Source organism: Tuber melanosporum (assembly GCF_000151645.1).
Source record: "Tuber melanosporum whole genome shotgun sequence assembly, scaffold_2, strain Mel28".
NCBI lineage: Eukaryota > Fungi > Ascomycota > Pezizomycetes > Pezizales > Tuberaceae > Tuber > Tuber melanosporum.
The window spans coordinates 1,320,414-1,372,733 of record NW_003298863.1 but is presented as its reverse complement, the minus strand read 5'-3'; the positions used below and the strand labels follow the sequence as shown (position 1 = coordinate 1,372,733).

The 52,320-nt window shown below is 46.7% G+C and overlaps 4 protein-coding genes; 3 read left to right on the top strand and 1 right to left on the bottom strand.

Annotated features, from left to right (window-relative positions):
* The first annotated feature begins 18,113 nt into the window (after positions 1-18,113).
* Positions 18,114-19,412, top strand: GSTUM_00005602001 (uncharacterized protein). XM_002837718.2 has 6 exons: positions 18,114-18,360; positions 18,440-18,572; positions 18,613-18,741; positions 18,812-19,041; positions 19,110-19,168; positions 19,233-19,412. The coding sequence occupies exons 1-6, from the start codon at positions 18,151-18,153 to the stop codon at positions 19,360-19,362; spliced, it is 891 nt and encodes a 296-aa protein (XP_002837764.1). The 5' UTR covers positions 18,114-18,150; the 3' UTR covers positions 19,363-19,412.
* Positions 19,413-24,002: 4,590 nt separating this feature from the next.
* Positions 24,003-25,920, top strand: GSTUM_00005600001 (uncharacterized protein; the record flags this gene model as incomplete). XM_002837717.2 has 2 exons in its annotated part: positions 24,003-25,686; positions 25,755-25,920. One exon carries the CDS (start codon positions 24,003-24,005, stop codon positions 24,360-24,362), a length of 360 nt encoding a protein of 119 aa, XP_002837763.1. The 3' UTR covers positions 24,363-25,686; positions 25,755-25,920.
* Positions 25,921-28,087: 2,167 nt separating this feature from the next.
* Positions 28,088-32,010, top strand: GSTUM_00005599001 (uncharacterized protein). XM_002837716.2 has 7 exons: positions 28,088-28,392; positions 28,471-28,898; positions 28,999-29,179; positions 29,261-29,793; positions 29,896-30,113; positions 30,271-31,141; positions 31,207-32,010. The coding sequence occupies exons 2-7, from the start codon at positions 28,758-28,760 to the stop codon at positions 31,825-31,827; spliced, it is 2,565 nt and encodes an 854-aa protein (XP_002837762.1). The 5' UTR covers positions 28,088-28,392; positions 28,471-28,757; the 3' UTR covers positions 31,828-32,010.
* Positions 32,011-32,109: 99 nt separating this feature from the next.
* GSTUM_00005598001 (uncharacterized protein) lies at positions 32,110-37,838 on the bottom strand. XM_002837715.2 has 9 exons: positions 37,327-37,838; positions 35,750-37,127; positions 35,170-35,282; positions 34,279-35,107; positions 33,620-34,197; positions 33,491-33,568; positions 33,348-33,433; positions 32,651-33,185; positions 32,110-32,585 (listed from the first exon to the last, which is right to left on the bottom strand). Exons 2-9 carry the CDS (start codon positions 36,701-36,703, stop codon positions 32,366-32,368), a joined length of 3,393 nt encoding a protein of 1,130 aa, XP_002837761.1. The 5' UTR covers positions 36,704-37,127; positions 37,327-37,838; the 3' UTR covers positions 32,110-32,365.
* Between the last annotated feature and the right edge of the window lie 14,482 nt (positions 37,839-52,320).

Below are 52,320 nucleotides of genomic sequence, written 5' to 3'. Positions count from 1 at the left end.
CTAGTGATAGGGTATCGGATATGTGGGCTTGATCCTTCTGGATGGTACGGGTAAAGTCACTATACCATTCTGAGTCCCTTTCTTGCCTTGCGGCTAAATTGGATATCAAGGTTCACATTGCGGTATTTTGTTAGGTCTGTTGTGCTCTGAACTCTTGGAAAGTGTGTTCAAGGGTAAGGTCTCGTTCTAGAGCTTCTCGCTGCAGTTGGGTAGTTACCCCTTCATGATGCTCTTGTTGTGCATCTTGTGCCACCATTTTGGTGGCAATTTCCTTATTGATCCTTTCTTGGATCTCTCGGACATTCACTTCTACCATTGTACACTGACGTAACATAATAGCAATATCATTGTCATGTATATCTTGTCCTTCCGACAATCATTGCTGGACGGCTATCAGTCCTCGTACATTGGCTTGAGAATCTGCTGATAGGATGTCAAAGGAATTATTGGCAGTATGAATACTAGTTGATATGTCTTGTTGGATTTGACCTATGACAATTCCTACCCTAGCAGCAAGTCTTGTGAGATCTGCTGCATGGGTATTTGGACGTGGTGTGGTAGATTGTAAAGCGGGAAAAGGGGCTCTTGAGGACAGAGGGACACTGTGAGCCCTGCCCTCTTGTCCTCCAATAGGTTTCCGAAGAGTGGGAGGGAGAGAGGAAGAATGACTGAAACTTGTAAAGTGATCATCTCCCGAGGTATCCATTGGTTCTCCTGGGAGGATCTGTTTAGGAGGTTGAGCCATCTCTCTTGCTTATTTGTCAGCTTCTTGTTCTCGTAAGTGGGCTATGAAGCCCGCGTTCTGGGAGGTTTCTGTTTAAGTAGAATATGCGGTAGGACACTGGGTATCCTAGCCGCGTCGTGCTGTAGGGGGAGATAGATCTTAATGGGAGTTCGGATGAGTTCCAAGTCTCTACGTTAGAGGTATAGTAGCAGAGAACCTGCTGCTAAGAGAACTTTCCTCGCTGGTATCCCAGTCAAGGAAGGGTTTCCAACTGAATTCTGGTCCGTACCAGGTTTCATATATTCTTTGAAATTGTTCCTCCGTAGGAACTAGGTTGGGGTCAGTATATCACGAAGGAGCTTCTTGTAACAGAGCTGGTACTTCTGAAAGCTCAAACTGACTAGAAAGCACTTGACCGATAGATGGCAAGTGAACCTTAGTCAGTGGTTCAAAAATTGAATTAGTTCGGGATAGATCTTCGAGGGTATCTAGACCGACCATAATATCAATGGCTTCACTGAAAGTGTGAATCAAACCCATGGAAGTGGTAACCGATTAGAGAGCCTTGGTAACAAGGAAATCTAACAATATACTGTTAGGCAGAGATAACTTGATAGACTTCAAAATTGTCTAAGCCAATCAAGATTCGCTTTTGTAGATGGAGATTGTCTAGGAAGGCTCAGACTTGGCTCGTTTCGTTTATGACTACTAGGAGCGAAGTAAAGTAGGTAAAGTAGGGTAGAATCGTAAAAACAATATTATATTGTTAAGGTCTCTTCTCCATTATTTGATGATGTCTAAAGCTTTAGGAGGTACTTCGATATTTATATTCTGCGTCTGAGTGTTCGTGGACTACATCTATTTATCATACAACTATGTACTTCTTCAATCGTAATTCGCAATGTCGAATTTTCTTCCAAGGTACAAACACCTGAAAACCATCACACCGTCTTCGGTAATTACGATATTTCTTCTTAGGAAGTATACTGCCCCCAATAGTAATATTCCGATTAGCAGAGTCTTTAGACTTATGGCCTAGTTCTTAAGTCGAACTGAGTTGGCTCCAATTGTCTTCGCCATTGATAAAATGATCAGTTTTATTCACGGCTATATCTGCAAAGGTGGTCGTCGTTACAACCATTGTAGGTCCTCTGACTCCGATCTTTTATAACTCCATACCCAACCCATAGATTTTCTCTGGATGACTTTCTATTAACTCGCAGGAAGCTATTTCACCAGATTGGTAATTAATCCCTCGGTTGGCAACCTTTGGTTGCCCTCTGGGTAGTAGGTTTCAGTAATCATTGTAGTATTGGAAATCACCCCATGACTACGACGTATTCCGAAACCCAGTTGCAATACTCCGTGAAGTTCGTTGGCTTCTTTGGTAGTGTTTTTTAGAGTTCTAGACTCTTCTGGTGGATGTAAATATATTGGTCTCTAGTAGAGATCCTTTACCATTTGGTGTCATCTCTTTGAGCGATATCGCCCTGTTACTTACAGCCCATGCCAAAGGTGTCATGTCTTTGGAGTCAAGTAACTCTCTGAGTAGTTGACAGAATTACTCCGTTCCACTTCTCAGACCTAGCCGAAGGTCCCCTCTCATATATCCTGCGAACAGGATCCGGTCAGACAAACGGCGATGACGTATATGGTGTTATTCTAACACCTTCAATTCTGTGATAATATAGTCACAGGACTCAACTGAGATTAATATATATGATGACGCGCAGGCCCCATAAGGGAGCCGGAGGGGGGTGTTGGAGACCAGAGATTCCGATTCCGAGTGGGGTTACCCTACTTAGGGTGGTTTCTAGGTATCGGGTTCTGGTATTCCTAACACATCCTAACTTCAATAGTCATGCTTGTGCAGACTGAGTGCTTAGATCTTGCTTGATTTTTCACTGAACTCTATCTGTAACGTGTTCGCATGGAGCTAATCACGTTATCGGTAATAGATATGATAGTTGGCAGGTGGCCTGCTCTTCCAGAGAGGAGGCGAGAGCTGAGAACTAAAGGAGGCTTCAAGGGTGTACTGGGGAACAAAGAAGTAACCGTTCAACCAAGTATATTGAAATACTGTCTGTCGAAGTCTGCCTTTTCTATCATAGAAACAGGCGGTCTTTAAATACACAAATCTGTTCATGTCTAGCATGAACAAAACCAATCAAAGGTATCAATTGATACTCTTTGGTAAAACTCCTTAAGTATCAAAGCGGTACTTAGAACAAAACATAAAACAAAACCAAGTATCAAAGCGATACTTAAAACAAAACATAAAACAAAACCAATAACCAAGTACCCGTACCGGTTACATTCCCCAAAACAAAACAACTGTTTAAGCAAACAAAAACCTAATAATCATCAAATGCGGATTCTGAGAAACTCATGGCTTCAGTTTCCGCTAAAAGCTCTTCATCGTAAGTGTCACACCAGGGACAAGAGGAAACTCTAAGGAAACACTTAGACTTGAAGAAATCTAAATCACAGTAGTCACGAAGACCAGATTCGCGTTGTACATCAACCCAAGCGTGATCGCAATCAGGACAGTAATCTATCCAGAGGATTTCGAAATAGTCTTCAAGTTGGATAACATCGCGGTTCAACAACAGTCCAACAATCTGTTGTCGCAGCCTCACATTAACTTCCACATAGTTTGACATCGTTATGGTATTCGGATGGTGATTGGTGACTAGATAAGGTTGTCCAGAGCCTGCTCCATAGCTTGGTTTTCCTCATCGCTGCTTTCGAATTCCGACTCAAAGTATGGTGTCCAAAATCCATCTCTAGCTTCGAGTTCTGCATGCCATCACTCAGTTTCTGGCATTTTAGGTGTCCAACACATGGTAATATAATTGATTGTTGGGGGGAGGGATTCGTTTGGCATGTTGTCTTTCCACCATTCGTTTACCATTTCCATGGTGTGCTCTAGTCCTTCTAGTGGTTCCCAGCTGTTCTCGCTCGTTGGATATCCTTTCCATTTGACTAGGAACTGATCATTTCCATGCCAAAGGCGGTGGTCTCGGATTTCTTCAACTTCCCATTCATCTTTCTTTTCAATGATGATAGGTGCGGGTCGAGAGTGGGTTCTTCCAGGGAACTTGGAGTCGTCATTTGGGTGGAATCGTTTGACAGCAGAGGCATGGAAGACCGCGGTATTGCGGCGGTACATGCGTCCATCCATCTGGACAGTGTAGTTTTCTGTATGCTCGTCAAAAGATAAGACTTTGAAGGGTCCTCGCCACCGGGGTTGCAATTTCTTGCTGCGTCCGACATTGGTAATGAACATGTTTCCATGTACCATGAGCATATCACCTGGTGGAATAGGGACATGTTTGCGTCGTCGCTTCTGAGCGGTGGTGGTACTTCGGAATCTGGTAACTTTAACCACTTGGAAAGCATCATTCCGGATTGCTTGATGGCAGTTAAGGTGTTCATCGGAGGCGGGAACTGAGGAGTTCTTGAATAGTGTTGTAGGTGGGAGGGGGTATTGGCGGCCAAAGACTGCCTTATATGGTGACATTCCCAGGGTATCTGAAAATCCGGCATTGATATATGCGGCCAGTTCAATTAGGGCTGGTTCCCAGTTGGTTTGTCGTTCATTGATCATGTTCCTAATTCCGGTCTTAACCTTGCGGATTTTTCGTTCTGCCTGGCCATTAGTCTCATGGTGTCCAGGGGCAGCCATAATGTGGTTTATTCTGAGGGAGGTCAAGGTTTGCTTCCAGAATCTAGCGGTAAAGCGGGGATCAGCGTCACTGACGATAGATAAGGGGTACCCATGGGGGGTAAACAGGTAGCGTTGGAGGTTATTCCAGGTGTCTTTGGAGAAATCGGTAACTTTCATTGGAATGAGCCAGGTATATCCAGAAAATCGGTCCACAGCTACCAAGATGGTGTCAAATCCAGCGGATTTGTTGAATGGTCCTGCGAAATCGATGGCATATGATTCGAATATCTCACATGGTAGTGGGAGGGTCTGTGCCTTTCCTTCAGGTAGTTGTGTTCGCTCCTTGTTTGCCTGGCAGAGTTCACATTGTTTGACAAAATCGCGGAAATCTTTGCGTATCTCAGGCCAGTAAACATATTCTGAAGCATATTGAAGGTTGCAGTCTGCACTGTGGTGTCCTTTGTTGTGAATCTCAGATATGACATATTCTCTAATCGTCATTCCGTTGAACATATGGCCTTTTGGTATATATAGGCAATGTTCACTGTAACGGGTGCTGGTAAAGACCATTCTGTTGGATATGTTATAGGGGGCGAGGTCTCCATACCTGGAGCTATCCATGGCTTTGAAGTAAATTGGGTTCATGGCGATATCCTGCTATCATTTGGCTTCGGAAAGAGGAGGTTAATTCTTCTGTGGTCGATCTAACATCTCATTCATCCTCGATTAGGGATCCTCTTGTTGGTTCGATAGGGGCTTCCTCTTCCTCAAAGGTTTCGTAGAGTTGACGCCGATGCTCAGGAATAGTAGGGGGTATGACCGAGACAATGGTTTCATTGTTGTATACTCGTAAGGGTCCACCATATAGGGTCGTGAATCGATTATGGGAGGAGAGGATGGTGGGGCTGACTGTGGGGGGTGTAAATAGGATATTGCATCCACGTAGGCTGCTGCTTGTTCGAGTTTTTCAAGACCTTGGTATCGTGTTGGAACAGGATTAAGGGTATGAGGAGGTTGGGTCGATTCATCTTCATTGATCATCTCTTCTGCTCCTTCTACGCTGTCGAAGCTGGTGTCTTTGGAAACGTCAGCAGGCATATAGTACGGTCGCTGGTATCTGTTTCCGAACTTAATCTCAGTCTGGTGAAAAGGGCAGGTGTCGTGGTAACAGTGGGACCAGTGGAGTCTGCTTTGTTCAAGTTCGTGAGGAGGTGTGCTGCGGAGCGTGCAATTGTCTTTCCATTCTTCATCAATGTCCTTTCCTCGTTCTGTTCCGGCAGCACTGTACATGGTGTAAGAGAAAGGATTGGAGGGAGCGGCAGAGTTGGCGGTAGCCATCGATGGTTCTTGTTCATAGGAGGTGTCGTCAGGGCTGTCCTCGCTTTGTCTTGTGTGGTCATGGACAAGAGGAGGATCTTTGAGATCTTGATTCTCATATAGGCGGGAGAGAGCATCAGCTAAATAGTTCGTTCTTCCAAGGGTATAGATGATTTTTGCATCGTATTTGCTGATTTCACCTATCCATCTTGTTCTTCTCCTTCCAGGTATCCTTTCTGTTTTAAGGTTAGTGAGAGGTTGGTGGTCGGTAACAATAGTGAAGGTATTGCCCATCAGGATGTGGTTGAAAGCGGCAAGAGCATCAATCACAGCAAGGGCTTCCTTTGTCTGTTGTTCCATAGTTCATCTGTGAGTTAGTGAACTTCCTGCTGTGTAATGCCACCGGTCTTGACGTTTCATGGGAGGCTCCTTGTCCAACCCATGCCCCAACTCCAACATCCGATGCATCAGTAATCAGCCATATTGGTTCTGGTTTGCTGTAGTCGATAGGTTGTATAACGTTGGCGTTTCTTATCAATTCCTTGATGTTGGTAAAGGCTTGGTCATGAGTGTGGGTCCAGACAAATTCTGCATTGCCGGTAAGGTCTGTGAGCGGCGCTGTCACAGTGGCATGGTATGGTAGGAACTGGGCAATATAGTTGACTAGTCCTAGGAATCGCATGAGTTCCTTTTGATTCCAGGGTATCAACCATTCCGTTAAACAGGCTATTTTTCCTGTGGCTGCGTGTATTCCTTCATCATCTGTAACATGTCCTAGGATATCGAGTCTATCGGCAAACAGGATTGATTTATTTCTGCTAGCGTAGAATTTAGCTTTCCTTAGTTTGGTACAAACCAATCCTATATGGTAGGCATGTTCTATTTTGGTGTTCGAGAAGATGAGAATGTCATCAATGTAGACCCAAACAAAATGGTGGAGGTATTCGCTTAGGAGGTTTTCCATAATTCGCATAAAGGTGGCGGGCGCATTCATATCACCTTGTAACATAACTCGGCTAATGAAACTTCCGAAGGGTGTTTTGAAATTGTTGTAGTGTTCGCTTTCTGGATCTAACCTGGTTTGAAATTAGGCATCGCTTAAGTCAATCTTACTTCGGAATCTAGCCCGTCCAACTGCATTTAGGATCTGGGTTTGGTTTGGGATAGCAGAGCTGTCCATAACCGTGTTTTCGTTCCGTAGCTTGAGGTCAACCATGGGGCGGATTCTTTTGCCATCTGCTTTGGGTTGAACAAACATAGAAGCAGCACCTGGGGCTTCTGCTCGGTAGATGACTCCTCTTCTTTGTTGTTGGTTGATCCAATCACAAAGTGGGCTTTTGTATGCATCAGGAATAGAGTAGGTGGGTTGGTTCTTGAGATTAGAGGGGTCTCGGAGGCGGATGTGGTGATTCACCTCTCTCATAGGTAGTAGTTCTTCGGGTATTTGATCAGGGAAAACATCAGAGTACTCATCCAATAGTCGTAGTGCAGTTGCTTCACAGACTGCAGCTCAGTACTCTCCGCTTGTTGGCTTGCATGAGACTCTGACCTTCTGATCTGGGAAATCGATGGTTGATTCCCCACACCTGATTATAGCTTTGTGGCGGTTCAGGAATGGCATGCCTATTAGGGCATCATATTTGGCTAAGTTTCCAACCAGCATTTCCTGGGGGGGTAGGACTGCAGAACCAAGTTGTATGTTCGCACTGCAGGTTTTATGGCTTGTAGATCATGATCCTTTTACTGCCATATTGACTGGTAAGGGTTGGTTAAGGTCTCGAGTGGGGAGTCCATGGACAGAGACAAAGGCATTACTGATCATATCTCTTCCGATTGCGCCAGTGTCGAATAGGACTCGAGCCCTTTTGCCATTGATCAGGATAATACCTTCTAGAGCGGTGTGTGCTTTGAATGTAGCCGGAGGTCGAACACTGTTGCATTCCACATCGATATATCTGATATGGATCTCTTCATATTCACTGGATTGGGTGTTATCGCTTTCAACATTGTTGGCCGATGCCTCTTGCTTAATTGCCTTTCCTTTTCCTTTCTTCGTAGGACAGTTCTTTGCCATGTGTCCTGTTTTTCCACATTCAAAACATTCTCCTTTTTGTCGTCTCGATTCTTTGGAGGATTTTGTTTTCTTCTTGAAAACCCGTAGGGTATTGTCTTCAGAGTTGCTGGAGGCTTTGTGTTGTGGCTGGCTGTTCCTACTAGAGGATGTCTGTGTTTTGTAGGCCTTGGTCTCATGGAGAATGGCGTCCTTTCGTTCTGCTCTTGCAATTATTACTGCAATATCATCGCCGTCTTCCTCGAGTGGTTCTACTTCTCGCCGGAGGGTAGGGTGCATGGTGTCGTAGAATCGTCGCTTCAGGATGTATTTGGAGATACTTCCTCTCTCCATCCGGTCCTTATACATCATTAGGTCCGTAGCTACATCGGTGATTCGCTTGACATGCATTCCATTAACTTGCTGGAGCTGGTTGAATTTGTTGTATAGGAGGTCGTTGGTTATAGAGGATTGGAATCGTCCTTTCAGATAATCGAGAACTGTAGTTCCTCTTAATCTTACATTCCCGCCAAAATCCTTATAGCATTGGTAGTATGCGTCGGTTGCCTTTCCTTCACGAAATGATCCCATGATAAGTTCGGTTGTAGGGTCTTCCACATCTTTTCCTTGTAAGAGTAGGAAGTGTGAGAGTTCTGTTGCCCATCGGTCAAAGGCTTCAGGTTTGAGGTCTTTTCCTTCTCCTGTGAACTTCACTGGGAGGTGGAGTTTAAACTTAGGGGGTTCAAATGCTGCGGGTACCTCCTCTTCTTCAGGCCTAGCCCGAGATTTCCCTCCTCCAGAAGGCCCTCCTCCTGTGCTAGCCATATCTGATTCGCTACTGGATTCGGGGTCGATTGGGGAATCAAAGGAAGGATTCTTTGCCGGAGTAGAAGAGAATTCTCCTGGAGGTTGTGTATCTTCCGTGTTTGCAGGATCGCCCGGCTCTTTAGCAGAGCGCCAGGGTTGTTTCTTTTTTGTAAGGTCTTGCCGTGGGATTTGCTTCCCACTCCTGGTCGTCAAAGACTCTATCTTGGGTTTGAGATGAAGCCGAATGTGCTGTGATTCTGCCGCTTCTCTCCGCTAGCGTTCTGAGGTGGATATCGATAGGTTGATCAGGCCTACATCCGGGGACAGGTTCTTAACCACTTGCTGAGGTTAAATAAATGTAACGTGTTCGCAAGGAGCTAATCACGTTATCGGTAATAGATACGATAGTTGGCAGGTGGCCTGCTCTTCCAGAGAGGAGGCGAGAGCTGAGAACTAAAGGAGGCTTCGAGGGTGTACTGGGGAACAAAGAAGTAACCGTTCAACCAAGTATATTGAAATACTGTCTGTTGAAGTCTGCCTTTTCTATTGTAGAAACAGGCGGTCTTTAAATACACAAATCTGTTCATGTCTAGCATGAATGAAACTAATCAAAGGTATCAATTGATACTCTTTGGTAAAACTCCTTAAGTATCAAAGCAATACTTAGAACAAAACATAAAACAAAACCAAGTATCAAACGATACTTAAAACAAACCAAGTATCAAAGCGATACTTAAAACAAAACATAAAACAAAACCAAGTATCAAACGATACTTAAAACAAAACATAAAACAAAACCAAGTATCAAACGATACTTAAAACAAACCAAGTATCAAAGCGATACTTAAAATAAAACATAAAACAAAACCAATAACCAAGTACCCGTACCGGTTACACTATCTATGGAAACTATTAGAACTTGGGATACTTTCTCTACATCTTTATAAGTCTCTGACCAATAATTAGTAACTGCTCTTACAAGTACTGCTGAATTCATTGCTATATTATAAAATTAAAGATTAGTATATTACAACTATAATAAACTTCTATGTATTGATCACAGATCTTTACCAGCATGTGATATATACTCTCACATTGCAATCATAGTCCCCTCATCAGTTAACCAACTGACAATTTTTGTATGCTTTCCTTGCTTTAGAGCTGGCAGTTTTCCCTTCTGAATGAATTCTACCTCTTACTTTAGAATTCATTTCATAACCCATACACCCCATCTACTTACTTGTGAAACTATGACAGCAAGCTCCTTTTGAGATTTCTGCACCATAATTGGATCTGCTGGTTGCTGATTTAACTCTGCTCTCTTCTATAGTCTTTCTTCCCTTAGTTGAAGCTTAGGAAATATATAAAGCTGCATATTCCAATCCAGTTGCATATTTATATATCTGGAGGCCCTTTTCCCTTTTTGGAGATCTGGAATCTTTTTCTTGAGCCATTTTAAACCAGATTATAGAATCTCTTCCCTCATTATTTTTAATGATCCACCAAGTTGTAGCCAGTTAAGATGAGCTTGCTTGTGCAATATTAGATCCTATTATCTTTAATTAAGTAATCTACAAATATATATAATGTTAAATCTAAGTGTGATTTTACCTGCTGATTGTCCAATCTATTAATATAACTCCTAAGTCTTAATTGCTACTTTTTGGCACAGCATCAGCAATAAACCTCCCTTCTAGTCAGTGAATCTGGCTTTACATATTTGCGGTAAAGTCGCTGACATTCACGATACTTCAGTGTTCTATCGCATAAGGGATACTGGTTTGCTGTAACATCTACAGTAAGTTCAATATCTATTGCCTGATTGGTAATATTTGCAAGAGCAAGTTGTTTCTTCCTCAAACAATACTTTTGAGATCTCTCTTTGCTAGTTATTGCTACAGCACGTGGAGTAGCTGGCCCATTTCTCTGAGCTACTCTAAACTTTCTAACAAGTTCTCTTACTGCTTCACGTTTTCATTGTTTTTGCAAATCCAGCTCACTGACTGATTCATCCATTTTTGAATTCTGATTAAAGTTAGAAATCTATATCTTCAATTTTTAAGAAATATGCAGTATAATTATACACTGAATAAAGAATAGAAACTAACCCTATGGTACCGTAGAATATACCAGTTAATTGGTAAAGAAAGCTGTGAAAGGTGAAATTGTAGGTAAAAAAGATAAAGCATTTGATGATATTAATATATAATGATTTGGAAAAGTTATATTTCTGGAAACTAAGAGGTAGGGCAACAAATTTACGAGGTGTTACGGTTGCTGTCACAGTCAAAATTGTCACACTTTTGGTTGTAAAACTGGTATAGAGACTAGTCTTCCGGAACCATACTCTCCAATAAAAAAAAACCGCCATTTTTTTGTGGGTCACAGACTGGTACCCAGTTACAGGTTTCTGGAGTAGCAAATGGTGTAAGAGCCATGAGAAACACCACTTTTGTCTGAGTTCCAAACGGACCTAAAATCAACAAATCATCATCGAAGTGTGCTTTTGTTTCATTCAACAAGGAACTTCAGCATAGAACGATATCAAGTAGCTTATGCGATAGCAGTACTAGGGTGCCAACCATAATATATTTGCAACAGACCCCCGAGCAGAGTGACTATAGTGGTTTTTTTGTGACAGTATCATAGCGGGAGGGTGGGGGCTTGGCATTTCATCCCACAAGGCGGGCCACCCCAACTCCCTTACGACGTTCCAAGTTCAGTGCGTGAGTAATATCATGAGAGATTTTGTGCTGACGCCAGTTCTAAGGTTCCCAATTAGTGTGAGGATCAAAACTTGGTCTGTGGGTTGTTGAGATACCATCAGTTACCTATCATATCATACTTGAGTGGGAAGTGTTAGCTAGGCGGGATTTAGTTGAAGTGACTGTTGTGGGTTAGTTTGGAGGTTATGGGAGTAAAGGTTTTCCTGTATCTGGAGAGCCCTCTTGACCTTTCTTTCTGATCATCGACAATGAATATGAGACTTTTTGACCAGCGGAACAACATATACGAAACGAACTTGAATACAAACGACTTTAAGATAGTGCAAGTGGGGATTAGTCAAAGGACCGCGCTATCCCACGCCACCCACGGCGATCGTTTGCCTTTATTTTCTTTTCTCCCCGTTGATTATTTCGTTTGTAAGAACCTCGACCGATCATCGAGCTTTACGATTTCTTTTCTCGATCGGGAATCATCTTTCAGTAGGGAAGGGGAAAGTAGGGTTAGGGGGATTGGTGGAAATATCAATTGAATACTTTTATTTATCCTACTCAAACGCTGCTGGAAACTCTTGATTTAAGTGAGCAAAAATGGTGCAGCGGTAGAGCGACCGGATTCCTCTGAGACTTGGACGCCGGATGAGGGACGCTGGAAAGGACATAAACTTTGTTCTCATTCTCTCTAATTAAAATAGCCGAGCAACTAGCAGTATAATTATAATAATAATATTATACAAGATAAGATCGCCCTGATCATCCCATGCATCACCACATGTTTCTCTTTGCAGCCGTGCACGTCCTCACGCCCTTGCCAACTCCCATGATAACAAAGAAAACACATATCTAGAGAAGCTTCTCCTTAAATCACCCTATCTCCGACGTAACCCACCTCACTCTCGAGCAATCAACAACACTTTTAATACTTCTGCAGCTAACCACAACACCCTCGCTTCCTTCAACTCTAACAGAAGGAGCTATCGATTGGGGTCCTAGGATACGTTTCGCGTCCCTTGAAGGCGGTCTTTCTGGTATTTTAGATTCCTATTTTACAATTTCTTCCGCCTGCATGCGAGTGTTCAACGCTCGATTCAGTGATAACTACAGGGTTAGGGATTTGTCCACCCATCAGGCTCTTTCGTTCATTCTTCAAAAAAGTTTCTTCAAAAAGCAGCGACCACGGCACTTAAGACACGACGTTAATAGGATCGGCCGAGGTCAGCAGCTCCGCCTAATGATAGATCACGCCACGGTACCCCATTTCGTAACCACGGTCCAGAGAAACCAAGATCACCAGCACTCACTCGATGAACCTAGTCCAGAAGAAGCACGGGAAAGCACATTCGTTTGGCTATTTTATTTGTTACCTCTCTTTCTCATTGCCCAATCCCTAGGGCCTTCCTTTACTACTGCTCCGGGGATGCTGGGGGTGAGGGGTGCGGTTTTCGGGGGCTTGGAGCGTGGGGTGAACGACCCCACTAAATCAAGTGACATCACGGGAGTCCAGGGGCCTGTATCGAGGCTGGCTGTTAATATGAGGTGCTGGCTGGGCCGGGAGAGAATAGAATAAGTGGGGAGAATGGACGTTCCTTAAAACGTGACGCTATGAACGAAGTGACCTTTTGAGTATTACACAGAAGGTGTCCATGCTCTCTAGCAGAGGTCAGAGTTTCGTTTGGTTAACCAGAGTTTTTCGTTGGGTTGAGTGGGGTTCGGTGGGTTGGGTAAGAGACCGGTCTCCCTACGGGTTGGTCGGGTCCGCTGGGAGTGAAGCTCGAGACACCTAACGAACCCGACAAACCGTTGGAGTATGGTGATGGATAGGGTACGGGGTGGGTGCGACGGGGGGCCGGAACCGGAGGTGGGATGGCGGCCTGAATCCAGTGCTTACAAGGAGGTTTATCGAGGGTGGGAATAATTTAGCGGAAACAGTATTTGGAGTAGTGGGATTCTAGAAAGGAGAGGGGAGATAAGAGTCACAGTTGGGGCAAAGTTGAATTTTCGTTCAAAGTTAAAAAAAATAGTCATTTCCCTTGGGGTGTTTTTTCTGAAGAAGTCTCCAAAGAACATAAGAAACGTGTTCAGCCATGAAAACCGGTATAGCAGAGTGGCCAAGCAATAAACCTCCTTCCGCGCACAGCCCATTATGTCCAACACCTAGTGCTGTTTCCCGGAGGAACTATTGCTACTGCTACAAGAACGAGTACCCAAACCGAAGGTAATCGAAAACTATATTCACTAGGGGGCTAGATATGGCCGAAAATGTGTAATTAGGATGGTTCCTGAGGACGCTATGGGTGAGCTCCCAAGGCTATTGCAGTCTTGGGATATCACTCGGTATAAATCCTTTAGCTGTTCAATACATGGACCTAAAATAAACGTCCTTACTCGAAGCCAGGAGATTAATTATCGGTTTTCCCGTGACTCCTTTTCATACAGAATTAGCTACAAACATGAATTTTTGTCCATCCTGATAAGTGGGAAATTCACTCCGGCCCTGTATATATCTTGTTAGCCCACAGCCAGTTTCCTGATTTTGAGCTTTGTGACCGTCACCAAAGGGGTCTAGTAGGTTTTATTTTATCCTAACACTAGCGATATGGAATACGGCTAGCATCCTCCAAACCCACCAAATTATTTTATAGTTACTTACAAACCTAAGTAAAATTCCCGCTTTACTGAATTGACATCCAATCTATACAAGAAACCTTTGGCCATTCCCGAGACTGTAAATTATGGTTCGGGACGGCATATGGTTCACACTACCCAAGCCTTCCAACCCGGTAAAGTGACTACAAGGGTGCTGTCAGTCGATCAATGGGAAGCAGCAGTCTGGCGGTAGGGAGGCGGTCGGAAATTACACTGGAGCAAAATCAACTTTAACCGACCCTACCCGACTATGGGTGGGCTGTGGGCACGACCAATCACCCAATCAGGGTTTACCAATTCCGTCGAGCATTCGAGAATGGGTCCTCTGGATTAGATCATGCTAGAGAAAAATCACCATGATCTGCTGGATCATGCTCGTACCCATCACTATTCGCTGAGTTCAGATAATGCACAAGGTTGGCCTACTGAAAAGATAAGTGAATAGTACTGTTGCGTGAGCGATAGAGTTGAGTAGTCGGGAGAGAGGATTAAATTATACAGAAGGTACATTCAATAGAGAGGAAATAGAAAGTCAAAAACAAGAACTAAAGCTTGCATATTTCTGCCACTGAATATCCCCAACTTGGATCTACCATATCTACATACTATTTCTCGAAGATGTGATTCTGTTCGCATTCCATGTTCCCCCAAAATAGAGGCAATTCTTGATAGGTGGCGTAGATCATATGGGGTGGATCCTGTGCACCCATGAGTCTTAAAGCTGCTAGCTAAGGACTAAGCTCAACTTCATGCCCCCCCCCCGAGGCCCACAGAATCCCGAGATGCAATGTCTTCGGTCATATGTACAAGTGCCAACCTCCCAATTTATTGTATCATTTAAGCCAGCAATAACATGCTCTGCCTTTGGATTAGTAAATACTTTGTTAGTGTGTGGCAGACATATTCAGATGCGCGCTTGTATCTGAGGATATCTGAAGGTGCCCGCAGATACCCGAATATGCCTGAAGTTATATATAGATATTCGTTGATATCTGAAGATATCTGAAGATATCTGCAGTCGGCTCAGCTCCGGGATATGCAAATTGAAATCAAAAAAGTAATATTCCCACGTTCCCAGCTCTGAGAGCAGTGCAGATGCAGAGAGATTTCCTATACTCAATATATTCCTGAAGTGCGCGTATATCACATGTGAGCAAATATCATTTGGTTATGATTTCATGCTATTTTCCCTACCACATCAGTATCAGTACAACTGTAAAATACCTAACTATTTTTGTTATAGCCCCGCCTCCACTATATCCTTCTCCTAGTACCCTTCACCTTCATGACTCTGCATAGAAAACCATTTCCTCTCTTCTTGATTGCGATTTTCAAGTTGGATATAACTATTTAGACAAGAATGTGATACTATAGTGCATGGGGATCTACACTAGGTGGTGCGCAAAGCGGTCATTCGACTACTATGATATATGTAATGGCGGTGAAGATAGAAATATCACATGTGGGCACAGAGGCTGCCGACGCATACTCACTCAATTGATACCAATTTATACAAATACTCTGAAAGCTCACCAGAATTATAGCGGTGGCATCGGATTGCTCGGAAGCCTGCAGATATATGAAGTCCGGCCAGGTCGGGTTTCGGAAAAGCCCAGGCCGGCCCGGTTATGCTCAAGCGGGGCCGGACTGGCCGCTTGCGAACACTGGTGTATTCTAGTGCTTTAGATATCCAATAGTATCTAAAAATGACACAATTGATAACTAACAGATATCCAGATTTAGGGCAGGGAGATAGCAGTAGGATGGGTTGGAAGCACCTCCTTAGGCCACGCATGCCAAACAAATCAACCACGAATTGAAACCAAAGTCATATCCGCTCCATTCCATCCCCAAAGTAATATATCTAATTCGCCAGCCAAACCTTCTAATATAATAGAAGACTATTCAAACGAACGCTTCAGTTGATGTAAATAAAGACCAACTCGTAGTGATTATATATCAGTTATCAGGTATTTGATTTCTGGGAGTTGAAATTGAAAAGAAAGAAAGAAATGGCCAATCAAGGTTTGATCTCACAGAATGTGATTCCCCTCAGCCCAAGCTCTAGAGGTCCTCCTCTGATTTCTGACCTTTTCTCCTTCTCAATCTTATCTCCCAGCCTTTTTTTACTATTTATCTAATATCTCGAAATTCTACGTACGGAACACCTCTACATTCAAATATAAAGCTATGTTCTTGCCCTGAATAAAACCCCCCCGCAGTCTGCCGAGCATTTCATATTCTATCTCACCGGCCTCGTCAGGCTTTCCACTGTGGCTAAGCTCCAGCCGAGAGCTGGCTCGGCTCCAGTCAAGCTTGTGCTAGTTCAACTCCAGTTGAGAGCGTCCTCTAGTTCCAATGTATCAACATTCGTTTCTCTCCCAGCATGCTTTTTCTGCACCAACATTCTTTCTACCCCACAAATATCCACCCTATCGTCATGTCCTCCATTTTCTTCTCAGTTGCTGCCATCTTGGCTTTCGTCCTCTCCGCTATTAATACCGGGGCGATTGATTCCCTTTTGCTCCACAGCCCGAACAACCTGCCCATCACGGATTGCAACTCAGCCTGTGTCCTAATCACCCTTCCCAATGAGTCTGGCTATTCGATATTCTCCAAGCTCTGTAGAGCTGCTGTCCCGGATGAGTCATGCATCAATTCTGGACAACTGGAGATGAGAGTGAAGCTTTCGGGCTCCGGCTCCTACGACACTATCATCAAATGTCTGTGTGGCCCTGATGGAGAGTGGCAGGAAACAATGAGATTAGAAGTCCCAACTGAAGGTGTGTTTATCCCTATTTTCCTATCCCCACAATCCAGAATGTAAACCTCAGTGTGCAACCATTAGCTAACAAATCCCAACTAGAAACCACCCAGTATAACCATTCACAAAAACCCACATCTACCCTACAACAAGCACAAACAGCCACCTCTGTCCCACGCAAGACCTCCGAGGATACAAAACCTAATGGTAAGTCCCCAATGTGACCCTCTCACAGATAAACCGCCAAAAGCAGAGCCCACAAAATACAGTTTTCCCAAAGAAGAGGCTAATCTAGAGAGCGTTTTCGGGAAGCAGGTACCACTACTAGCGCCTATCCGGCTGGGAAGTTTTTCCTAACACCTGCCGCGGCTGCTGGAATTTCTATCGCGTCACTGGTAACATTTGCGGTCTTAGTTGGGATAGGCCTGCTCGCATGGAGAAGGAAGGTAAAGAGACGGGATATCGAACCGGACTTTGACAGCGTTTGGGATGGCCAGCAGTTTCCAAGGAATGTTGCTGTGATAGGGAAGCGGTTTAGGTAGACTTATATTTGATAATCGTCTCTAATATATTTCTACTTTCAACTATTTTCTCCGCACCCTTCTCTTTTTCCTTGGATTGATGCCCGATGATTTTAGTCGAGTCAGCGACCAATAGATACGAATTTACGATTGCTGCACGTACAGTACTACTTGTACTTGTACATTGTGCTGCACTATTACTCACTCGGAACCTCATCTATAATTAAAGCGTGTTGGCTATCATACCATTTGAACTGCACAGTAATCATACCAAAACCTCTGGATAGTGTCCACACACCGATATCTAGCATCGCTGCGTGAGATGCATATTTTGCCTACGAGTAACTTTTGACTAGTTTTGTTGACAGCTTTTGTAACGCTACCATTATGTCCTTAGCCCACATATATTGGCCCCTATGGAACTTTGAAGCACCGGAGCTATTATCTATCAGGAAAATTCCTAAACGTCTTAGCGGAGTAGCCTGCCGCAGCACTTACCAATTCAAAGAGTGTGGGTTGTTGTAAAACCGCATAAAACCCTCAAGTGCTACCAAAAGCAGGAAACCGTGCTTCGCGTTTTTTCCTAGAAATAAGAATGACGTTCCTCTGGCTTACTGCCATTTTCTTCCTCGTGGTAGGCATTGTTCAACTTTGAATGCGGTTGCGGTCGCACCTGGAGGTTTAGGGACAGACATCCACACCTCCCGTAGAATTCCCTGCGCCTTTCACTGGTAACTGGTAACACTGGTAACACTGGTAACACTGATGTCCCATCATCCACCATCGCTTACGCCGTATCACATGCGTGCAAGGTTAGGGTTAATTCCCAAAAATTACATCAATAAGCCCCCTCCCACGCCGCACAGGCAAAACTATGAATCCCACGCAAACCCGACACCCCCGCTCACATTAAGAAGAAAGCCTGCCAATGTCCTCAATGCAATCGTCGTCGATGGCCCCGCATCCACCCAAGGTTGTGATAATTTTGGCAGACGAGGGCCAAGACCCTACAGAGGTCGCAATCCCATGGAAAAAATTCAGGGATAGTGGCTGGGAGATAACATTCGCGACGGAAAATGGGAAGGTAGCGAAGGCAGATGAGAGATTGTTATCCAATGGACTATTCGCCACCTTTTTGGTGAGTTGGGATTACTGTCTCCTCATGAATGCCGTCCCATTACCTTAGTGCTGAAAATGTGATCTCTTTTAACTTTTAGGGCGCAAGCAAAGCAGCTGCCGCGGCTTATCGCGATATGGTCGAGAGCGAGGCACACAAGAATCCCTTGGCGTGGTCGATGCAGGGATTTAGTTTGGTTCCTTACGGTACGGCGAAACCACCAAGTGAAGAAGGTTGGTCCAATGTATAACGGACTGACTAAGTAATGTCCAGATGCTGTTCTCCTACCTGGAGGCCATGATAAGCCAATAAGGCAATACCTGGACTCCGAGTCTTTGCATCTTCTCTTGAGGGAATACTGGCCATTAGTTAAAAGATCTGGAGATGCAATCACGAGCGATGGTTTGTTACACGAAAACCAAATTACCTTGGTATAATTCACAAGTATGATACTAATTTAGTGGGGATCCAGAACCCTCAAGAGTTGTCGGGGCCATTTGCCATGGCGTAGTAGCCTTATCAAATGCTACCCACCCGCCAGCATCCGGATCTACAGACCCCAAGGGGCCAAGTCTACTCCATGATGTTGAAACATCCACTTTGCCCTACTGGATGGAACAAGTTGCCTGGGTCGCATCCCAGGCATGGTTCCTTGGTGGCTATTACAAGACCTATGGAGCAAGTAGATCCTGCGCTTCCGATGTGAGCTTCTACAGAACCACCTGAATACCCGCAGCGTCCTGATTAACCAACTGCAATCTTTGTTGGAGGTTTCGAAAGTGCTCGATAACAAAAAACAGCAGTACAAATGTGGTCCATTGAGCCAATCGTTAGTTGTCCTGCTAAACTCTTCAATAAGTATACCCCCATTGCTAACGATTAAATTCCACAAGACCATTCGCCCACGTTGACCCCAACTACCACTATATATCCGCCAGATTTCCCCGGGATTCTTGGCTTTTCGCGGAAAAGATGGTGGACGAAGTTCAGCAATGCCGGAGCAACTCGAACAATCAACTCTAGCACGTCTATTATAACTATTACAACTATTACATAACCCATGAAAATGAAAATGAAGCAATCCAAACAGTGCACCTCTCATATACCCCACACTCGGACAATTTCTACAAAGACAGCGACTTAAGAATCTTGAGGACTTTATAAATTTCTACCATTAGTAAACCTTGCATTAGGAAACTTTCTACCCAAGCGTCTCGCTAACCCTGCCGCCCCAGATGGCAGCGACCTCTTTTCCTTCTTCTCCTTACCTCCAGACACCCACTTCTTCAACCCTTTCCATTTCCATACCGTAAACCTCTTTTCCCCATGTCGATAAGTATTCCCGAATCCGGGGACCCTGGTGCGCAACTTACCCACTTCCTTGATTTCAGCCCTACACAGATGGCAAGGAAAGGATCTCGGGCCGGGATTGAACACAGTCACCCTAGACCTCCAGAGCGCCTTCGCGCACGGAGCGCACAGAGCATGCGAGCACTCCCGGAACTGCACACTTATTTTCCTACGAAAACAAATCCCGCACTCAAGCCCCTCCGCTAGGGGGTATCTGTAAGTACTCACATGGGTGATGGAGCTCATATCATCGTCATCGCTCTCGCCATCGTAATACCCACCAATCACGCCTTCACCCACCGCGAAATCCCTCCTATCAAAGCGCCCAACAAACCCACCATCACCATCATCACTCGATTCTTCATCTCCCTCCTCCTCCTCCTCCTCCTCCATACCCCTCCCATCGAAAAATAAATCCCTAAAAAACGCACCCGGCCCCCTCGCGCCCAACCTCGCCCGGTAAATCCCCCCTTCAACAATATGCGCTATGCCCAAGGCCCTACCGAACACTAGGGCGTCTTCCCAGCTCCGCAGATACTCCGGCGATTCGTCGCTTTCTACGTGAGGTGCTGGATTGATCCGTATGCGATAGGGTCGAAGCGTCGCGGGATTGCTACTGGATAGGATATTACGTGCGCTGGAATGTTCGACAGGGATAGATCGGAATCTGCTTGTTGGGGTTCCTGCGGGTGCAGTGGCCGATATTGTGGGTATTGGGCTGTTTAAGCGGCCGCGGTGATGGAGGTGGTAGCCATTAGGTGTTAGTGGATCGGGAGTTGGTGGGCGATGAATGTAGTTAATTGTTGGGATGGCTGTTCGAGGCATTGATCTTACAGCACAAGTAAATCTATAATCCGATATTGTAGTGGTGGCAGTCGCGGTGAGAGCAGCGGGTAGGTTAGTAAGAGCTGTACTGTACTGTATCTGTTGGAAGAATCAGGCGTTATGGGATATAATGTTCGGTGAACCACAGCTCCCACGGAGAGAGGTTGCATTTATAAGAGTTATTATAATAACTTTATTCTTTCAAGATGAACGAGCTACAGTACTAGTACATTGTCATGATGCACAAGAAACATTCACACAAGTCACTAGCCACAACATCCCCAATGAATGTTCTAAGAATTTTCCGAAACACAAAACAAAGAAACCACACTTTCACCGACAAATTTCGAAAACCCACCACCAACCACCACCACCACCACAATCACCACCACAATCACCAGAGCAACTGTGAGGAAAAGAAAAAATTCCCCATTGTGTTCCCCGACCCGGCACCTCTTAGCCTCAACCCATCCCAATATATCTATATATATATATATATTATGATATGCACCGTACTCTCTCACCCTCCCCTCCCCCACATTGCCCCCACCCCAAACCCCCAACCTTTAATCCGCCGATAAAGGTTGTGCCCGGCACCAATGCAAATCTTGGCTCTAACTTGCTTTCTTTTTCCCACCACCGCGGTTACCCAAATACGTGACTTAATTTACTTGGATCCAGTGACTATCTATCATGCAACATCACTCGCTGCCACGTTTTTGCCAGCTAATACTAAACCAGTTCCACATAATATCATGCCCGAGAAGATCGAATATGCGCGTAAGCCCGGAAGGACAGGTGTAATTTCATTTCATTTCATTTCTCTTAGCGAGTATCCGGGATGAGGGGTGTTAGGTTGCCATACCGGCAGATCTTGCACGGAGGAAAGGGGGGGGTGGATGGGTGGGTTGGGGGCTCTTTACCATGGTCTGTAATTGCCGGGTGCCGGCCGGTTGTGGTGTTTGCGTACCGTATTGGTGGGAGTGCAAAGTGCATATATTCCAGGACTGAGGAACATGATGTGGTATATAGCGGTGTGGTGCTCAGTGTGAAGGTTGCGGTGAGGGGCGAGTGGAAGCCTGCCCCCTCGCCCGGCCTGGGTTGCCGGGGGAGGAGGAAAAGTGAGGAGAGAACTGACAGATCCGAAACCCAAAACTGCACGGATGAAGTGGTCATTCCCGTAGAGATACGGCACCGATCCTCTTACCGGCGAGGTCTAAATTGGGGGTGGATGGAGTGGGGGGATATCTAATCTACCCTCTTCCGGTCCAACCTCTCCCTCCGCTCAGACTATTACTAGCCTTTTCTCCACATGTGAGACTCTACCATCCATCCATTCTTCTCCAGTGATGTTGTCATTATCGCAACCGCACCAATTTACCAACAAGTTGGTATGATAAGCACCATCTAGACGTGAGTAATCAAGCCTCTTACCATCTAACCAGCTAATAGGTAAGTAGCCTATCATGTGAATCATTCTCATACTTCCAGCCTTTATTCCCTCCAATTCGTCAAAACACGGTTGAACGCCATCCTATCCCATCAAACCAGACCAGAGACCAGAGACCCGCAAGAAATAACCGTACGGATATCACGAGGCTCAGTCATGTACTCGCGCTGTGCACAAGACAAACCCGTGATCCGAACGATGCCTCATGATTGGCCGCCATAATCCCGAAAAGCTGTTGGCGAATCGCAACGATTCCCGGACAAAAAGAAATAGAGAGCGCCCTCGGGTACCTACGGCAGTAAGCTACTACATCCCCGTTTCGTTCGTTCGTCCTGCTAGATATCACACGATGGCTAATTATGCTGGAGGAGAGAACAGGTTTTTTTTTCTTCATCTTTTTTTTTTTTTTCTTTTCCTTTTCTCCCCTGTGCGCCTGCGGTATTTCGCTCGTTGAGCTTGAGTCCATTTCCATGATTAACTAGCACATCAGCAGACATTGAAACCTTCCAACCACCCGTTGATCCAGAGAAGTGTGGGGGGGGTCCTGTGAATTACCATATCTCAAACAAACCCCGATAAACAACTCCATCCGCCGTTACCATCGCTAGACCCATGGGGGAGGGGGGGAACAATTGCCAATGATGATCGACGCTTCGCAAACATTACTCACCTGGAAGAAATTCCAGTCTCCAATAGAGTCCATCGTCCCTCGGTAGATACCGGCACCGTCTCCTAAAGGTATTATACCCAATCCCGGTATCGGGGACCAAACACCCCCGAGAGGGAGTGGTGTTTCCGGGCAAAACCCAGTTTGGGCGTGGAAAGCTTGCTGGAGTTCGCTGGCTGGTGATCGCCATTTTGTCAATTCACCCCTTCTAAGCTTATTGTGGTTAGGTGGGGTGGTCTCCGTTGCCTAGCCCGATGGCGACTTAACGGGATTTTACGGCACCATATCCCATGGGATTTGCCCTACCAAATCCACTCTGATACTTTACTACGCCTGTGTACGAGTACTGTACTTGTAAATACACATGGCATACACGCTGACGACTTTAGAGTGTGGGATGCTGGTACGGTATTTTGACTACCCTCCGCTACTGCAACCTTGTCCCGGTCCTCTCTAAGTCACCAAAGCCAAATCCACAACCCCAGGACGAGCATTTACGATACCCTACCCTCCACCACGCCCTCAAATCGCAAAACGTAACCAGTCACCCACTGCCAACTGCGTTAATACGCCATCTTCACTCCTTGTGTAAACTTTCCCCCTTCTTTCCAAACGCTCCCCTTCACCCCCCAGCAACGCGACTAAGTCATCGTAATATGAGCCTTGACCACCGGCATCTCTTATTTACAACGCACAGTACTCGTACCTTCCTTCCCCTCCATGCCATCCGCCACTAGCCCTGCTGCGGTAGAAACCAATCGCCGGGAAGACCGAGCTTACCGCGCTCTCCCCTTTCCATCAAGTTACGGCATTCGAGCACTCATAGTTCCAGGTCGGAACCTTCATAGAGGGGAGGGTGTGATGACATATATGACATATCTGTCTACAACTTGTGTGCTAAGTGGCGAGCTTTGATATAAATGTGACTGCCGGTACCGGTACTTTGATATCCGAGCACATTAGCACCAGTCCGGTTACTATCTGGTCCGAGCTCTGTCCCCAAACCCCACTATGATGATATGGTACGAGTACGAGCGTGGCCTGGTGCTATGACAGTAGTGACCCGCTGTTATTGCAATTGAGCTATTGTGCCAGGTCGGCCGGGTTGAATAGAAGGGGTAGAATCGATACTCGTACACCGAACTGAAATGAGCGAAAGACCGCATGTCCCTGCGAATAAGAGAACATTTGGGCCCAGCCACACACACTACGGGTCAATGACCCAGGCACGGAGACCTATCTGATACACTGTATACCGTCTTAATGTTCAGTTTCACTTTTTCCATCCATTTCGTTTTTCAGGGCGCTTCATCGTAGGGCAAGACAAACCGACAACCGGTGCGAAACAATTCACCCCCACTTAGGTTGCCCATGATACTTTCCTCTTACATCTTCTCAATGACAGAAACCCTCCCTCCCCCCCCTTCTATCCCTCATCCTCATTCTCCGGATCACTGCAAACCACAACAAACCAAGAGGGCAAGAAAGTATGTCCCCCACTACAGCCCCGGTCCCAGGATATCACAAAAGATGGGCGAGCAAGAATGGTTCCAGGGACCACTATCGAGATTCGCGCCCAGGCCATGTCTACAGAATGTAGACGTCAAGATATTCCAACCAACCGCCCCTTATTCGTATCGTACGGGAAAAGGAAAAAAAAGCAACCCTCCTGCTAACTTTTCCGCCCAGTTAGGATCTGCTATTTCCCCCCGGGGTGTTCTGATTAGTTGAGTTTGATAAGTCGTTATCTAGCAAGAAATGTACTGTACTTTACAGTACAACCCGCCTCTAGTCCGTACTCGATAATCTCTGCGCTTTCCACCCCCCGTGTAGGTTCCGGCTACTTACCCCCCCTCCCCCACCGAGCACCCGAAACTGCACCAGGCCTGGGCCCTGGCGGGCTTGTGCCGTGCGTTGGATGCAAAATGTACCAAGGCAGTAATACTCGAGTAGAGAGTATGGAGCAAGATGAAAATAATTCATGCAGTGTCTACAGTCCACAGAACCTACCGGGAGCCCTCCCTGAGACCCGAGAGTCCCCGGATGCGGCGACATCACATACTAGAGGAAGAGAGGATGGGCCAATTGTGATATACGACATTGCCAGTATCCGAACCCGGGTATGTACGTACTCGTTCACGTCTGCTTGCTCATAGCAATATAACACACTCACCATCGATGGTAACCCTACTTCTTACTTTCTTTCCTTTTTTCCGATAGTAATCGCTCCGGGGAGAAGGTGTACGAGTACTCGTGTTAGCCTATACCAAGCATACTAAAAGCGCACGGCCGATTTTTTTCTTGCAAAACGCTCCCTCTTTTCCAACCTTCGTATCAGCCAAGATACCCTCCGCTATCTACTCAGTGGCATTATTCCAATCCTGGAGCTCCTCTAAGACCATGCACGTACTCGTACTTCGATCCCAATAGGCGATGTTTTGGCCGCCTTCTTGGAAAAAAATAAGGCGGTGAATACAGGCTGAAATCATGCCTACATGCTTTTCTCTGCCGATACCCATGCTAGGGGTGCCTACCTGCTAGCACAGTCATTATGTACTGTAGCTTTGATATACTCGAGTACTGTGATTGTACCTGTGCACAGACTTTGATGGGGTTGGTCCCTCTTTCTATCCCCCCTTCCATGTGTTCGAGGATTAGTAGGAGTTTTGTCTTTAGGGTAGCGGTGTTACAAAACGGCGCTAGTATGAAGAGCACACACAGTTAGGAGAACCAACCAGTTCCCCTCCCCCTACTCACCGTAGGAGCACTCCAAAACGGCTTTCACTTTCGTTCTTGTATGGGTGCCGCCGTACGGGAGTGAGCAAGGAAGCAAGTTAAGGTCCGAAGGTTTCCTTGAACCGTTTTTTTACTTTATTTCGCATTTTTTGGCTCCAGCGACCAACAACCTGAACGACATGTCAGGGTTTTATGGAAATCGGACCACCTCTCCAGCAGTATGCGGGAGTGCGGGAGCTCTCATAGGCATGTCCCCTATCTTGCCCAAGCCTTTAGTTGGACCTTCCGGGATCGGGAGCATTCCCTAGTCGATAGCGGAGTTAGTATCGCCCCTTTCGGTCGATAGATCTAGCCTACCTCACAGCATCTAAGCTAATAAAACTCCAGGATTTCGCCCGCTATATCATGATCGATTTTCAAAAATAAAAATTAAATGAAGTAAACCACCAAGTTAGTTGTACAATGCGATTTATCGTATTAGGAAAAGGAGGTCTAACAATTTCTGAAAGCCGTGGAGCGGCGCCAACCATCAATTGAGGTGCTTTATGTACAGTACTTCCTCGAAAGTATAGATTTCCCTCCTTGCTTCGATTTCCCCTGTCCCTACCCCCGTTCTAATAGCGGTATCAGGGTGACATTTGTGATATATCCTCCAGAAGAGATTTCCATATGAGAAACCTTTGAGAAAATTGGTATTGCTCCGATCAGATCTGATGCCTACTTTGTCCCATTTGTGGAGAGGGGGGATTAGAGACTGGACCAGCCCTAGGACAACCGTCTTCCTGCTGCCGATTATCATTTTTTTTATAAACACGACAGATACGGCGCGCAGAATAGAGGTATGGATACTCGCAACTGCAGATTGTATTTGTAGCAGGTAGTGGTTAAAAAAAGAGAGAGAGAGAGAGAGAGAAGAGGAGAGGAGAGAAGAGAAGAGAAGAGAAGAGAAGAGAAGAGAAGAGAAGAGAAGAGAAGAGAAGAGAAGAGAAGAGATACCCCGAAAAAAATGGTAGGCGGAATGTTCAGAGAACAATAAAATAAGAGATTTATCACACGTCGGAGTTACTGATGCAGTGTTCGAGCGCTCCAGTCAAGAGGCTTCCACGGCTTTCGGTTCCAAGACAAAGGAGGAAATTTTCCTGGACAGTCGTCAACACCACCCTGTCCAAAGAAGTGCGCTCCTGTCCAAAACCCTGTAATGTGGGTTTAAATTTAATTGCATGCAGTTAAAAAAGGCTTACACACCAGTACAGACAGGGCTCTAGAAGTACGACGGAACGTCCGGTCTGCAGTGTGACCAGCGACCAATCCAACTCATGGTCAAAGCATCGCGAGGGCCTTTTTCTTTCTTAACATTGACGATTTTTAATTTTTAACATTTTGGGAGTGTGCCCTCGTCTCCTCCTCCAACCTCTCAAGTCGCACCCATCGGTAAGAGGCCTTGACGAACGGGAGGGAAAGAGAGGAACGAGAATGGATGCATGATATGGAACCTAAGATGGATGCGTGCATGGACGCATGGACTGAGGGCTCTATTGTAGCGGACGAGTAAAACGACCAACATCCTTAATGAACGAAAGTGGATCCAAACAATTCATTGGACCATCGATTATTCGCTCCTACATCAGATCAACCTACTATTGGATTCACATATTTTCTCAATTGGGCTGTTCAATCCTTTAGCTGGATGGGAACGAAGCCACGTGAGATACATCTGTTTGGGCCAATCCAAACCTAAGTTATAATCCCACCATATCCTAATATCTTAAACTGGGCCAAGTAAGAGATGAGAAGGGGAGGGAAAAAAGAGCTGCTTGCTTCGGTGGCAATACACCAGCCTCTCCCGTTATGCACATCTCCAGACACAACTGCCAGCTGCTTCTTGCAGCTAAAAAAAATAAAAAAATCCGATAACCTGATCCTTCAGAGGCTAACAAGTTCTCACGATGATCCCAATCCATCTGTGCAGCAGGCTACTCCATCTCACCATATGATACTTTATATCTAGATCATTACTGCTGCCTCCGGTTTCGCCTCCCCTATGAAACGTGAGGGATGCTTTCAAGTAGCCCTAGTCCAAAACTCTCCAGGTTAATCCGAGATCGATTGCGAAAGGCAGACAAACTGGCTGCAAAAGGGAATCCCCTTGCAAACACCAATAGCCCCTTGCTAGTTAATCTGCAGTGGACCGGCTGACATTTAAAGCGCCCACGTTTACCGCAATGGTATGGCACCGCCCATAGAGTTTTTTAAGTGTGCACTTTGAACGTGACCACCGCGCATACTGGGTGTCGGTCAGCAATGGATGCCTTGTGGTGAAAAGGGCAAGACTTATGGCAGCATCATAGACTGAGAAAAAAGGGAGAACAAGACAAAAGAGGGAAAGTAAGAAAGTGAATAAACAATTAAATTAGATTGAACACTCAAGTTTAAACTGCAACTGAGGGTATACAGATGAGCTATATTGCTCTTCCGAACTTGTACTTGAGTGACAACAATTTCTTGCCATTGTCTGTAGTCCCTTCAAGTTAGTTGTACGAGTGTTGTGCTGCACTGTACGCACATGGCGTAGTGAATTGTTAACACCCCCACGACATTCCCCCGACAATGTTCAATTGGACGGTCGCCATTCGATTTGAGGGTTTCCACCTATAGGGACAACAGCCGCTCCCGCGGGGCCCAACGGTTCTTGAAGTTATGATACTATCCGGGTAGAGAGAGTGCGGTAAGGAAGCCCTCTCCCCGACCGACCTGCTTGCACAGTACACTACACACATGCAAAAAATACACGTTAGGGGACAATGGATGGGTCGGGTCCTTTTCTTCAGGGGGTTTTTTAAAAATAAAATAAAAATAAAAAAAACTCTTCTCCCCTTCAGGGCCATAGCTAAGGCGAGTTTCCAGTCCCAGCCCTTCCATCAGGAATCTGATCTGCAAATCTAGTTTTTTTTGATATTTTTCTTTTTTTTAAAAAAAATAAAATAAGGCTTGCTGTATCCATCCTACCTATGCTCTTCTTCTACCTGTATGGTTTCCGGGAGGCACATTCCTAGTGAATGCTCATCACCATGCGCTGACCCTTGTTTGGTGGCTATGGTTCTAGCTATCCGGATCCCCGTATTCCTCCTACTTCAAAGCTAGCACACAATTCAAAAAATGGTGTCCGGGTACATCTAAAACATGGAGACTGATGAAGCGGTATCTCCTACTCATATATCATAGCTTTCTCATCCTCTTCCAAACCACTCTAACAAACAAACACTATCCCTCTATTTTCCCTATCCTTCTCGCTATCCCAACTGCTGCCAATACGGTTCCAAAGCCCCATTTCCCCCTCCAAACAAACATTTTTCCAGTTGAGCAAACAACTACATACACCTTCCATTCGCAATGCAGCTCACTCCAGACATGAAGAGTTGGGTGGAGAGTAAGATTGAAGAGCTTACTCTCGAAGAGAAAGCCTTTCTTCTATCTGGTGTTGATATCTGGAGAACACATGCTGTTCCTCGTCTTGGTGTACCACAATTAAAGGTTAGATTCCTTTCCCCCTGTTCCCCGCAATCTACAGGCCCGGGAAGCTCCTCCGAATCAAACATGTTTGTCTGTTTGTCTATTTTCTAACGCTCTATAGACTACAGATGGCCCTGTCGGGGTCAGGGGTGGTACGATGGTTGATGGAACCACTGCTGCCCTCACTCCTAGCGCTGTATCACTCTCTGCAACCTGGGATGTTGAGGTCGTGGCTGGCATCGGAGAGCTCCTTGCCACAGAGGTTCGGGACAAAAAGGCAGATATCCTACTGGCACCAACAGGTCTGTGGTCGATGCTAGCCCTAACCCTATGCCCCACCAGTACTAGCACCTGGGTAGAGTCGTTCGGCTAACGCATCCCAGTTTGCTTACATCGTTCACCCCTGGGCGGCCGGAATTTTGAATCCTTCTCCGGTGATGATCCATTCCTCGGAGGGAAGCTTGCCGCATCGTATATTAATGCGGTGGAGAAACATGGAATCGCTACAACCATCAAACATTTCGCTGCCAATGATCAGGAGACAAGGCGTTTTGTGGTTGACCAGGTGATATCGGATAGATGCCTTCGAGAGCTTCACCTTGTTCCATTTCAGATTGCTATTCGGGATTCCAATCCTTCATGTGTTATGGCCAGTTATTCCAAGATGAATGGGGTATATGCGAGCAACAACAAGCGTTTATTGACAGGTATCCTGAGAGACGAATGGAAGTTTGATGGCATAGTCATGAGTGATTGGTTCGGTGTCAACAGCATTGTTCCTAGTGTTGAAGCTGGACTCGACTTGGAGATGCCCGGGCCAGCCAGAAAACGTGGCAAGAATCTTGTGGATGCGGTAAACAAGGGTTACATGATGGAATCCACACTCAACATCAACGTTAGGAGAGTCTTAGGATTGGTAAGTTTGCTACCATCCGATGATATATACAATCCGTGCACTCATCGCGCGCGCCCCCACATTCAATCAACGTGCAAAGGAAGTTGATAGAAATCCCAACAGATCTATAAGACGGGAAAGTATAAGCACCCCCTCAAAGAAGAGGAACCTGAAGTGGCGAGCAACAGACCCGAACACCAGGCATTTCTCCGAAAAGCAGCTTCGGAAGGCATTGTCCTATTAAAAAACGAGAAGGGCCTCTTGCCCCTAAAGTTGGAAAAAGCAAAACAGGTTGCCTTTATCGGGCCGAATGCAAGAGAATCTGTTGCTGCAGGCGGAGGGTGAGTACCAATCCAAGCAATTGCATCAACGTCTTTACCCAAACCCCCCCATTCCGCCCTATACCCAACCGATCCCGAGATTTTTCTGCATAAGTGGTGTGCTTAGTGAGGACACGAAAAAACTCGGGACCCTACCAGCTAACCCTCTTTATCCAAGTTCTGCGGCTCTAAATCCCCACTACCGCCAAAATCCCCATGATTCTTTCGTCGAAAATGCCGCATCCATGTTCCCAAATCTAAAGGTTGTGCACGCAAAGGGATGCCTAGCCAACAAATGGATCCCTCTATTCCCAAAGACTTGCGTTTCGCCCAAGAACGGGAAGCATGGCATGTACATGGAGTATTTTGACAATACACTTCTGCGTGGACCGGCAGTTCACGCCTCTCACCGCGAGAGCACAGTGCTGTCGTGCTACGACAATTTGCCAAAGTCGTTTGTGCCGGGGAAGAGGTATTCATACCGCGCGACTGGGCTGCTGACCCCCAAGACCTCCGGAAGGCATACCTTTAGTATGGGATCATGCGGGCCAGGGAGACTCCTAGTTGACAAGAAGGTAATCATTAACATCTGGAACCGGACCAAGGAGTCCGAACGCTCCGAGATGTTTATGGCCTATGCCTCCCCGGAGGTGCGCCATGACCTTGACATGATTGGTGGGAAAACCTACTTGATTGAGGTGGAAGGTGTATCCAGGGAACTGGACCCCATCCCTGTACACTATACAAATGAGTTATATAGGGATGAGATCATGGACGGGTCGAGGGTAGGGTTTACGGAAGAGGTCAAGGATGATTTGTTGGGAGAAGCGGTGGATTTGGCAAAAGAGTCGGATTTGGTTGTCCTGGTTGTTGGGAAGAACATTGAGTGGGAGAGCGAGGCCTATGATATGAAGAGCATGGATCTGCCCGGTGGCCAAGACGAACTTATCCTTCAGGTACTCAAGGCTAATCAGAACTCGATCATCGTAAATCAGTCGGGATCTCCGATTACAATGCCCTGGGTTGATCAAGCGTCTACCATTCTCCAGGTGTGCACCCCCATCCTACGTCCAAGCTTATTTCAACGTCCGTGACATGTGACTAACTTTTCCAGACATGGTACCAAGGGCAAGAGCTCGGAAATTCTTTGTGGGACGTTCTAGTCGGAAATATTTCGCCTTGCGGGAAGCTCCCGGTGACCTTCCCCAAGCGATTGGAAGATACCCCGTCGTTCCACAATTTTCCGGGCGAGAACGACAGGGTGGTTTACGGAGAGGGCATCTGGCTAGGGTACCGTCACTATGACAAAGCAAAGGTTGAACCCCTCTTCCCCTTCGGATTCGGCCTCTCATACACCAAATTCGAGTACAAAAACACAAGGGTTTCATCCGAGGTATTCAAGGACAAGACGACGGTATCGGTGAACATTACCAACGTTGGAAGAATGTCCGGAAAGGAGTCCGTTCAGTTCTACGTCTCACAAACCTCAAGGCCCGGCCTGGCCCGGCCCATCAAGGAGTTGAAGGGCTTCGCAAAGGTGGACTTGAAGCCCGGGGAGACCAAGACTGCTAGTTACGTGCTAGACAAGTACGCGCTGGGGTACTATGATGAGAAGAAAAGGTCCTGGGTGGTTGACAAGGACGCCCAGTTCGAAGTTCACGCAGCGGCAAGCTCGAGGGATATAAGAGGGTCAGCGAAATTCCGAGTTTCGGGCACAATGCAGTGGATAAATTGATTTTTCCCCTCCACCTCACCTCTCACCCCCCCCCCCACCCACCTTCACTCTCTACATTCTCATCTAGGGTAATTTTTATTTTATTTTATTGTGTGTTTTCACCTCTTTGCCGTTGCGTGTTTTGTAATGAGTAACATCCGGAGAAGACTACCGGCTGGAAATTTATGACCGATCCACGAACCCATTTTCTGATAACATATTGCTTGGCACGAGATGTATATTTATCTCGATTAGTCAATTGATCAATTGATGAAAGTGACGAAACAAAACGGAAAAGACAAATCCTAGCGAAATCCGATCTAAATAACTGGGCTAAAAAGCGAAACAAGGAATATCAATTGATTTTCCCCCTCCTCCCCCCATCCTCCTCCGTACGCCACTACAATACCAAGCAACAGAAAAATAAAAAAGCGAACCGAAAACGCCCGAAAAAAAAAGGTATGATAAACAAGCAAACAAAAAATCACCATCTTGACAATTCAACCACATATAATAAACTTTGCAATATAATATACTATCCTATGCCCACCAACCCGCGTCAACCCCGCCCCATAGAAGTAGAAATCTGAAAATCCAACTTCGCCGCCGCATTCTCCAGTATCTGCGCGTCATGTTTGAGCGCAGACGAAATCGGGGAGAGGGTTTGCAGCCAATGGATTGTTTTCTGGAACAATTCCGCAAGAAGAGGCTGTGGTATCATGCTCTTTAGGTTTGGGGACTGGTAGGCTGCTTGGAGGACTAGGAGGTTTCCGAATTGCCTATAGTACGTACGTTATTTAGCACACAATCGAAAGGAGGGAGAGGTGGGAAGAGGGGGAAATACGCATGTGCTGTCCCGAAAACATTCGTGATGACAGGTCTATTCACATCCGGCGAGAAGGCGTGAAACGCCGTAGTGCTAGAAATCGCCGAATCGATACACTTCCGACAACTGGCCTCCAGCGAAACAGGCGCCAATTCCGCCCTCTCGCTCTCCCCGGCAATACTAATCCTCCTAACGCCACTACCAGCTGTATTCCCCAATGGATTGAATCCCCCAGGTGTAGTGGCGCTAGGTGAACTCTGCGACATCTCGCTGGCAGACCTTGCGGGCGAGGATGTGGAAAAGACGCCTCCGCTATTGGGGGCATTGTACACGCCGTTTCCGCCGTGGATAGCATGGTAGACGAATGGGCGGTGGATGATGTAACGTGCACCGAAATACTTTGCGCGCAGGCGGGCGGCATTGATATCTGCGGGTGGTGGGTCGGACTCTTCCCAACGAAGGGCCTCAGGGAGGTGAAGCTTCCATTGCTCCAGTTGGAAGTCAAGCTCTCGGGCGATCGCAAGGGAACGGGGAGAGTCGAGTTTTACTTTGTCTAAGAGATTGTTAGTTACCTCCAGAGATATGGGGGGGGGGGGCTAGCCTCTTTTGTAGAGAGACGTGTGGGCTCGGTTAAGCAGCTTTCTCAAGGCAATCTGGGCGAGGTAGTACATCCACATCGATGGGTTGTCCTCATTTGTACCCTCTGTAGATGAACTGTCCGTAACAGAGCTCGGAAGAGGCATTGAGTCCTCCAGTCGCGATATCCCACTCGGCGGAAGGTCAAGTTCAGCAAGGACATCACTACCATACATAATCAGCTATCACCCAAAAAATGAGCGATATAACGTTAGAGCAAACCTCTCAAGCTGAAGACAACTCCAGAAAGCCCGAAGAATCAAATCCCTCCTCAACTCATTGCTCTCACCCTCCAACCTCCTATCACAGTTAGACCCTACCGAGACCGACCGACAAGACAAAACAACTCACATCCTAACCAAAATCTGGCACCCCATGCATGCATAATTGATCCACTTCCAACTATCCAATACTCTCCCCAGCTGTCCCCAGTACAATCCCGCCAGAAGGCAGATCTGGACATTCTCCAACTCGTTACCTCCTGACAGAACCCCCATGATATCTATCGCTTTCACGAAATATGCTAGTCCGGGAATTACGTCAATATTCTTAAGTTCTCGACCTTGTCTGCCCTGTAATCTCCCAGAGTGCTGCTGCTGTTGGCTATACGAGTGAAAAGGCGAACCCGCTCTATGATAAGAAGAACCGGGGGTCTTAAACGGGGGCGTAGTAGTCCGGAAACCTGGGGAATTGGGCAGCGTGGATAATGGTCCCGGGATTGGTCTTTTATGTGAACATATTGCTCCAAGGGCCATTACCAAGAGTACTAACGCCGAGTGTAGGGTCCTGGGGATCCGCTGTGGAGAAGGTCCCATCCCCTGGGAGGAAGGCATCGAGTGAGTTGGCCCGATTCCGGATATACTCCGCTTTCTCTTCGCGGAAGAAGAGTTCCTCCTATGGAGTCCTAGGGACAGCATAGACCCATCCCCCTCAGCAGTGGATACCAACCCTAGCCCTACATTAGGCCCAAGAGCACCAGAGTAAGGAGTGGTAGGTGAGGCTGCAGACACAGACGCCACGCGCTCAGAAAACAAAAACACCATACTAGTTATTGTGGCCTTATCCACAACAGGGTGTAAAATATGAATATTCGCCAGATAACTATTCAGGAGCGTAAGGACAGTCTGACGGTCCAACTTCAGTCCGCCCCCGGTTGTCAATCCACTCCCTGTATATCCGGATGGCTTCCTCTGGGAGTTTGTATAATCTCCGGCTTCCGGTAATACATCTTCCATCGGTGAATCCTCACTGCCCCTCCGTGATCCCTCTACGCCCTCATCAGCCCCAATCCCACTATCCCAGACAAATCCCGTATCATGGTCATCCATATCCTCGAACATCGACCCGGGAGAATCGAAACCCTCTCCTCTTCCATACACACGTAAGGGGCCCCTCCTCTCCTCTTTCTTCATTACATAACCCTCGTTTGCTAGAAACTCCTCGTCAATATTCTTCCGGATACTTGGCCACCACATGAGCTTATGTGCAGCAGTAGTATGCTGCACTGGGATAGTGAGCTGTTCATCCTCCTCAAGCGGAACCTCAGTGGGGTTGCCGGGACGTGGGTGATCCTGAACAGAGGCACCGCCCGATGTAGATTGAGGATAAGCCTGCTGAGTTGTAGGGGTTGGGGGATGAAAAGGCGAAGTGCTCTGTAAACTTTGTAGAGATGTCTCATTAACAGCCGTGGCCTCCTTTGGTGCGGTAGCCCCATCAACAACCCTATTACCACCCGTAGGAACCGCAACTGTAGTTACTTCTCTGCCGGAATTAATCGAATCTAACAGAGCTTCCACCCTCCCTAGCCGCTCCAAAATCTGGAGTAATGTCCTATCTTGCCTTCGGGGAGGAGAAGAATGGATTTAGTAAGACCTGAAAGTTACTAGGATATCAAAACTCACTTCGGTGGTGGTACTTCTCGATAGACGCAAGCAATCTGTGACTCCTTACAGAAGCCACAACTCGGCCTTCCTTCGTCGCATTTAGCCTTTCTAGCTCTACAGGCGTCACACGCCTTAATCAAGTCAGTCCTGTGAAAATTCCACACCTTAAACCAAGCAAATGGAAAAAAAGACGCAAAAATGAAACCTTCGGTCCAGTCAGGTAAAAGTAGGTATTAAACCGAAATACGAAATGATGTAGTTGGTCATAAATACCGGTACGCCCATAAGCCCAGTTCCACCAACCGCCCAAAATTCAAGGGGCGGTGCTCTTCTGGAAGACCAGCTTCAGGGTTTCTTTTCTTTTTCCTTCTCCCCCTTCTTCCCTCCACAAATGCGCATTCCCAGTTGTTTGGTGAGGTCACATGATCGCACGTATGCATGAACCAATATTCGGACCCCCATTGAAACAGTCTCACAAAAGCCCTCAGTACTCCGGAGCAGTTGTCCGCTTTTGGACTTAGAGACACCATGTCTCACGAAATGAAATATTTAAGGTAAAATAAGTGTGAAAATGGGAAAAAGAAATGAAGATACATACTTGTGCAGCTCTAATTGCCTTTCGACGCGGAGGGTAGGTAGTCACCACATTCATTTGCGGATTTCCCATCATTGTTCCCGGAATACCACCAACAGTTGGTGTTGTAACAACGGGGCTTGTAACGCCAGATGTCGAAGTAGACATATGTTGATGGGACATCATCTGTGTAGGGGTTGTAGAGAAGCCGCTAGTCATTATAGGGCTAGGGCCTGGAGGTAGAGTTGCTGAGCTCCCCGGTGACGTGCTATCAAATAAGGCCGGGGGCCGATTATCACCGTTGGCAGAGGCACCACTTGAATTCCCGGGATGGGACAAATCCTGCTGGCGTTGGCCCTGCATTTGTTGACCGTAATACCCGGATGTGTCTGGCTGATAATGAGAAGGGTGCCCGGAGGAGGAAGAATTGCCAGAGAGAGAAAAGGAACGAAGTTGCTGAACTTGTTGCTGGTCGGTCGCATTTCGTAGGTGCAGTGTAGACCCGGTAGGGGGAGGTGTTGGTGCAGGACCGTCCATGGAAACTTGCTGACCTTGTAGTTGGCGGTGATGTTGAGTTTGAAAGCCGTTATTATACCCGTGGTTGGGGGAGGGGCCGGAACTATGTACAGGAGGACTCGTCTGCGGTGAGACTGCTACAGCTGATTTATTAGCGAGTGGATGCCCAGGATGCTGCTGCTGCTGCAATGTACCATTCTTTCCGCCAGCTACTGTCCCTGAGGGAAGTGTGGGGATTGAATGCGATCTCGAATGTGACAACGTATGCTGAACCGGTTGCGGGGGCGTTTTCATCTGCCAGTCGGCAAAACTAGCCGTTGGCGATGTCGTAGAATACGCGGAGGAACTTTGTGAAGGGAAATGCTGTGAGTGGGTGTGATGTATCTCATGAGAAAGGGGCGAGGACGACGATCCCCAAGATTCCAGACGGGGTCTCTTCGAGTCGGAGTTGGTTGCAGACATAACAGAATGACCGATTCGAAACCTGCTGAACTATTTATTTAACAAGTCATCCGGAGAGGAAACCCGGAGCAGGTTCAATTAATAACTCGGACGAAGCGAGTGAAACCTGCCTTACTAGGCGGGGTGGGAGACCTGTCAGGTCTCAAGTACCATTCGCAATTAGAGCTACCGTATCCCAGACGGGAACCTAGCGAGCCAGGAGAAACTGACCACACTCCGAAGGAGCGTACCCGTGGGGGGTTGACCGAGACCGCGGGAAGAACCAGTGGCGGTGTATCCGTATTATTATTATTATTATTCCCCTTCCACGTTTGGAAAGGCAGAACAGCGACCAACCCTTTCAGTCAGCCGGATAGAGATGAAGACACCAAAACTATGTTCGTTGGTATTTAAATCTGAAAAGTTAGGATAATGAGTTTCCCTCCTATAAAGTAAAGTAAGTTCAAGGTCTTTAGTGCGCTTCTTGCTATTTCTCACTTCCTCACACTCCGCCAGTAGTGGTTCGGTGATCCCAAACAGTCCCAGTCTGTAGTTGGACCGGGACCCAAAAACTCAGACTCAAATTCAAAGAGGGAGAAAGTTGGCCAAAGAGCCGCAAGGCAGCGAAAGGGGTGCAATCGTACCAGTATAATATTGTTGTAATAGATGTATTAGATAATGCCGGCAGAGCAAGTACAGTCAAGCATTACTTCTGTTTAAGTTTTTTTCTTTTTTAATCGGCGGTCGACTCGCAGGCCAAAAGGACAAGAGGATAGGCAACGTGAAGCGGGAAAATCCGCAACTATATCAGAATTGGCGGTGAATTAATGGATTCGCGTCAACATGGTCGTCGCTGATCTACCGGAGTGCATCGTTCGAAGAAAATCCCATACCGTCATGTACACTTCTTGAGCGAAGAGAGAGAAACGAAAAAAAAAACAGTGGGTGGTCTTCGTTGGAACTTGCGTGCCACCGGTGTGAAGTTGGTTTCTCTAATGTGTGGTGGAAACTTAGAGGCAGGCGGTTACCAATGCAATTCCCGGTACTCGAGTATGCTTCACTCAACTCTGCACCCGTTGTAGGATATTCCAAAGTGTAACCCAAGCCACCGAATACCCAATGTGAGGGTAAGGATGGAACTCTGTGAACCCAGGTGCGCCACCAAAGGAAAAAAAAAAACAAGGGAGATGACCGGAAAGGGGAGGGGGGGGGTCAGGATCCTGCGGAGATGCAGTGGGGGATTTCTCCCTTATTTTTTCCAAAACCACAAAAAGCCGCCGGCTGCCAGGTTTGAGTCGCGGCGAAGCTGAGGGTGGTTTCAATGAAAAAAATAAAATATGGAATAACCAAAGAGAGCAGAAGAAACAAGGGATTAATACCAATCAAGCAAGCCCAGGCTCAAGATGACCTTGAGGGGAAGTATGTAGATGATGGAGGTATGCGGTACTGGAGGTGATGAGGAAAAGGGTGTGTGGTGTGGGGTTGGCGAGGAGAAATGGATAAGGTACAGTACCGGGCACTGCACTGTATGATACGAGTCCTATGGCAATACTGGAACAAAGGTGTGAAAGACAACCAGGATCACCTAAACCCAAGTGATAGCTCCGTCTTATGTATGTGGGGGGAAAACAATGAGGAGAGGTCTGAGAGCACGGGAGTCAGAGTGTTCAGCGGAACAGCGTCGAAGAATGTGCCCAAACTGGGCTGCCGGAGTGGTGAAGAAAGGAAGGGGGGGGGCACAGTTGGACACTCGACTACCATATTATAGGGAGAAAGTCCTGAAGCTCAAACAGCATTACTACAAGCAGCACCGCACAGAGACACCAACAACAGGATGGTTTTTCTTTCCCTCTTTCTCTCTCTCTCTTTTACTCCCGGTCAGTGCGTACCTCCGAAGATACCGGCAACCATAAGTGTTCGCACAATACCGTGTCAATCGCCGTGTCCTTGTCTATGCCCACTTTCAACCCGTTAATAGGCCTGACCAATTGTCCCTCTTGTCTCGCAACTCAGCAGTAGCTGTGCGAAAGAGATATCCCGAGTGAACAGTGGTCAGAGTAGGAAAAGCTACTCAGACCCTCAGACGGTTACTGATACAGCCACAGTATATCCCAGACCACGACTCCCCCGTTCATCATACCTGGCAGCCTAATAATGCTAAACTTGAGATGAGCTGGACACGATGTTCCCCCAGCTCTTCCCGCCCTCCTCCCCGCGATAAAGTTTGAGATAGAGAGCGGCCGGTATCGGGCCACCGTCGTCATTGTCCCTCTAACTACGACATTGTGCAGCTTGATACTGGAGAACAGTGGTTGTTGGTTGTTGGGCCAGAAGGCAACACAACAATAGAAAACGAGACAAGGCGATGGCGATTGTGCGGATACCTACGTGGATTACCTGTTACTCTTGGCCCACTTCCGCTGTGAACAGAATGCTTGGTCCTCCTCCTGCCCCGATTCCAGTCGAACCGTTTGGGGACGGAGGAAGGGTTGAACTCTATCACGGGTAGCCACCGGGAGAGCAAAAGTATACATACCGGTACAGCACTCGTATCACACGGGGAATACGAGTAGACAACTCCACCACCTGCCACCACCACCACCATCATCACCATACTGAATGTTAGCAGCCCAGAGAAGCTTCACCTCCCCCATCCATCATTCCATCCATCCATCCGTCCATCCACCCATCCATACCCATCCATACACAATTCATTTTTACATCCACACGCTTCACACTTTCGCTTGAGTTCATACAGCCAACTACCTCCTACATACAGCTCACACTCGCCTCCTCTCATTTCTTGATTAGATCTCATACTGCTGTATTATAGTACTGTACTGTACCGGTACTCGAGCACTCTCGAATGAGCGATCAATTCACAACGTAACGTTAGATACCCGACGCACCCGGCGAGGGGGCTCATTACTCAATTCCATCGTAAATTCCCTTCCTTTTCCTGTACCCCTTACCTCGCCGCTATTCTCGCGTAAGATGACATCCCCTCCGCCACCTCCAAAAATCATCACAACCTCCGAAACCACTACCACCGTCATCATCATCAACCACCATCACCGTCCGGAATTGGCCACAACAGAGCAAGACTTTATTTATTCCCCGTCAGAACTTCCCGTACCCTAAATCTGCAGGATTATCGGAAGAAAAGAAAAGAAAAAAAGGGAAAGAAAAAAAGGAAAAAGAGATATTATAGAACGGTTCCAGAGGGATCCAGATACGCGTAGAAGGAAGGAAGGGAGAGAAAAAACAAAGCGAATATTCCTGTTTACACTTCACCATCACAGGTCACCCGCCGTTTTTACCATGAGCAGAACTACGTCAAGGAAAGCGCATGCGTCAGGTTGCAGACCGAAGAGCAGGTGATTCCCCTTCCCTCCCCAGTCCATTGAGTGAACAACTGAACGGTCAAGCGCTCCCTTAACAGCGAATTCTTTCCCACCAACCCCCGCAAAGCTATGTATCAAGAAATTAGTCTGTGCACCCCGCTCTGTGTGGGGTACATGGCTACCGAGCCCAATTTAATCAGTCATCCATCCATTCATTCATTCATTCATCTACTCATTTATTCGCTCGCATCCATTTCCACACACACACATGCCGTACCCTAACTTCTATCAACTGCTTGAGCTCGAGTGCTCGAGTCTCGAGGCCACCACACTTCAGTGATGCTGTGGTAACTCGCATAAGTCTTCTACAGGCAGTCAGGTACCGGTACTCGTGCAACGTGTGCAACACATGATACTTGTAATAACTTTCCCGAAATGAGGGAACCAAGCGAGTCTCCAGCCCGGTCACCCATCACGCTGTCATAAATCCTTGCCTCTCTACAAGTACTCACCTCACGCTGCCCAATACGGTACCAATATGATGACTACTCGGGCACGGCAGCGGCCAACTTAATTAAATACTCAAGCGCCGTTTGGTGGTGCGAGGGCGACCCAACCATGCTGTATCCACCAGATACAACCCTGTGTGTGCTACTGTACACAGCACCACCCTTCTTCCTCAGGTACAGTACAGGATTTAAGACTCCACCTCATTCAATTGAAAGGATTTCGACTCTGGTATCGGCACACTTTTGATATGTAGACCGCTCGTTCGGCTTCGCGCCTGGCCGCAGCAAGTGCCGTGAGAGCACCCCGATGTCTCACTCCTTGTACACCCAGTACGAGTACAGCCGCATCCGCAAGTTCCCATGCCCTTCCATGTACTCGTACTCTATCACCCGCTCTTGGAAACGCTTCGCTAGCCCTCCCTTCAGACCATCCAGTAGAACAAATTGTGATAAAATTTTTACAATGTCCCGAGAGACATATCCGAAAACAACTGTATGGAAAATTCTCTCGCCATCCTGTTGTTAATAGCTATCGCTCTCGAGGTACTGCGCAAAGGGATGGTATGAGAGCTTTACGGACATGGCTGCAGGAGCATAGCACTGTACTTGTACAGTACGAGTACAGGTACCGGTACTGTGCTCGTACAATACCACTGTTCCTCAGCAGCCCCTTCCAAATATCTAACTTTACGTATCGGTACTTTGTTTATCCAAAGGCCAACAACAAAACACGAAAAATATTTTTCCTCGGTCAACCTTCTATCCCCGCACTTGTACTTTTTGGTTTCCGATTCTTCCATAAAAAGCAATTCCCATAGAGCAGGGATAGAGCTCGTGGAATGAGCTTCGGGAGGGGTAACGCGTGATACTCTCTGCCCTCCGCTGCTGCGAGGAATCTCGATTGAAAATATTTGCAGAAAACTTTTATGCACTTGCGGTCGCCTCCCGATACAAGTAAGGAGTTGTGGCAGCAGCCATAAAAAGTACCGTGCTAGACTTTCGGCTGTCCCGGCTAGCTTGCTCCAATCAGAGCTCTACATCCTTGTCCCCGTGTTGGGCGCATACCAGCAGGATATGTCCCGGTACAAGCAACCTTAACAATACCGAAGTCGCTCTTGAATATTTCCTGCACCCTGGAAATTTCAATCTAGGTCAAAGTCATTTGCTGTATCATACATCAGGGGTTTCGCTCGAATCCTTGTGCTCTCTTGCAATCATAATGGGATATCATAAATCCCATTATGACAGCCCAAATTTTCTGCTTCGGCATTTGGGCACGTGGGATGTTGGTGGTTAAGGATCAACTGCTTGGACCAAGATCAACGTTTGATTGATTCCCTGGTTGGAGCTCCTTGAAACAGAATACCGCTATGGTGAATACGGTGAACCACTGCGCTGGAGTGTGATGTTATATCACTCTGCGCCTCGTCCCTACTCCGTTTGCGCCATAGACGGCACTTTTCTTGAACAAACAGCCGTGGTGGAGTGGTTGAAGTTATCGGACCAGCTGTACTCAACTCAAACCTTTCCAATAGTTCCTCTTTTTTGCATGTCAACTTCGCCCCGACAAATCAACATCATTTCATTCTAGTCGATCGGTGCAAGGGGCACGATCACACGAATCGTGAGTGCCCAACAGCGTTAGGCAACAAACATCAACATGTCTTTAGAGACCATCTTCGCGCATCGCATTTCCGTGATATCGACAGTCGACTCAGTACTCGAGCAGGTCAACATGATCTTTAACACGATCTGCTGGGGCGCCTTAGTGCCCCCACAACTAAAAGAGCTTCTAGATACTGATACTGTCCTGGACATAATCTTTTGGATCGATATCATTTTAACCACCTAAGTGTGAGACAACTCTTGCGAGGTGGCTAGCCCCGGATGATCTCCGGCTAATACCATAGAACGCCATCCCTAATGAAAAGCTGGTTCTGACCCAATCATGTGTGCGGGACAAGCAATAGTGGGGCCCGGTACTTCATCGGTCGCGCTTCGATGCCGTATCCCACGATGCATGGACTAAACGTTGCCTGCAAAGCCGCGATGAGCTGACTTCCCAAGTCCAATATTGTACTTGCACAAGCACTTCGCCAATGCAAAAATACCCTGCCGTGAAAACCGACATAATTGAGAACCGGAATAACTGAGAATCTCGCTTGGAAGCTGGAGTTGCCACTCCTAGCAAGCTTAGTTTAGTTGTATTTTCCTCTTTGCTTGTCCCAATCGAGGGCCGAAAGATATCAAGCAATTGAGTTTATCCCAAATATCCCAGCCTGGCTCTAGCCAGCAAAACACAACAATCGGGCGAACCGACCTCCCAAACCTCCACTATGTCCCTTTAATCCAAAGGGGGAAATTCTGGACGTCCTGGCTTCATTCCAGTTTTTTTACGATAGATGTAACGTTATCGTTCCTATTTCGCTTATCACTAAGCAGATACGGTAGCGTCCTTCGGGGGGCGGGTTCCAAATGGCACAATCATACCCCCACAAATTTTCTTGCGGTCGTTGCGTGATTTTCGATGATTCATTCCCCTCGCCTAACTGCCGAGCTCAATCTCGCACGCACGTTGAGAGATGGAATAACCTACCTCACTCGAGATCGCAGCCATCACCTTCTCCCAGAATGGCACCACAGACCCAGCCGATCTGCATTCGAACGTGAGCCAAGTCCGGCCCGTGGCGATGTCCAACTTCGACCCTCTCACCATTTTCTGTCGAATTCATAGATCCTCTGTACCATTATGGTACTCGAGTATCCCTGAGTCGATGCTACGTCGAAGAGGTCTTGTTTAGTAAAACAACGACATCTAGAAAGTATCCTTCCTTAATTGGTAATAAATTAATGGAGTTTTAAACCGAGACCTTATCCCACCGATCTCTTGGGCGCGGTAGCGGAATGTGACACTAGAACGATACCGGTACCCCCACCATCCGTTTAGAAAGTAGTCTTGAGGGGGCCTCAACAGCTCTTTTTTTTCCGCTGAATCTGGTTACCCATCGGTTTAGAACCCTTTTCGGCTTTGACCTTTGAAGGATCGCAGGGGTGTTTGAATGCCCGTATATCTGCACATTAGATCACGGTCTGCCGGGATTTGAACGATAAGGTTCCCAAGAAGCTGGATTGGTAGACTGAGTTGAATCCGCGGAGTTTGAAAGCAGGATTCCGGTGATATGATTTATCTTGTGCTTTTCCTTCAGTCGAAGGCGATCATTAGTTCGGTTGTCCAAAACAAGGCCTGTTGCCTTGCTAGGAGATCACTGGTCAGAAGTCGATAAGGTCACTACAGCGCTGTGAAGTGGTATTTCTTTAGTATAATAACATTCCCTAGACGGACTGTAAGCGTCATCGCATTGAATAATGAGTGGGCGGGAGAGTGTTCATCCCGGGTTTCACGCTCTATTCCTCCGATACGGAGTTCACCAACAGACCCGGTTTGGTGTTGTACCCAGGGAGCAGGTTTGGCCCATTTTTGTGCATCCTGCTGCTGTAATTGATTCTCTTGCAGGGAGAGCCTCTAATTGAGTATTTTTCCCGTGCTGCCTGTGTGTGATAAGTAAAAACTTCAGCATGTAACGCCAGACTGGTACAGCACTCGAGAACTCCCAACCCTTACCGATCCAGTTCGATTCCCAAACCAAAGATCGAGTACGAGAAATGTTCCTGGTAAAGAAAAAGAAAAATATCGACTCACGCTTATGCTTGCTTTTTCTGGTGGTGGCATGTCTTAAATCGGAACGTCATTGCAGAGCAGCATGGGGGTTGCATCAATCTGGCACAAGCGGCAAATCCCCCATGAGCTCAGCCGCTGATAATACGAGTGATATATAATGCTTTTCAGTAACAATGCTACGTCACGAAGATAGCAGTGGTACTATAATCGTCATATATTAGGGCAATATATCCATGAATACCGCTAGGTATGTGCCAACAAACTGTGAGGGGTTTTCTTTTGAAAGAACTGTAGCCATCGTACCGATCTGTATGGAAGAACGGAAGTGCTATAGTGGAAGGGAAGCAAAGGATATTTTGCTCTTCCAATCGGATTTGGAAAATATTATCCTTTAGCTGGAGTTTTGCGGAAGTACCAGTGCCTTGTGGGTAAGCATGCAAATATCATACCATAAGCGTACAGCCCACCTCTTAACCTTCGAGAAGTATTTGGTATCAGTATTGGTTCCGGAAAGCCTCTATAAAGCAGTTATACCCTGAGGTTCGGAGGATTGAGTATAGTATTATATACCTTGGTTGATGTTGAGGCTGCTAATGAGACCAAAAAACTAGATATGTTAATCTGACCTATCGTAATGATGCATATCATTATCTTAGTGAAATAACTGTGGCGGGTGATTGAAGATATCTTATCGTGGGTATCATAAGAAGGGGGAAGTTCATGATTCTCGGCCCGTACTTTCCGTCGATGAATTTGTCATGACAGTGAGGAACAGACCGGATCTCTTGGGTGGGGGCGGGCGGTCTGGCTCGTGTAAGGGCCAGTGCTCCCTGGAGGTTTCCATCCTCGTGCCCCATGGCTGCAGGACTCACGCGGTCTAAAAGTTTTCACCATCAGGAGCTAGACCTGGTATAACGGTGAGAAAGGTCAGGGGAGGAGCGGTTGATGTAACTTACTAGGGGATCAAAAGGAAGATGTGTTTTTCACCTATTCAATAGGGGACGAGAGAAGGTTGGGGGAGATGGTGGGGAGTTTTGATTATTTTGCGTAAGGGTATCCTCACCTCCCTGGTCCTGCTGATACGCAGGTTATCATACATACTGTTACCGCGAATTGTGTGGTACACGTATTCTTTCACTTCTGTTGTGGATTTAGGTACGCTTTATGGACTACGCGTGGGCTCCACGTCTTTAATCTACGGAACGCGCCCATCATTTTTATTGGACTGGTTTGCTTCTTGGAGGTGAAAATATGGACTGGAGTTTACAAAATAGCCACTGTTTTGGCTCCCGCCCACAGTGCCTTGCTCAGGGGGAGACCATGGTGTATCATAATCTATCACTCGAGAGGATTAAGGAAGAGCCATCCTCAATAGTGCCACAGCGAGTCGATTCATGAGAAAAGATGAAGAGTGAATGCTAAACCTGTACACTGCCGAAGCAGTACAAGTCTGGAGCTTGATTGGAGCTGGAATATTGACAACAAAAAGCTTGTGACTTGGTGCTGCCCACATCTGAGGAGCGAATGTTGAACGAGGATTTTGACAAGTTATTAACTTACAAGTAGACGGGCGGCGGTCATGTGGGACAGCTGGCCTTTCCAGAACATTGGTAATGTAAAGGAGCCGGAATAAAACGGTAAATGGCCTTGTCATTAAACAAGAATTGCGGGAAACGTTCAGCAGGAATACCAAAACTTGAAATGGGTTTTAGGTTTGGAACATGTCAATGTGGTAACTCTAGTAGTTGTATTGTAATTAACTTAGCTGTAGTATTGCCTCCCGCGGCAGCACCTGCTAATTACGATATCGTACATCCACTGGTTCCTATCGGGCCGAGGGCACAGGTTACCATTGAGAGCCTTATGCCGGCTGTTGGAACCTTGCGGGCTGACCCCCGACTCAAGGAATTTACTCTCTGCCACCGCGATCTACCATACGGCCGGATGAGTTGCATTGGAGGCGCACTAAGGTCTTGATAAGTACGTTTTGGAGTTCTAGACCAAGGAGTTTTCGGGGCTTGACGCTACTGATCATTCGACTAGATTTTCTTATAATATCAATCACGGAATAGTGGGCCTACTCCACACAATTATGGTTTGGGGTTTCGCATCCTGTTCTCTCTGCTTTATTTCGAGTGATGATAGGTGACTGAGTGGCGGTTTTTGGCTTGATGGCTGGGAACGTTCTCTTCATCACCTGTACAGTACATTCCTGCCTTCCGTCCATCTAGCGCAAGGCTCATTTTAAAGCGGATAGGAGTGCTCATATGTGATTCAGGAAGCGTATCCCCGGTCGTGGCAGTAGTAATAATAGGGGGCGTTAACTCACGAGAATATGGATATGGTGCTTTTCTCATGGTGCTTACCTCGAGCAACAATCTCTCTTTCCTCCTTTCCCCGAGTGAATACGGTAACGTCGTAGCACAGGTGTGATAGATCCATAGCTCAGAACTTCTCATGATACTGCTTCGAGTAACTCTAGGATTCTAATCTTACCGCTCGTTATTTTCACACGCAGCAGATGAACTCATCATGTAGAAGGGATTGGAGGTTTAGCTTAGGTGGCTAGGATGTGTGTCATCTCATATAAAGAGGTGGTCATTTTGGGAATCGCTAATTTCAAATGTTCACACAAACTACTAAACTGCATCTTTAACCTTCAAATATTGAGTTTTTATTGGCATGGCTGGATATTCCGTCTAGCGGAAGATGGGTGTATGGATAGCTGGATAACTTGTCCTTGTGCCCCAGAGCCACGGGCGGCAGAAGTCTTGGTGTAAAATGGGCCAAACGGATGGGTGACTCTAAGGGGCAGACCAGTGCATGTGTCTGGGGTATTGGGCTGTCTCGATAGTAGCTCGGATCCTCGATACCAGGTAAGGCTTCCGGCGGTCACACCTTCGTGGGGTTTGCCGGACATGACGCTTGGATCAATTTTTCATTACTCACTTGATATCTGCAATAATGTTGTCCTCAGTAGATTTGGGCTCAGAACCGCAATTTCGAAAAGCGTCACCCTCTGACAGGACATTGGAAGCATTAAGATTGGGTAATGGTTGACATCTGTTCCCCCCCAAGATAGCCCCCACTTGCTGGCAACTCTCGGGTCGCTGGGTTTAGCACTCTTTAGATGACTTTGGGCGTGCGATTGTGGTTTCCGCCGTACCAGGAGATCTCCTGCTTATTCAGCTGAGGTTCATTTTCTTCGATGTCGTTTAGGGGTTTTTTTTTTAAGAGATGTCAAGGTTCCGTCCGAACTTCCCCACTTTCCACCGGTTTTCCGGTTAGAATTTCTTTCGCTGGCATCGGTGAGGTTTCGTGCTACTCCTCGAGGCGTCTAGCCGGGAAGGAGGACTGCCGATCTAACTTACCTTCTCGGCCCAGATCTGCTTGCTATCTTTTGCCTTCATTCTCAATCTGGAATCCCGAGTTTGTATGGTTTTTTTACCGGCCGATCAGTCCACCATTCCTTCAATTGTTTTTCGCAACCTAGCCCTTCGATTTGTGTCTTTCTTGGCTGCATGATATGATACAAATCGTAGGAATATAAGAGCATCCGGGCAAAATTTGGCAGAGTCAAAGTGCCATACTTTATGCTTGAACTAAACTCCAACGCCCACCTCAAATACCGGTACGGAGGCGTAAGGCATACCCGCCCAGCCGATTTGAGTAAGTAAACTCTCACTGGTTCTTTTTCTCTCTCAACGACGCTATGGCACCATATACCAGTCGGCCTTGGAGACAGGTTTAAACCTGTTGTTGATAGCATTTCTCGCTGCTACCCCCGCTCAAAGGTGATGTGTCTTCCCCCCTTTGCTACCCGTTTTTGATCGGATATTTTTGAATCTCTACAATACCGCACCACTGAAGATCTGTGCTCATCCGGAGGACAAAATTGATCCCGGGATTACTAGAATATGCTCTTAAGCTTTAGGGAACACAATAAACCAACCCGTGAGCCGAAAATGGATGACTCGGCTACCTAGTTTGAGTTCTACCAGGACGCTGTAGCTACGCTTCCCGATTCGCCCAAAAATCCAACTCACCCGTCCGGTATCTGAGGGGAAAAACGATATTAGAAAAGAATCAACGAAAAGGGCAACTCGGTCAAGAACAGGATTCGAACCTGCGCGCCCGAAGGCATCCGCCGATTAGCTCCTTCGGAGTTTAGCAGGCGAACTTGTTAACCACTCCACCATCTTAACGAACACTATGAATTCAGTACCCCTTTGCTCTTTATAACCTTTTGATAGCCTGGAAACAACTGCCAAGCATTCCCGCACTCGCAGGGCGCCGCAGAAGTTAGGTTGGTTGGCACATCTGCCCCGCGACTAATTAGCCTCGTCGCGCGAGGATAGCGTGTAGATGAAATCCTTAAAAAGTGAAAAATAGGTTTGAACAGAAAAAAACAAGTCAAGATGGTGGGGTAATATTGTGGGCGTGGATGGGCTCGTCGTGGCCCGCCCTGATATTCTTGGTATTGTCGAGTTGATTATGTGTCTAGTATTCGTTAACTCTAAGGATGAAATTGTCATACTTAGAGGGGCTCTGAGATCCCCTGAGCAAGGAGTGATAGCAGACAGGAACATTCCAAACGAGCACCGATTGCTGACAATGCAATTCGATTTGGTTTTCTCTTCGATCGATAAAGTTGTTTTACTTTAAGAAAAGTAGGACAGTTTGTCTTAATAAGCTTTTTTTGGGCTATGCCACTTCGAATATGTTTTCCCACACCAATTTGATACTTTTTTGGGTTACTTCAGTAAGAATATGAGTGAGATTTATGACTTCACAGGAATGCTACAAAGAAGCTTGTATTTGGAAGATTATCTATCATAGGCAGGACTAGAGATGGCAAACTTCCACAGTTGGTATTTTCAATATACTTGGCTGAACAGTTACTCTTCATCCTGTTATTTCTTTATGTACTTGTTCAACAATTTTGCAAATCGAGGAAAGGATGACTTAGTATGCTACCGTACTTGCACTCGAGTCTCCCCCAGCGTCACAGCTCTCACTGGCACCAAACACCTGCCACCTGTGCCTATTGTATTATTCAGCAGCATTATTTGTGCCAAGACAAGAACATGTGGCAATACTAGCTGCCATGAATCATAATGTGATATATCATATATCTTAAGTAAAACTTTTTTATATCAATGCATCATAATTGAGGTCAAATTGAAGGTTTGGGTGGCAACCAGATGCGCGGAAAGAAAGTATGCAGAATAGGATCGAGGCAAGAACAGGCAGGACTATTAACTCCACTTTGCTCTGCCGTTGTGGTACTGAAGTTAAGAAGGGATGTCTCGGGAGGGGAAGATAGTTTCCCCGAGATACCGGTATATTTAGGTTAAAGAAATATTAGACCTTTGGTGATACGATAGGCACTTTGAGAATATGGATTGAAGGAATCCGAAATGGCTCCTTGGTTTCCTGCTTCCCATGGCCCTCACGCTCTGGGAGAGAACTCCATAGTCTGTGCGAGTATGATGTGTATCATCTCCCCGGAAAAGTTGCAGGGAAACTGAACTAGATATCATACCCGGTGAGCTGAGTGCAATTTCTGAGGAAGGGAAGTATAGAAGGGCATATAGTGTTTAGATTCTCAGCATGTTCAGGACACTTTTGCTTGCACTGCAGTCCCTTGCCCACAGTCCTAACAACACCGCATGCTTGGTAGACTGCTGACGGGCCATCATCGGTGCCATCTTTTCCGCTCATGAGCGGGATTATGCTCCATCTTGCATACTATCTCTGGGCGCCCATTCTAGGAGAATCTTCGGTGTATCCTCCTTTCGGTTTCTGCTAAAGGATTTCACATACGGTAGTTAGAAAACCAGGCAAAGTAAGGTTAGGGGCTATAGTAACCCAAGCCCATGCAAGGTTTTAGGACGACAAAAATTAACGGTTGGCCTGACGTATGACAGGAAGGTTTGAGATTTACCCTGGTGGGGCTAGCTATCCTCAGTTGTTTATCCTTCTATTATGCTATAATATTATTATTTTTGCGCTGGGTTCTCTCAGCCTTCAGTGGGCGCGATAAAAAATTTTCCCACAACTTCCATTCATCCCAGTCGAACCCTTGCCGTCCCTGTGGCGACATAATGTGCACTACGGAGTAGAATCTCGCTATTGCGGTGCTCCCCGAGAAATCGGGGTATCCTGTTTTGGAGCTTCGGACATATAATTTGTACCTGCGTTTTGGAGATTAACTTAGGTATCATAACTCAGCAAAGTCCCGAATCGGTGTGCCGCCTGGATTTGATGCCCACGTAGAAAAGCATCACGGTTGTAGGCACCAGAACGGACCAAAAAGAGTGTGCACCGGCACTGCTGTGACAGCAAGAGGCGACTCCCGATTAACAAGATCCCGCTTACCGTGCACAGTACTGCATTACTCTCGCCCTGGATCCCGAAAAGGGCTGTGCAAGTGCCGTGAGGCTGCTCCTCTAATATCGCTGGATCCCAGCTGTCTTACTCGATTGCGGTCAATAAAAGCCGCAGTGATGGTCTTCTATAAACAGGAGTGTGAGAAGACGGAGGCCGCCGGTACTTTTATATGCAGGCTCTGAGAAAGAACATATGTCAAGCTCTACTAGTGCGATTCTATTAGCCAAAATGTTCTCTCCTCACTTAACGATAACAGCACCGCTCTCCAGACAATGGAGGACAACATCCTTTCTCTCGCTCGGAAGACCAGCTAGGAAGGGCTGTGAAATGCAGCACCACACTTTATTCAAGCGATTCCGGGGCATTTTCAATGCTGTCTTGCAGGGGTTACTCCCACTGAAGAATCTACTTCAACGTCCTACTCTTTCTTTACTGGTTGGCAATTTCAATGCGTTGGCAGAGTTTATTGAACTACATTAGATGCGCTGAATACCCGTATGGAGGACATAATCCATGAACGTGCCATGGTGGCCTTACTAGCCAGACTAGAGAAACCCCTTCAATGTAAATAGAGAATCGCAAAATGTTCACGGAATTTCTTCTCTATTTCAATCAAGAGACTCACTTATGTGTCAGAAATGACCAGTCATAGGAACGGTTCACGGGCTAATCCTGGTATCCGAGCACTTCCCCATGTTTTTGTTCGAAGTATCTTACGTCCCTGCAGACCTACGGAACATGCTGCCTTAGGGGCTGACGGAAAGTGTAAGTTAATCCTTTGAGACATGTTGACCCTGGTACCCGTGCCAGGGGAGTACCGGTATCCGAAAATAGGGATTCGCAGAATACAAGCACGAGCACAAGTACAAGTGCAAGGCAAAAAAAAAAATCCGTGTGGATCTGAGGTTCCATACAAACTCACGACTCATATTTTCCGATGCTTCTTGTTTGGGACAAGTATAAAGTCTGGCTCTCTCATTCGGAGTCCCGAGCCATCAAATCTAAATACCATACCAAACTCAAATTGAACCTATGCATTGGCCCCTCTTGAGTCAGCCATTTCTCTACAAATTAGCCTCTGTGTAAGAGATTGCTCTACCCGCCGGGCTGGATTTCTCTTTCATTGGATTCTTTAATCGTGGATGGGTACAACCCCCGCATAGTACCTCTAGGCTATGACATGAAGACCAGATCACTCAACATCCATAGGGGAGCTTCAAAACAACCAACTAACAAGGAAAACAAATGGCGTCCTTTAGAAGCCCAAAAGCGGGGTAGTGTGATAAAGGCCTCAAAAATTCTCCAAACTAAGAAAGTAACTGCGACACTCTCGTGAAAGAGATTCCCATTCACGCGAAAGTCAAGTAAGAACGTCCATGGGTTTGATTCCCTTTTCAGCAGACTTGAAAATTTCTGCCCCTGGGTCCAACTTCCGTGCCCATGTGAGTGGATCCTTCACCTCTCCAGGTCAGGAACCGGGCGTTTTCTGAAAAGCGTGGTTACACTTTGCCATTGGAAATTTGACCCATGATAAGCTGCAGTCAACAAGAGCATAGGCTATCGGCTTTTGTCTCGACGCCTCGTTATATATCATACTTGTACAGTACACTTGCTCACCCCTCCCGGTTGTTCCTAGGGCATTCCCTGCCCGCACCCCTACTTGTAACTAGTCTGCTTCATCTTAGCTACCAAGATAAGAGGATATTGTACTAA

Bases quoted from the DNA above. Each gene is read 5' to 3' on its own strand.
- GSTUM_00005602001 (XM_002837718.2), top strand. From the start codon at position 18,151: ATGTCCTCAATGCAATCGTCGTCGATGGCCCCGCATCCACCCAAGGTT. The intron at 18,361-18,439 runs GTGAGTTGGGAT...TTTAACTTTTAG, and splicing joins GACTATTCGCCACCTTTTTG to GGCGCAAGCAAAGCAGCTGC. The intron at 18,742-18,811 runs GTTTGTTACACG...GTGGGGATCCAG, and splicing joins AGATGCAATCACGAGCGATG to AACCCTCAAGAGTTGTCGGG.
- GSTUM_00005599001 (XM_002837716.2), top strand. From the start codon at position 28,758: ATGCAGCTCACTCCAGACATGAAGAGTTGGGTGGAGAGTAAGATTGAA. The intron at 29,180-29,260 runs GTCTGTGGTCGA...AACGCATCCCAG, and splicing joins TATCCTACTGGCACCAACAG to TTTGCTTACATCGTTCACCC. The intron at 29,794-29,895 runs GTAAGTTTGCTA...AAATCCCAACAG, and splicing joins TTAGGAGAGTCTTAGGATTG to ATCTATAAGACGGGAAAGTA.
- GSTUM_00005598001 (XM_002837715.2), bottom strand. From the start codon at position 36,703: ATGTCTGCAACCAACTCCGACTCGAAGAGACCCCGTCTGGAATCTTGG. The intron at 34,198-34,278 runs GTGTCTGCAGCC...TCCACTGCTGAG, and splicing joins TTTCTGAGCGCGTGGCGTCT to GGGGATGGGTCTATGCTGTC. The intron at 32,586-32,650 runs GTATTTCCCCCT...TACGTACTATAG, and splicing joins GTTTTCGGGACAGCACATGC to GCAATTCGGAAACCTCCTAG.